Source organism: Crocodylus siamensis, chromosome 3, assembly GCF_052110815.1.
Source record: "Crocodylus siamensis isolate JL-2025a chromosome 3, ASM5211081v1, whole genome shotgun sequence".
Lineage (NCBI taxonomy): Eukaryota > Metazoa > Chordata > Crocodylia > Crocodylidae > Crocodylus > Crocodylus siamensis.
The window spans coordinates 6,901,568-6,973,656 of record NC_143397.1 but is presented as its reverse complement, the minus strand read 5'-3'; the positions used below and the strand labels follow the sequence as shown (position 1 = coordinate 6,973,656).

The 72,089-nt window shown below is 42.2% G+C and overlaps 1 long non-coding RNA gene and 1 pseudogene across 6 annotated transcripts; both read left to right on the top strand.

Annotated features, from left to right (window-relative positions):
• Positions 1–2,975, top strand: part of LOC149867952 (uncharacterized) — a 10,631-nt pseudogene extending 7,656 nt beyond the window's left edge.
• Positions 2,976–47,785: 44,810 nt separating this feature from the next.
• On the top strand, positions 47,786–71,085 carry LOC149867951 (uncharacterized). Of its 6 annotated transcripts, XR_016441156.1 has the most exons (5): positions 47,786–48,095; positions 52,315–59,490; positions 62,746–62,857; positions 62,959–63,062; positions 69,266–71,085. It is a non-coding gene; the product is annotated as an uncharacterized LOC149867951 (long non-coding RNA). The 6 variants fall into 6 exon arrangements; XR_016441153.1 differs by having other exon boundaries at positions 52,315–52,432; positions 58,548–63,062; XR_016441154.1 differs by having other exon boundaries at positions 62,746–63,062.
• Positions 71,086–72,089: the final 1,004 nt, after the last annotated feature.

Here is a 72,089-nt window from a genome sequence, read left to right as displayed (position 1 = left end):
ATTGGTTGAGTGGCAGACAATAGTTACTGGCCTCCATTGGACCAGGTAAATGAGGTCATAAGGTCTATATAAGTTAAGGACTGCCTAGGAAGAAGCAGTAGCCATGATAAAAACTTAAGAAGCTGGACTACCTGAAACTTGCTGTCTCTTGAAATTCATGTTCAATGAACTGTCTGCCTCCAGAGGGAATCTCCACCTGCCTCTGGATGATACTTTTGAGTAAGTTACCTGAGATCTAACTAGATATATAGCTTGCTGTAACGCAGATTCTTGATCAAAGGCTACCCAACCACCCTGTTTGCTCTGTGGGATTTCTTTGATATTGCTCTACCATGTACCCTATTATAGACCTACTCCTTTTAACAAATACATTTCTCCTTCATACCTACCATGGAAGTCTTATTGGGGGAGGGGCTAGATTATGGCTTGGGGTCCCCTTGGTTCAGCTGACTAAGGGAGACAATTATTTGTGCTTCAGACTAAGGGAAGCACCCCAATTTCTTTAAGTGGGTAGCCCTCAAGGGCTACTAGGCCTGTGTTTCCCAGGGGGCACAGAGCCAGGATCAGTCTAGACCCTGGATGGTGGTGGTATTACACCCAGGCTAGTGGGTGTGCTCCAGGAAGGTGGTCAAATGGAGAAGAGGTGCCCCCAGGGAAGCACTCAGAGCCTGGAAGGTGGTCAGGCACAGGGAGGTGGGTGGCTCAGTGCAGGAGCATCCCCTACTGGCCCGCCACAGCCACTACATCTATGTCCATGAAACACTCATGTCTTTTACTTGGGATTTTTCCAATCCTCATTCCTCATTAAAATATGGGAGTGGGACAGTGCTTGTGACCCCTTGACCACTATTTGTAATCCCCAGATGGATTATATATATTCTAACCCAGACCCTCCATTATTTACCAATCTCTATACCTGATATTGATTATTTTAAAAACTTCCAAATATAAATTCTCTATGTTCCTTCAGTTTTCCATTGAGTTTTCCTTGAGGTGGAGAAATTATCAGTTTGGGTGAGGATTTGACTTAGGTTTGAGAATTCAGTAAATTAGAAATTACTGAATATCTGATCATATGCACAGATTGGGGCGGGGGGAGGGGGAGGAGGGATGCAGGATGTGGGGAGTAGAATCTCTTTTCAGCTTACATCAAACACCTACCCTGGAAAAGGATAAACTTATTTCTTGCATGTAACAGAGACCTTCTTCTTTCCTGCCATTTAACTTGCTGTCTCCGTAACAGGACTGAAAACCTTGTCATCTTCTTCTTTAAAGAAAAGCAACATGATCAAACTGATAAACTGATGTATTTTATGAATAATACATTGCTCAGGGGCTTCAGTCCATGTTATAAACTACACAGCCATAATTTGTAATGTTTACTTAAACACTGGCTCTCAACAAAACACTTAAAATCATTTAACATCTTGTCCCTGAGCAGTTTGCATTAGAAATCTGGACTGCTTAATTTTATTGTGCTAAAGGCATTAGAACAAGTATTCTTGGACTGGAAAGGAGAAGGAAAAAAAAACATTCAATGTAATTGGAAAGAAGGGTTTTTTTTGGTTTTTTTGGTTTTTCTACCTGAAGCCAACAGACCACAAAGGATTATATCTTTTTTGTGATTGACCTAATGGGAAACAATAGATATATTTTTTATATACTGTACATTAAGAAAACTCCTATCTGGGACACTTCCTTTACCTTCCAGAACCCCCCTTTTTTTTTTTAGCCTGTGATACACTTTTTTGATGGCCTTACCATTTAAAATGAATTAAGTGCTACTAAACTCTACTTCTAGGCAGTTTCATCAACATGGTCTAAAGGGATATAAAGTAAAGAGCTTTTCCTTGGCTGTAATCCAGATACTAATGGTGTTCAAATGCCTCCTTATTACATTTAAGTCAGTAGTTAGGTCAAGTAGACAAACAGATTTTAGAAGATGCTTAAATAAACACTCTATTTAGAGTTTCCTTGTAACTTGCATGTTTTATGTTTTACTTGTCTAACCTCAGAATAGTGGCGAGTGTGAAGGAAGACTTGTCTTCACTGATATGACAAATATTTGTATAGATTAGACTGAGACTGAATATTTAGGCTATGTAAATTGATAACTTATGCTGATCTAATAGCTCAGTGGCTAATGTATTCCATTGCTATGTAGAACCTACATGTAGGTAGAGAAACTTAAAAAAGAAAAAGGATGATCTCAATTTTTTAACGATTGAATTTCACTTGATCCACTTGTTTCTGATGTCTCAGCTGCTAGGATAACTGATCTGCTGATCTCTCCTGCAGCTTTAGAGTCCACCCCCTTTCAGACCTCAGGCCCTGTGCCATCACTTCTCATGCGGTGGACTCACTTGGATTCTCCAACTGTATGGACAAGCTTTCAGGTACAGTCTCCCATGAGAAAATTGTGGTTATCCTAGCACTCCAACTTAGTTTCAGTAAATGCAATTCTATTTTTTCTGGGAGATATGAGTGGTGCTACCCAGGGGCCAAGCAGCCTTCTTAAATCAAAGTATTGCTTATTTATGAAGAAAGCATCTCAGGGGAAAAGATCTGAAAAACAGTTAAAAGTCTTTAGGCATATCTGTCTTTTGCTAAGTTTGCTCTTCCCTGGAAGACCGGGAAGACCCTACTTGCTTCAGACCCACCAGTAGAGACTTTTTCTGGATCTACATTAGTATACTCTGCTCATAAATGACCCTTGCATTTCCTTCAAAGATATTTTAACTATTTACTGTGTGATTTCAAGGCTCTAGACTTGTCCAAACAGCAAAGTAACTTTGTGTTGAAACCTAATGCAATCATCCTAACCGCTACCAGCCCACTGATCTCTCTCAACAGTGGATCTGATGAATCAATATTTATTGCTATTGTGTTGATTTTCTACTTGTTCTTTTCAGTATAACCTGTGTAAATCTCCTTTATTTCTGGTCAAAAACAAAGCATCTCATACACAAAACTAAGCATGAGAGATCTTCAGCCATTCAGAGGTCATTGGTACCTGCAAACACTCTTTGGATTTCACTACCTGAGCTGGGAACATGGTTGTAATAAACATGACTATCAAAAAGAAAGTACCTTCTTTCTTGACCTGATATAGGTCTCAAATGCACAAGGTGTGATTAGTGTCTGGTAACTCCAAAGACTGGCTTGAATAAGAATGCAGCTCAGAGAAAATGGCAGGAACACTTTATCTTCTTTCTAGGTGATCTCAAAAAAAAAAAAAAAAAAGCACCTAGAAACATTCATGAATCATGCAAGTTGCCTCCTACCAGGCCAGCAAAATTATCTTCTCTACACTAATCATCAATATCATTGACCTTTGTCATAAAGCTTGGGTCATTTATATCTATATCCTATTAAAAAGTATCATCCCACAATCACCTCTTCGGTTCTATTAAAGTCATGTCAAAAAGAATCATTGACTTATTGTCAAACACATCCAGCCTTCCACATTAATATACCTGCAGACACCTCACTAATCACTCAGCAAACAATGCTCAGTTCTGGGCAATGGGAAGTGAGGGACAGGGAGTCAGAGGACCTTGTCCTCCTACCTGCATGGGTTTGATGGTGACAATAGGAAATGAAACAGGATACACAATCTGCTTTCTCCACTTTGAAGCCTCACCCAGGTGCTGGGCTAGGTAGGCACAAGTGCTGATTTATTTTCTGTTCTCTTCCTTTCTCTACAAAGCTCTGAGAGGACGAAGACATTGGTTTGGCAACTGAAACAACAAGAGAGACTGTTCTGTTCATGTCTTTGGGAACGCCTCCCTCTGCGATCCATAGCTCTTGACTTGCTCATTCCCAACTCAGTCTGTCCAAAGTTGTTCCACTGGGGAAAGACATTATAATCGTTCTCATTCTTGCTCATTAAACCAAAGTCATTTGGAATTAGATGACCTGGTTTCTATTCCCAGCCCAGCCATTGACTTCTTACATAACCTTGTGCAACTAACTCTCAGACTTGGGTAACTAAATCCATATTTAAGTGCCGGGTCTAGCAGTCTGGATGGTGGAATAGGACACAGGTTGCAGGGGTTGATTTCCCCATTTAGCCACTAAGTGACGTATGGGTGGGTTTGTACAGCTTTCTGAAAGACACTGATTCTTTTGCCATTTTAGCACATAAGGTCTTCAGGACAGAGTCTATCTCTTAGTATTCGTTTCAAAAGCATCAAGAGTAATGGGGTCTCCATTCAGAATGAAGCTTCTAGGAACAATTTTGGTATATATAACGTCGAACAACAATTATATATTTCAATGCTTTCAAACTAATTAGGACCATGCATATCAATATTTTCAAACTAATTAGGACTAAAATTCATTTATAAAATTAAATGGTTTCGTTAATGAGGTACCTATTATAGGATCACACTCTAATGCAATACTCTGAAATCAGAAACTGAAAAAGAAAGATCTGTTAACAAACATGATTTAAATGTTATTCTTTATTGTTACAACACTTCTATTCCTTTCAGTCACCGCTGCTTGCTTCTACCAGGCTCCATGCAGGTTGGCAGCATATTCTGCACTCAGATAACTGAACAATTTGGAAAATGCTATTTAGATAACTGAGATTCTGCTGTATTTTGAAATAATAGAGCCATAAGAACAGGTATGCTTTAGTCTTGCAAGTGCCTATACTTAGGGGCCAGAAAGCCCTGCCTGAAAAGGATGATTCAGTGTATTAGGTTAAATACTTATGATCCCTATCCAGCCAATGAGGACAATTGGGTGTCTCCATCATGCTAGCCAATAGGAGCTAAAGATAGATGTGCACTGAAACTTCTACCTCTCTCTCTGATGCTTAGGTATCTGATGTAGGCTACACACTAAGTATACAGCTACACTGTAGTAGCAGATAAGGCCTGCCTCCCTCTGTCTCTGCATGTTAACCCCAATAATGAGGCTATGACCTTGGATCCTAGGCCTTGGTTGTGGTATCACAGCATCCTCCTCACTTTATTTCTCAGGAGCCCATGTCTCCTAACCCAGAGGAGTGACATAACCACTAGGTTACAGAAAACCCACTCCTTTATTTATGTATTTTTGTTTCTTTCTGGCCCCAGGACTTACATTTCTGGTTGCCCAGAGTAGCTCAGCTTCAACCAGAAAAGTGGAGGATATTCACCCTCAGGCCAGTTTGTAGATTAGTGGGCAAGGCCCTCTTCTAGTACATGTGTGTTTGAGTCCCCTAAGTCCAAAGTGAGATTAAAACCCAAGTCTTACTCTTGTTGGTGAGTGCGCCATTAAACTATTATGGACAAAGTGGAGATCCCCACTGGTATTTTTGAGCTGAACCTAATGCTGTTGGTATGAACCAGGAGTGTGCTGGCATTCTCAACTGACCATATGTTCTTCCTGGGTTTGATCATATCCTCCAAGAACCATTTTGGATCACGCCAAAGCCTCGGTGGGAGTCAAGTGAGTAGGTGATTCAACTGAGCTACTGCTGTGCATGCCCAAATGTAGGCAGAATGTCGCAGTCCAAAATGGAGGCACTGCCTAAGTTAAAGCACCTGCTGTGTGTTTTGGCTAGCGGAGAGGAGCCAGTCCAAATCTCTGTTTGAAAAGCAGGCACCCATGCTCCACAGAAGTCCTGTTTAGGTGTGCACATAGCAAAGGCATAGCAAGCTCATTGAGTGTCCCAGGTGGGCGGTGGTGGGGGAAGGAAGGGTATGTTGGCCACTGTAGATGGGGGAAGAGGGGTTGGGAGGAATGATTGAGGGGAAAGGAAGTCTTACCTAATTATTGATGGCATTCTGCTGCTGTAGCAACTTCAGCTGTGGTGATAGCATCCCCAAGGCTGGCTTCTCCAGCAGCTGACTCTGGCGCACCATTCGCTCCCCACTGCCAGCACTGCGTCCGTTCTGACAAAGGCTTCCCATGGAAGAGGAGCACTATTTTGTTTATCCCACTAGTTCCCTTAATGCCAGATACACTTCTTGATGCATTATTGTGCTACTTGGCCCCTTTGACCAGACAGCATCAGAGACATGGCAAACTTTCTGGGCCCTGGAGGAATTCAGATGTCTTTTCGTCATTGGTGCCGGGGGCCAATTCTCCACTTGCCTTGCTCTAGTTATGCTACGGGTACCAAAGCAAACCTAATTTTCAGCATTCACATCTTCCAAATGCTTCATCAAGAACTGGGCATCCTGAATACAACTAAAACCCAGACCTGTCAAGTCCCTAATCTTCAGGCACACAGTCTGATAATGCTGACCTTATTTTGGCTTTGCTTTAATTTCCCAGTGCACTAAATAGTATTAATAATATTTACTCATCTTAGAGAATGTTATGAAGCAAAATTTAATAATGTTTATGAAAATGCTTTAAGATCGTTGAATGAACGCAGTGCTATAAGTGGAAGTTACTCTCCTTATTGCTATATTAATTACATTGATTAGCACGTTCCAGAAAGGGAAGGGAAAGAAAGGAAAGTAAAAAAGAAAAGTAAAGTAAGGGAAAGGGATGGATAAGGAAAAAGAAAAGAAAAGAGAGGATACCAGAATTACCACAGTAAGAAGAAATAAAGTAACTGCAGCAACAATAAATAAAAGAGTTTTGCGAGGGATATAGGGACTTATGCTTCAGGCCATAATCGAGTCTCTAACCAATTGGGCTTGGAAATAAACTTTCCCTAACTTCCCCTGCAGGCAAGTTATTATATACGTAATTTGTACCAAACTTTTGTACCTTCCCCTGAAGTGTCTGCTACCGATCACTGTCAGAAGTTGGATACTGAGCTAGCTTGCCCACTGGTCGTCTCTGCTCTGGTGATGTCTATTGTGCTGCAAGTCAAAAGAAAAAACTATGTTTATCTGCAACTAATTTCAAGGTAGAGATACTGTCCATGCCAGGGATAAACAGGCAGGGTGGTACTAGCCCCCTTCCAAACACAGAGATAAGTGTAGCCTTTTTGAAGATCTGCAGGTTTAGTTTGACATTTTTGGCAGATGCCTGGTGTACTTCAAGGGCACTGGAGCTCGTGCCAAATTCTGCTCTTTGATTTCTACAGATCTGCATGCATACATCTGTCTGGAGGAGGGGTTATCGGATATGTACATCTGCCAGACAGGACTGATTTAACCCCTGCATGGGTGTTTAATTTCTATGGCTATTATAAGCTTTGCTCTGCTGGGCTAATCCAGGCAATGAGTTAAATCTAAAGACATTCATTTAAAAAACATAAAAAAGTGATGGTGGAAATCTGAGCATTGCTGTATTCCCATTGGGTTTGGAGGTGGCTGCATGCTGTTCAAAGACCGCGAACATAAACCAGCCAGAGAGCTTATACAGAAACCGAGCAATGAAAAACAAAGCATGTGACTTCAAAATGCAGCTAAGTCTATGATCATTAAAAATAGATTAGCAAGGAGGGCAATGTCTATAAAGAAGAAGGAAGGGAAAAATAAAATGTACATTTACAAGTGGAGAGTCAGAGAAGTTGGGAAAAGATGCAGGCAAATGAAATAATAATAATTGTTAGAACTGAGCCAGTAATTCTCTGTGAATAATTTACTCAGAAAATTCTGTCGTCTTTTCTACTCATGGAAAGCCCAGGAGCAGATTGTGAGTTTCTTGAATTTACCCATTAAGCCAATGCACTGAATAGTATTTTACTGAGGGGTTTTATTGTTTTGTTTTAATCTTTTTTTCTTCTCTTTGTTTTTGTTTATGTTTTTTCCCTTTTCTGGGCATCAGTGGGAAATATTTGCTACTCCAGCTTTGAAATTTGACTTGTACTGTTTGTGAGGCACGCTTCTTTCAAATGGGTTGGGTGAACATAGCTTTATAATTTATCAGTAGTCTCAGCCCCATAAGAAACACAATGGATAATCAGCAATGGATTCAGAATTCATCCCAACTGTGTTAAATATTTCCCTCCACGAAAAAATAAATAAAAAAATAAATTTTGGCAGTCAGTGCTATCGCCTTAAACTATTTACAAGTAATTACAGTTTTAGTATTACAGGATGTGATGCATGAACAAAGTCAGGATCATTGCTATTTCCTGGATGATTTTTTTTAACCATCATCCAAAGCTTCCTCGTACTGTAATCTAGAACAGCCTGCATTGATGGGAGTGAGAACAGCAAGGATTTGGAAAGAACAGGAGATGCAATGGTGCCTTTTAGGTCCAACAAATAATACAGAAGCCCTCCTTAGCAGTGAATCACGCACATCAAAATGACGTGATACCTATTTAATGCTTTGATTGGCAATAAGGAAAGGAGAGGAAGACACCAAGGGCTAAATTGACCACGAAGCTAAGAAAACAAATGAGCAACAGCAACAACAAAAACCCATTAAATGTGCTCAGAAGTGCAAACCTCACTGGTTAGAGACCTTGCCAATGTAACAGCACACACAGCCTTGAGTTAGGAGCTCAGGCTTTCTATATGGTATATAGAAAATGTGAGTGAGGGACCCAGAATAGTGGAGAGATGGACTGGAACTTGGATTCAAGGCCTTCCTCAGATCAAATATCTGAACCCAAACCTATGCCCATCTCCTTCTCCCAGGAAAGTCATAATCTCCAGTCTTTAGGACAGCTTGCGGGGAGGCAGGGAGGAGGAATTTCAGAATATTCTGATGTCATGCAATAATGCTAATAAGACGACAAAAACAAAGGGGCAAAAAAAGAAGTGAGGGTTCAAATCCGCAGCTGGTATAAACTGGTGTGTACCCAGGCCAAGTTATAATAGTTGAAGAATTATTCCTGGAGCAGTTATCTGAAATTGCATGGTTCTGAAATTTAGGTACAGTCATTTGATCATTTTGAATGACATGCCTGTTGTTTCTGGGTGAGTTAGAAACTCTGCCAAGAACTGAGTTTTCCAAGGGTCTCTGTTAGGGCATGGCTGGATTCTTGCAGTGCAAAGTCAAACACAACAAGAACAAAGGACAGCTAAAAGAAAGAAGGATGACGGGGGGGAGGGAAGGAAAAAGAAAAACATTAAATGAAATTGTGTGATACACCCAAATTTACCCCAGCTGGACCAGGTCACCTAGAGGCTTCATTTGAGCCCAGCCCTGACAGATACGTAATAACATGCCAGTAAATCTCTATGTATCTCGGTTGTCAGTACTGGTAAGGGCAGTCTTCAAGTTCTTCCAATGGGCTTAAATACATAGATAAAGAAATTATTTTTAGATTTGCATTTAATTTTATTTTATTGAAATGCACTGGCTGGTGTGGATGTGTGTCACCACTTTCTATGGTCCAAGCTCAGAAGCATCGACCTTATACCGTTAGCAGGGAACAGAGAGCTTGCCTCGGTTAGAAAGCTTACTGTGGAATAACCACACAAATTTTAAGCGGCTTGGCTTATGCTAATTGGTATAAATCCCAGATGCATAGTTAAACTGGTTTCCTTAATTCCGTAGATTACTGTAGAAAGGTAAACAGATTTAAACACATTTAAATTGTGTCTACGTTTGGGTTTTGCACGGATATCATTAAATCAGCTCCTTACGGTGCTAGAACAGTGAGTTTTTCACCTCCCATTCAAATGCTTGTGGGGTTCTCCCTCTTTAGCCATGTCATTCAGGGTAGATGTGTTGTACAAAACAAGGCTAATCTTACTGCTCATGGACTGAACTGGTTATATAATTAATTCCCTATTCTTTTCTATGCAGAAACCCACCAGATGGTGGAATAAAAAAGGGATCAACAGAAAAAGGGATAAAAAAGAATCTGAAAGGGGAAAAATGCTGACAAGGGTATGTGCAGGGGCTACAAATTCAAAGCCTAAAGTGTCCTTATATTCACTGCATTGACTTCAGGTGGGTTACACTAGGCATGTATTATACCAGTGACACAAAGTACAAACCAAAAGGTCATTAGTCACCTTATTCATCTATAAATGGTTTAGAAATAAAGGGAAAAGAAATATTTGATCTGTACTGGAAGCTAGATTTGAAAATGGTCTTTGTTTCACTAACAACCTATAATGTTTCCCCCACTAAGGACTTGACCCAAAAAGGGATGTATGTCCTTAAAACAGTAGTAAGCGCACCAAGAACTTTTGGGGTCCTTTCAACCCCCAAATCAGTGTGGATGCTACCTGCATTTTTTGTAATAGCCCTATGGTTAGCTCATGCCTAAGAGGTGAAGAATAGATATAAGTTCCTCTTTGACCATAGGGGATTCTTACATACATCCCTCACTTCTCAGCAGTGCACTAGCCATCTCGCAGTGGAGGGACTCTCTATCCTTCCTGCCCAACCTGCATGATTGTCAGACAAGCATAAAAAACCATGGGGCCAGGACTAGATAATACAGGAGTGACTCCCAACTCTATAGCCTATTGGTGAAGGGCAGTTCATGGGAGGGTCAGTCGTAGAGTCTGCTCCCAACATGATTTCTGGTTTCTGTCCAATGGCACCTGACTAGAAAATGCACAAATAATACTGGGAAGCAGAGACTAGAACCAAGTTTCTCTTTCCCAGATAAGACTGTTTAGTTGCTGGCACTACTCAAGTAGTTAAACTATCTCCTGCCTCAAGAGGAATGGAATATGCTATTGACTTTTACATGAACTGTACCATTGACTAGAGATGAAAGCAGAAATCTCAGATATAAACACAATTGCATTTTATAGAAATCCATCAAAACCCTGTAAGAGAATAATAATAAAGTACTGCTTTCCTCTTTTCCTTCATATTTTTGTTCTCCTCTCCTATTGCCTTCTCTATGGAAGGGGATATAATTTTATGTTAAATTCAATGGCCATGTTAACTAAACCTATAGAAAGCATAGCTCTCTTAAAGCCTGTGCAGTTTTTTTTTTTTTGACTATATATGTAGATAAGTGTTTGATTTTATTGTACTTTATCATCTTTTATTATATGTCAGTGTCACAGAGTACCCTCGAGGAGGGTGCTTGCTCTGGGCCCCTGTGGCCTTGTCAGTCTGGTCTCTGGGATTGCCTCTTGAAGCCAGCAAAGCTTGGCTTCTAGAGTAAGGGGAGAGCCCAAGCTCCTTCTCTTTCTGAGGCCTCAGCCTTTCAGCCCCTCACCCTCCCTGGTTCTCTGTGGCCCTGACTCCATGAGATTAGCATCCAGTTCCACTCAGACCAGGACTTCGCTTCTCCTTCTTCTTCACTTTCTCTTGAACCAGCACAACCCACAGTTCCTAGTAGCACAGCAGACATTTATTTATTTCTCTTCACTCTGCATTTCTTAGCGCAGAGGCCAGCCAGCCAGAGGTTCTCTGCTCCCTCCAAAGGCATTGAGCCGTCTTTCCATCCCATCTTGAGTGTCCAGCATCTTATCTTTGTTGATATGTCAACAAAGCATTCAAGGCACTGCCAATGCTAGAGGTCCATCTGGTTTCCTCCTGCACATAACCAGCCCTGGTGCTTAATCCTTCATTTTCTTTTCACTGGCTAAAGAAGTCAACTGAGTTGCACAATAGTAACACCAGCAATACTGTGAATGCAGACATATCACAAAAAAACGTGTACTCCATCATGGTGAAAATAGGCTAATTATACTCTTACGGATTAAACATATAAACTGTATGACTAATAGCAGAAAAAAAAGGGTCAAAGCAGGTGATGTGGTGATGTGGAGAACCCCATTTTGTCACTAAGGTGCAGATTCTGTTTTCCCCTGTGCATACCTGCCAGGAGCAAAAAGGAGGAAGCGTGTTAGCTCAGTACCTTGATAGTTAAGGTACTCACCCAAGAAGCAAAAGATGCATGGCCCTTCTCACCCAAAAGGGGCTTGAACATGTACCTTGTAGCAGTGATCAAACCACCAGGCCATCAGCTCAGCATGATAAAGACCTTTCTTCAGCCCTCTCCCTGAAGTCAATCCACTGCACCTTGGATCTGATATTAACTGGTATTCCTATTTAGGGCAGCAGCTATCACTGAGTCACAACTCCCTAGAAAGAGCAATGCGGGGTCAAAAGAAAAAGAAGACAGCAAATGATCTTTGTGTGGGTAATACCTAACGGCCTGGTGGCTAAAGCACTGGTGTTTGGGAGACAGGAGAAATGTAGGCCCAAACTCCCAGGAGATGGGATGGGCCCAGAACACAAATCCTCTACTCCCTGGGCCTCCTAGCCCTAACTACCAGGCTGCTGGGCTAGACCTCTCCTCCTTTCTTGTCTGGAAAAAAAAATGGGTGGATCCTGCTTTGCCTTTGTCTAGCATGTATTTGTGCACAGCTACAATTCTGGGACTCACCTGGCCATGCACAGGTACTGTCATAAGTGATATTACCTACCTGCCTGGCCAGAGCTTGTCCTCACTGAGCCTTTTTGGCTGCACAGTAAAAGCTGAATTGCAACCAGTGGGTAAGGCCAGAAAAAGCAGCTAACATTTAGGCTCATGAAATGAAATAGGATTCTACCTGAGGTCCTGCTCTAAGTCCTGTGAGAAGCTGAACCCCGTTGGTGTTTTCAGAATGTGTTGAAAACACACGGGTCGAATAGGAGCCTCTCACAAAATTAAGTCAGTGGAGAATCAGTTCCCAGGATTTTGCATTATAGCTTCATAGTTACAGCATTCAGCTGGGAGGAAAGCACTGGGATCTGGCTCCTGCTGCCATCACTGTGCATTTAGCATTAACCAGTCATTGCATAAGAAACAGAAATAGTCCTAGGGCCTACAACCTGAACCCCAGACTCAGTATACCTTACAACATGGATACAGAATCACTCCCCGTCTTGTGCGTTGTGTCCTCTCTGTTGCCCTCTGGCTCCGTGAATCTCTCATTTTTGGCTTCCTAATAGTCCAGTTTTGGCAGGAGTGGCCTGAGAAGTGGGTTCAAATCCTCTTTCAGTCAGAAGGGCCTAGAACTGACTCTTTCCCTGCCATGTAAGGGGATGGTCTAACCATTAAGCTATTGGGCAAATGGGGTGCTGCTACCAATTTGAAGTGTGTAGCTCTGTATGGGACATACAGGTGTCTATCTCTGATCCATCTGTATCATTTTCCTAGCCCAAGGTGTCCAGGAGGTATAAATGCCCCTAAGACCAAACAGGAATTTGGTCCCAAGTCCTTCATTGAAGTATCTATAGCCATGCCTGTGCTGCTTCCTTGCTAAGCATGGGACTGCCCACTTGCTCCTCATCTATGTGCATCCAAGCATGATGATGCATCAGTGTAGACAGATCAAAGCAGTCATAAAGGGTTTTCTGTCTCACATCTGGTAGCTATTCTCAGGCTCTCCTGACAAGGAAAAGCCGAAGAGTAGCAATGGAGCTTTCATTCAGGAATGCTTAAGCCTTCTATCTCAAAGATGTCCAACTCCTGGCCCATGGGCCAGATTTGGACCCCAGAGCCATATCACTCAACCCTTGGGGCTTGCCATGGGTCTGCAATTTTGGCAGCAGGGGAGCAGTTGCCATTCTCCTGCTGCCTGGATAGCTTGGTCCTGCACTCAAGACAGCACAGGGCCCAATACCAGCCTGTGGAGCTGGACAGAGGCTGCATGGGACACCAGAGCTTGATTCTAGCATGTGGGGACGGGCAGGGTGGTACATGCCACTGCTACATGGCCTCATCCATAGCCAGGTAGGGGTGGGATGGGGTACCAGAGACCAGTCCCGGAGCACAGCACCTGATCCCAGCACATGGAACTAGCACAGGATCCTCATCTGGGCATACAGGGGCCAGCTGAGGCCACACAAGGCCTGATCCAACCCACGGATTGGCCCCATGTCACTCATCTGGCCTGCAGGTTGAACCCCATTGTTGTGTCCTTTCACATAGCTGGGGCTGAGAGCAGGAGTGAGCGGGTGCAGCTTGTTTCCTTGGTGGCAGTCCTGGGTTTGGCAGGATAGTAAAATAGACGGGGCTTACAAAGCACTCCCAGAATAATAAATGGGGTTTCCAAATGCCTCGTCCCATCTTCAGGCCGCTGTGAGATATCTGAGAGACATGCAGAACATCCGGTGAGTGCAGGATTATTTGTTCAGATCCTGGCTGTGATGATGTTTCCACCTGCAACCTTGAGAGAGTTACTTGAGCACCATGCTTTGTTAGTTTTCTCCCTTTGTAAAACGTGAAAGCAGTGTCCTGCCTCCCAGGCTTAGATAGTTAAGATTTGTAAAATGCACCGGAGATGAAATGCACTCTGGAAGTGTTAAATAATATGATCCTGATCCTGCCCAATTGGTGTCAATAGGATCTTTGTCATGGACTTCAATGAAAGCAGGGTCAGGCCCCACTGTAATTGAGAGCAGTCGTTAATACACACCACTTACTGCCTGCCTGCAGTTCTCGTCTAGCTAATAAAGTCACTCACTGACACAACAGAATATAGAGTGCAGGAACGGGTGACATATTCCCCTGTGTGGTTATGAGCTCTTTTATAGTACACCTTTCCCTTCAGTACCCTACCAGAGGGTATATAAATATACCTCCATATGTTTTATACCAACATACCGAGTAACTTTTTCAACATACGCTATGGTAGCTCAACATAGCTCTTGCTAAGCCCAAGGACGTGTGATGTGACATCCACAGCAGATTAGCAGCTTCTGTGCACTTATGGAAATACCAAAATAGTCTAGCACCAGTAGCTGCCAATTATACTTAATTGGCGTTCAGAATACACTAATAGAGCCACTTAGATTAGTAAGAATTGATGGTTTGTTTGTTTGTTTTAAATCTTTTTCCTTTGTCATCAAAGGTTCATATTAGTGGCATTCCAAATGTATAACAATATGAGCAAAATTACACTACAATCAACATTTGAAGCCACCTGTTTAGTCATGAGGGACTGCTACTGTTAGATGAGAAAAGTAGAAGCAGCATTGTGAAGCGCTTAATCGCACACAAGAGAAAGAAAAGCCTTTATTTCTAATTATTATTTTAGTGAGGTTAGTACTCATGAAAGATGCCATATTCACTGCCCTAGAGGCTGAATAGGTACAGCGCAGCCAGTAGTAATCTCATTTGATCTCACCGATTTATGTATCAATCACCTTTTTACTGTGATAACAAAAGGTCTAGGATGGGACTTCTGAATTGCTTTCTCCTCAGATATTCATAGCTTCTGTAGAGGACAGAATAGGCTATTAGATCATCTAGTCATCCTTTAGTCTGACTTCTTGTATAAAATAGGCCACAGGATTTCATCTGTGCACTGGGCCAAATGCCTGTGTTTGACTAAAACATGTTTTTAGAAACTCACCTGTCGTGTCAGTCTTCATTTGAAAACATTATATCTGTTTGTCCCCCCCGTCCCCCCGCAGTGGTTAAACACCCACAATGTTAAGAACACATGCCTTACTCCCAATGTTGTGTTCATTTATTTCCCTTCTGGTTTTAACATCCAGGAAGATGAAAATGGACTTCAAAAAAGCAGATTTGAGCAAACTCAGGGAACTGCTGGTGGGCAGCATCCTTTAGGACACGAGAAGTCTATCCCCTGGTTTCAGCTTCTAATTCTGGTAGGACTTTTGACATATCCTGATTCCAGCATTTGTTCTTGATTCTGATTTGACTCCTGCTCTGGTTTTTGATTTTTGATCTTAGTTTAACCCTTGGTATATCCTGTCTCCATCTCTGGGCCCTGACTGTGGTTTGGCTCCTGGACTGCCTCGACTCTGCTGCTTGTTCCAATTCCAGTTCTAATGTCAAACCGCTCCACACTCCCAATCTCTTGGGAACCCAGCTTGGACAACATTCATGTGGCAGGTGAATAATCACTAAACCAGATTCCCCACATCCTAATTCTTAACAACAGGATAGGATTCATATTCAGAATGACCTTGACAAACTGGGAAAATTGTCCAAAATTAATCAGATGAAATTCAATATGGATAGGTGTGCAAAGTTCTGCATTTGGGATGGAACAATTACTTTGCACCAATAACAGGACTAAAGTTTGCGAGTCAAGGGAAGTGAATCTTCCACTCTAATTGGCACTAGTATGGCCTCCCTTGGAGAATGGCACCCAGTTCTGGGAACCACGTTTCAAGAAAGATATGAGTAAATTAGCAAGATTGCAGTGGAGAGTAATAAAATGATTAGAGGTCTGGGAAACATGACTTACAGGGAAAGTTAGAAGAACTGGAATTATTTAAACCTGGAGACGAGATGCCTAATGGAGATTTTGTAACAGTCTTCAGATGGCTGAAGGTTAGTTATAAAGAGGATGGTGATAGGCTACTTTCTATAGTCACAAGGGACAAATTGAAGAAAAGAAGGTATGAGGAAGAACTTTCTCACTACAAGGGGAGGATAAGTATTGGGATAGCTTACCTAAAGAGGTGGTAGATTCCCAGTCCATGGAAGGTTTTAAAAATGAGATGAAACAATTGACTGGAATGGTTTAAACACTAATAATTCTTCATTTTCCAAGGGATTTAACTAGTTGTCCTCTAGAGAGGTCTTCCAGCACTACTGTTCTATGATTCTCTGATGCAGCTCTTGTTTTAGAAAATTAAATCACATTCACACAATGACAAGACATAGATCCTTTCCAACGATCCAGATTTTTGTCACCTCCATCTTTTATTTGTGGTCATTTTTGAAGAGGGATCAGAAGAAAGTTTATAAACCAGGCAGCAAGTCTGTACAGGTGGAGACAAAATGGAGCACTCTAACTGGGAAAGTGGAGACTCTGAAAAGTATCAGTGGACAGGGAACTCAACATGAAATCCCAGAATGATGTTCTGGGAATAAAGGATTTGGATGTGGAGGTGAATGCAGAGATGAGTAGAGAGTGATCATACCTCTGAATGCAATGCTTAGGGGACTGATGCTAGAATAGTATGTGCAAATCTGTTGTCAGTATTTTTCAAAGGATATTGAAAGATGAGAGAAGATTTCAGAAAACAGCCACAATCATTATTTGAAACCTGGACAAAATGGTGTCCTATGAAAGATTGAAAGTCTCTTAAGTTTAAGTCTCTTAAGATTTAAGTCTTTTAATATATTGAAAGGAAGAAAAGTTACTTGAGTAAAGCACATAAATACTTTCCCAGGGAGAAAATGCTGGAATACTAGGTTCTAGAGGGCTCTTGAAGAGCAAAGAAAGACACAACAATAACCAGTATCTGAGACACTGAGTCAGACAAATTCGAATAGGAAATAAAGCATGGTTGGGGGAGGGGATTTTTTTTTGGTTTTGTTTTGTTTCTTTTATTTAAAAAGGATGGAACAAACTTCTGAGAGAAGTAGTGGATTCTCCATTTTTTGAGATTTCCAGATCAAGGCATCTTTCTGGATGGTATGCTTTCATCCAGTTTTCTTTGTACAGGAATAAATATTTAAAGTTGTTACACCTGTGCTATACAGGAGGGCAAACTAAATGATAATGGTAATCTGAGGACTCAAGCTATATGGAAATTTGAAGAACAGGTTGCCAAAAAGCAGGTCAAAGTTTTAATGAACGTATGTCCATTGAAATTCAAAAATTAAATATAAGATATTGTGACTTTTTAATTTTAATGGCTTTTTAACAGCTCTACTCAGAATCGTTAACCATTACAGAATGTAATGGATCATCTTCTAAACTGGGTGACTTACTAAAGCATCTAATACTGTAGGCCATCAGACCTAGCATCTGACTTGTGATTGAAATTCAGGATGACCTTCCCATCCATTAATGATTTTGGTCTCAGTTAGTAATGGGAGTATTTGTTTTGACTATATTCATCTATGAAACTTTACACACGTACAACCTGCAATTGAAAGGCAAAATTTGAACCAGAGCAAGAAGAAAAAATTCCTAAAATTATGGAAATGTTTTTTAAAACATTATTAACTTATATTTACTTTTAGTGAAGGTCTGACTCCATTTTTAAAGAGTTTTATTGATGGACACATCATTTTAGAGCTCACACCGTGGCTGGTTGCAGTTGTCACTTTGCATTGAATCGTAACTTGACAAGGGAGACCTAGCCAAATGCAGCACTTTAACAAGACGACACATGAGACAAGGAAACCTAAAATGACATGATTTCCTTTCTTTTCATCCCTTTTTTTCCCCCAGAGACGCATTCTTTTTTTAAGACAAAAAGAAAGACGAGCTTAGGGACCTAATATTTGAGTTATTCTTTTTCTTTTGATAAATGTTATAATCAGGCTATCCCTCAAAATGTCCCAATCTGTGATAACAAATGACGCTTTAGAGAAGGCCAGCCTGTCAAGCCATTAGCAGAAGATCCCAAATGATTCCAATTTTAGTTTTCCAATCTTTTGAGCCGACAGGACTAAAACAGACAAATTTGTGAGAGTGGAATTGGGAGCTGCATTACCTAAGCCCTTGGTGAATTGAATAGAAGTTGGTTAAATTATCAGGTTACCATATCTCTTGGTTTCCAGTTTAGCATCAAAAGTTAGGTCATGCGGTGCTGGAGGAAATGAATCAGGTAGAAGGAAGTCATTCACCCAAAGATGTTTTTTGATCCTTAAAAGTGAAGAAATGAGGTTTACGAGGAAAAATGTGTTTAGATTTGTGTTGATTTTCTTGCATCTTAAACATGTCATTTATTCCTAGCCTCAATGCCTTTAGTGCTCAGGTTCAGAAACCAGGTCTGGTAAGGTGTCCATGTGCTTTCAGACTCTCACCATTAGATGTGCCTGGACCCAAGATGTAATAATTTCCAGGATGTGAGTGAACCTGATGTTGGTGAAAGGTACCTTGGAAACTGCTAATCCCCTATTTGCTACTAAACAAGTACGGTGCAGGTGGCTGGGACCCAAATTTCTTCTTGATCCTAATGAATTGATATGACCCTTGAAGTACCTTTTTAAGCAGTGAGTTTAAAATCTAGTTTCTCTGGACAGTATGTTTTTGGCACAGGTGCTGAAACTAAAAGGCAAGTACCAAACTAGGACAATCAAGGCACGGGTGATTTTTTGGGGACCTGGAGACCTTTTTTAGAGGGAAAACACATTCTGTATAGGCTACCCAACAGCAAGACTTGTTACTGCAACAGCTACTTGTTACTGCTTTGGGGCCCTATACAACCGACTGGAGAGGTACCAACCCCTACAGTCATGCTGAGCCCCACTTTTGGGGCTCTGTAGAAGCTCAGATGTCCATGTCAGCAAATCAGATTGCAGGACCATGGCCTAAGTTTGGATTCCAGCCATTACTCCATTTTTTCTTCACTCAGACATCCAGTCTGATCCCAGGATTTATTATTTTGCATGTTTTCAAGTGTTAAGAAGTTGAGTGGAGAAAGTGGAAGATAGATGGTGAACTGAGAAGAAGCACTGTCAGAAAGCCCTAGGTAAGTTTAATGAGGAACATTTAGTTTCAAGATAAATACAAAGTTCATTTTCTGAGTGTTGACTGAATAGAAGAGTATATGTGCTTCCTGACAGGAAGTATGACTTCCAAGTTCTCTTTCTCTCGTTTGTTCTTTATCTTTTCTTTTTTTTCTCTCTGTCTCTCTTTTGCCTAGAATATTTCATTTGTGAAGCATGTTTTCCCCAGGGGGAGTACAACAAGATTCAATGCAATGTTCTTCCTCCCCCTCCCTTTTAAGTGAAATTAAATGAAACGGCCATAGAGCCCCCAAGGGAGGTGATTGTGGGGGTGCATATTTCAGATCCACAGAGGATGATGACTTATTCCGAAAGCAAGTAACTTTTGAATAAATTGGAACTGCCTATGACAAGAGGATGAGATGGTGGAATGAATTAATATGAATGTTTGATGAGCTATATTGTTACTATCGTACTCAGAAGGACTAGGACTTTCTGTGGGAGGTAGGAGAAGCTTGAACTATAGATGTGGTAACATGAAAAAATAAGTGTTTACTAAAAATGTGTATAGCTGCTTTCTATGGTATTTTCTACACTGTTTTCATTTAAACTTTTATTCATATCACTGGCAAGGTTCCCATTGTATCATTCATACATTTTATGGAATACTATCGTCTTGCTAATTAGGATTATAGTAGTGCCTACAGGCCATACCTGAAACCAAGGCCCCACTTTTCTGTGCTGTACAAACAAATCAGGGAAAACAAACTACCCCAAAGCATTTATACTCAGAGTAGACATGGCAACCCAAAGAAGCAGCAGCAAAAATCTAAACAATAAAGTGGTTTTCGAAATATAAGAAAGCAGGTTAGAAGTCGTGTAGTTAGAGCAGGAGACCTCATTTATTTCCGTAGGTTTTTCAGTGACCTACTGGGTAGATTCAAGCCACTTTGATCCAAATCCAGAAAGGGACCTTGACATTGCAACAGACAACTTTCAGGCACGCTTTCATCTAGTTAGATAGTATGGCTCCTCTAGGCAATGCAAAGGGAGAGTTGCACACCTAAGAATAGGGTTCACAGAACAAGTTGAGTGGGTAGCCACGTAAGCTAGTGAACAGGAAAAGCTAAGGAGAAGAGCAGTTCTTAAACCTGATGTCAGCAGCACAAATGTCCTGTCCATTATATAGTTAAAACTCAGTAGCTTGTGAAAAAGGAAATCCAGAACAAAATCCCTCCAACTGTGCCTCGTTAGGAACAAGGCTTTGAACTTTGGTCCCCTCTCACTCTTATGGGTGGTCTAACAAGTCAGTTATTTAGTATATCTATGATGAGTTCTCATTTATCTTAACTATGAAAACTACTCCGCTACTTAAATAGTTCCAAATATTTACTGCTTGACCTAAAATCGCACGAATGGCAATGATTAGGCTGTGTGGCAATCAGGAGTATTAGGGGTAACTAATAATGCTCCGCTGCAAGCTGGGTCCTACTCAAACATTCACCTCCATCACCTGAGCTACTGCCATCCCTTGGGTCTCAGTGTGACATCAGCTTGCCATCAAACATCAGAACTCAAAATTGTGGTTTGGAGTATTAGCAGAATTCTCAAGTATGGCCAGGTATTACCTGACAGGTCTTGTAACATGAATGATTCTGCTGGGCTAAGTAATAAAATAGTATTAGACCCTATCCTACATTGCCAACATTGATGAATTGGCATTCAGATCAACCCCTGCAGTAACACCTGTAACAGGGAAAGATCCAGCCAACCCAAAGAGCTTCAGACCTCTCTCTCTGCTATACCACACATAGGCATTGTATGAACAAATGACACTGAACTGGCTTGGCCCATATGTGGATAAATACCTAATCCCTGAACAGGGTGGCTTTCACCCTGGAAAATCAACAACAAGCCAGCTGCTTAATCTAACTCAATGTAAGGATGGAGGTTTTGAAAGAGACCAAATTACTGAAGCTTTGTTCATCAATCTAAGAGCCACCTATGATACAGTTAAGCACTGACGACTCTTCCACAAGACCCTGGCAATGACAGAAGATCTACATCTTATAGGGCTGATATGAACCCTGCTTGAAAACCGACATTTTTTATCCAACTGGATGGGAAGCAAAGCAGACGGAGGTGACAGATGAATGGCCTCCCCCAAGGAAGCATGCTTGCACCACTGTTGCATAACATCTACACAAATGACTAACCAATTGATTTGGAAACAAACATGTTCAAGCACCTACACTGAACACCTTCAACAGAAAATTGGATGCTTATCTTGCTGGGATCCTATGACCCCAGCTGACTTCCTGCCCTTCAGGCGGGGGAGCTGGACTCGATGATCTCCCGAGGTCCCTTCCAGGCCTAATGTCTATGAAACCTATGACATCTATTTCATCTATGCAGGTGACCTGTGCATAACAGCTCAAAACACTTTCTTTGACCATGTTGAACAGTTCCTAAGCAAGGCACAAATTGGTCTAACCTCAATTCACCCTCTCTGTGAGTGGGGCGGGTGGGGACAGGGGAGGTTGCCTTGTCTGCCCCGATGCACTAGATATCCAGCCCAACAGAGAAGTCTCAATTAATCGAGTCTGCGAAGCATGCGAGCTGCCACGCCTGGCACTGTATTATAAGGATTTGTATACATGGTGAAATGCACATCGGCGCACAGAAAACGGTGGCGGTGCACTTTGGAACTGAAACAACTTCGATGGATTTTAGTTCAAAAGCACGCCGCCTTCGTTTTCTCAGCCGTTTTAAAAACACCCAGAACTGCAGTGCATGCATGTGTACAAATGCCTTCATGTTTTAAGTGTCCTTAGTAGGCTCTAAATATAACGTGTAACTTCATCCTTAAATTTCAAGTTCTGGATTTTCACACTTACAGCAGCACGTGCCGACATGTCCCCCCCATCCACACACACACTGCCATCTCCTCTCACCAAAACCCGGGGGATGGGAGTGTTTGAAAAAAGCGGTAGAATAATGGACCCTTCTGTCCAGACGTCTCTGCTCTTTTACCACATGGCCAGCTTGTCCTGATTGCTAAATCCCAGTGTGGGAATTGGAGATGGGAGGCACACCACTTGGCTTCTGTATTTATGCATCCTGAAGATGCCGTGCAGGCAGCTGTAGAAGGCTGCTTTAACTTGTAAAGTGCACAGTCAATCACAGGAACAGTGAAAGCTGGATGATAACCCTGTAGTCCAGCAAGGGGCAGTGCAAAGCTATGTTATCCAAGGCCTGGAACCCAGAGTCCGACTGCAGCTTTCAGGGCAAAGATAACATTTTTTCCCCTTTTAGTAAAGGACCAACATCAATATGGAAATAACTGAAAACAGACCCACAGTGCAGAAAGCGCTGAAAACCAACCAACAGTGCTCTCTCAAAATTAACAAAATAAAAGATTTCAGCTTTTTTTTTTTCTTTTGGGAATGTTAAATCTGCTCAAAGGGAAAGATTGTCATGCTTTTGAAAATCAGGCAGGTGCCCAGATATCTGTGTTTAAGGGCTTCCATTTAGGCTCTGATAATGACCCTGGAATTAGAGTAGTGCAGGTTGATCCCTGAGCTCATGAGGTCTCTTAATGAAGGCAAACAGTCATACAAAAGCATCAAAGTCCATGATATTCCACCAAGGCACAGAGAGAGGGCTGCTTTTTGGGATCCGGTTGTCTGGAAGGTTTCTCAGATATCGCAAGGAAAGTTTATACGAGAACATAAAACCCCTGCAAATTTTATGCTATAAAATGATGCACTGAATAAAATTATTTTTTCTGGATATATTAAAAAATACATATATTTTAGCTCCTAGCTAAACAATAGATATGATAAAATGCAAAGATATATGGATCCTGTTTTCCAGAAACATGTGATTAACACAGAAAGAATCTACGTGTGATGTATTGGTGAGAACATTAAGCCAATTTAAACAAATCTTATGAATATATGGATCATATATTCTCTTCCATAAATGCTTTTTAGATAATAATATCATTCAGCAATGACAAAATGATTGCAACTGATCTACAGTATATTTTCCTTTATGCGCCTGATATCCATAAAACAATAAAAAACTTTAAATCTGAAAAAGCCAAAAAAAAATGACTATGCAGCACCATAGAAACAAAACAGGTTGTTTTAATCAAAATTCAGTTTAATTCTGAAACTATTCTAGGTTTCCATAAGCATAGGAATTGCTATACTGTACCTATCATGCATGTATAGTCCAGTGCTTTGTCTCTAAGAGTGGCCAGTATCAATATTTTAGAGGAAGACAAGAAGAAAGAAAAAGAAAGCCACAGCAGGCAGATGTGGGACAAGCTGTTCACCAACAGCTGTGAAGAATATATTTGTGAGATCTCCTGAGAAATAAGCTAAATTTTTATCCCTTAATGTGACTTCTAGGAGCTTGTAGCGGAGGTTAATCTGGCCCATACAGTGTACGCATCTCTGCGTTTGCCATGTCTTTTGCTACCACGCAGCTGTCACATAGAGGTGGCTTTCTTGCTCACTATTTCTATTGCAACCATAGTGCTAACACACTTCAATGTGCTGACTTCCCATGAATATGCTTCACCTCTTGACAGTATATTTCTGTTTGTAGTTTGGCCAATGCCAGGAGACTCCATGGTAATTGTTCAGCCCCATATAGGTATGGTCCATCAAACAAAAGAAAGTCTCAGTCAGTAGTGTTTGGTTTTTCTTCTCCCCTCTTAAAAGACTAACCAGAAATAAAAATGAAATATTAGGAGTCAGATCTTATTCCACCTATTAGGATCATACTTTAGTGCCCTGAGAATGGGGCCATTTGTCCTCAGTGACATTCTCTCTGTATAGCCTTGACACAGAATGAATGGGAAGAGACTTGGGCACCTACTTTTCCACCATCACAACTACTTACGTCATTGTTGAGATGTAACAAGGCCCCATCAGATCGACCGGTTAGTTCTGGCATTTAACTTTTGGCATGGGACAGCACCTGTGGACCCCTGGGTTGAAACAAAACCCAAAGTGCCACCCGTTTGAATGCAGACCGGAATCGAGCGGGGGCAGAGGAAGGAGAGAGAAGCGCAGTGCTCTCCATAGGATGCCATGTGCCTCACTACCCTTCCCCCCCTGCGTATAGCCACTCTGGGGCAGCCCCAGTCTAGCCCTCGCTCTTTGAAAAGCACTTTGAAGATGAAGCGCACTTTGTAAGTGCTAAGCATTATTATTAAAATTAATTGATAGGGTGACTGTTCGGTGCAGCTGCCTGCTAGCTCCGATTGAGTTATACTGCAGGATATTGTTTGTGTTGTACTGAAGAGTGCTGGAGTAATATTGTATGACTGCCTCTCCCCTGGGAACTCTCCCGAAAGCGAGATGTGCATCTGATGAGAGTATCCCAGTGAGTAAAGATTTAAATACATAAATAACATGAATAAGAATGAGGAACATGTGTGGGAAGTAATTTGAGGGCTTTATAAACACCGATCTCTCGATTGGGATAGAAACTGACTCTGGGCTCTATTCTGCTGTCACGGATTTAACAGCTTGCTCACCGTTGGTTTCAATGGCAGCAAGGGCGAGCACTCGCTAAAGTTTACCTTCATATTTTACTGAGATCGGTTTCAGGCTAGGATAATCCTCATCGGCAAAAGTGGAAGCACTCTGCGTTTACCCTGGTCTGAGTGAGGTCTGAGGTAAAAATTACCCCCCAACCTCTTGATGCACACCTCCTACCAAAGAAGTGCCTCGCACAAGTACAAAAGCAAGGTCCCACTAGATGTTTGACTCAAGGGGCCCAACTATAATGAATATCCCCCCTCTGCTCAGTCACTTTTTTTCTTCTTTTTACTTGGGTGTCCTCTGATGCCCTGATCTGAGCTCCATGCTTCCTAGACCTAATGCTCCTATTATTCCCTCTCCATAGTCCAGTGCAGTCACATTGAAACAGCAGGTGTTACCCATGGTGCTTGGGCTTTTACAATGCAGCTTTGCGTAGCAAACCCAAAACACATGTCTCATCAATCCATGTTATGCTAACTTATCATTGAAACGTTCAGGCCTGAACTCGTGGAATTTTCCATCTGCTTTTCATCTGCTGAGCTGGTGCTAGAAGGGCACTGCTGTGAGAAGCCCTGCAGGGCAGGCTTTACCAGTGGGTGTAATTGAGTATCAGCAGCTAACACTGATATCCAGGGTAAGGGGATAGTTAATAAAAGAAAATATAGGTCAGAAAGATATAAATGCACATCACAGCAGGATCCAAATCAGGTTGCTTTTTCTTTATTCTTTTTTGTGTGTGTGCGCGTGTATATTTTCAAGACTGTATTTGATGCAGACTTTTTTCTTTGTGGAAGCCAAGTAGCCTGCCAAGGATGGAAAACCAAAGGTGTTTGCACAAAGAAGAGAGTCTAACCTGGTGTTCATCTCCCTGCTAAGTTTGTCACAAAGTTTTTGGACAATGCTTGCTAAGAGCTGGGGGGGTATAAATAAAACCTCTTAAAGTTAGTTCCTAGTCAAGAGCTGATTAAAGGAGCCAGATATTCAGAAGATGTGTGCTTGCATTTTCATCTGTAAAATTTTCAAATCTCCCTCTCATTATGAGAGCTGACAAATCTGTCTCACCTGCCCTCTGCCCCTAGGTGGATCGACAAATGTCATAGGCGTTAGGCCTGCAAGGAGGGAACACAGAAGATCATCGAGTCCAGCCCCCCAGGGCCAGGAAGTCAGCTGGGGTCAAAGGATCCCAGCAAGATAAACATCCAAATGTCTCATAAAGGAATCCAGAGTAGGTGCTTGCACCACCTCCGGCATCAGTCTATTCCAGACCTTGGGGGCTCGAACAATAAAGTTTTCCTTATGCCCAGCCTGAAACAGTCTTGAAAGAGTTTGTGACCATTTGAACTCGTCATCCCTTGGGGCACTCTGGTGAACAGATGTTCCCCCAGGTCCCAATGCACACCCCTTACGTACTTATAGGCAGCCAACAGGTCCCCCCCCCCACACACACACATACTTTGTCTGTGCTTTTCCAGGATGAAGAGTCCAGTAGCTCTCAGCCTTTCATCATAAGACCTATTCTCCTGCCCTCTGATCATGCACATGACTCTCCTCTGGACTCTTTCAAGCTTCTCCAAATCCTTTTGAAATTCTGGAGCCCAGAATTGGATGCAGTACTCCAGCTGTGGCCTCACCAAGGCCGAGTACAGTGGAAGGATGATGTCCTGGGATTTGCTCGAGAATCATCTACGGTTCACATCTTCAAAAAGGGGAGGAAGGAGGACCCGGGAAACTATAGGCCAGTTAGTCTTACCTCAACCCTGGGCAAGCTTTTTGAAAGAATTATTCTGGTGCATGTCCATGAGGGGCCAGCAGGGGAGATTATGTTTAGGGACAACCAACACGAGTTCATTAGCAGCAGGTCCTGTCAGACCAACCTGGTGGCCTCCTATGACCAGGTCACCGAATCCTTAGATGTAGGGGTAGCAGTGCACATAGTCTTCCTGGACTTTCGGAAGGCTTTTGACGCTGTCTCTCACCTTGTTCTCATTAAGCAACTGGAGGACTGTGGTGTCGACACCTACACAGTCAAATGAGTCACCAACTGGCCGGAGGGCCGCACCCAGAGAGTGGTGGTGGACGGGTCATTTTCGACCTGAAGGATGTGGGCAGTGGGGTCCCCCAGGGCTCGGTCCTCGGGCCCGCACTGTTCAACATCTTCATCAGTGACTTGGATGAGGGGATAAATAGCACCTTGTTCAAATTTTCTGATGACACTGGGATGTGGGGGGATGTGGGCATATTAGAAGGGAGGAGTAGGCTTCAGTCGGACCTAGACAGGTTACAGGGGTGGGTGGATGAGAACAGGATAGGATTCAACAGTGACAAGTGCAAGGTGCTGCACCTGAGGAGGAAGAACGAGCACCATACCTACAGGCTGGGGGACTCCCTTCTTGTCAGGGCAAAGGCAGAAAAGGATCTGGGGGTCATCATTGAGTCCAAGATGAACATGGGCCGGCAGTGTGGGGACGCGGTCAGGAAGGCCAACCGCACCTTGTCATGCATCCACAGATGCGTATCGAGCAGGTCCAAGGAGGTGATCCTCCCCCTCTATGAGGCACTGGTCAGGCCGCAGCTGGAGGACTGCGTCCAGTTCTGGGCGCCGCACTTCAGGAGGGATGTGGACAGCATGAAGAGGGTCCAAAGGAGGCCAGTCACATGATTAGGGGGCAGCAGGGCAGGCCCTACGAGGAGAGGCTACGGGACCTGAACCTGTTCATCCTCCACAAGAGAAGGCTGAGGGGGATCTAGTGGCCTGTTACAAACTAGTCAGGGAGAACCAGCAGGCACTGGGGGAGTCACTGTTCCCCCCAAGCACCACCAGGAGTGACCAGGAATAATGGTCACAAGCTGGCAGAGGGTAGATTTAGGCTAGGTATCAGGAGGCACTACTTCACGGTCAGGGCAGCTAGGATCTGGAACCAACTTCCAAGAGAAGTGGTGCTCGCTCCTGCCCAGGGGGTCTTTAAGAGGAGGCTAGATGTACACCTTTCTGGGGTTATTTGACCCCAGTACGCTTTCCTGCCATGGCAGGGGGTTGGACTCCATGATCTGCTCAGGTCCCTTCCGACCCTACAAACTATGAAACTACTTTCCTCCCTTTCTTGAAGACAGGCACCACAGTGGCCTTCTTCCAGTCTTCAGACACTTCACCAGAGCACCACGAGTTCTCACAGATCCTTGCCAGGGGCTGAGCTCTGATGCCTGTCAGCTCCTTAAGTTCCCGTGGGGGGTAAACTGTCTGGGCCAGCTGACTTGAAGGCTTCTAGCCTCTCAAGGTGTGCCTTCACATGGTCTACATTGATGAAGGGTAACAATTCTCCTTCAGCCTGTCCAAACTGGCACAAAATACCCATTAAGCAAGTTGGCTTTTTCTTGGGTATCAGTTGTCCCATTTGGTTTAGGAAGGATCCAATGTTACTCTTGCTTTTCTTCTGGCTCCCCTTCATATCTAAAAAAGGACTCTTTATTGTCTTTGATACATGTAGCCAGTTGGAGTTCAGTCACAGCCTTGGCTTTTCTGGTTCACTCCCTCCAGGTCCGGACCAGTGCAGAGTATTCCTCCTTTGGGGTGGATCCAGTCTTCCATCCTTCACAGGTCTTTCTTTTTAGATGCAGGAAGTCCACTAGTTCCCTGCAAAGCCTAGAAGGCTGCTGTGCCCTTTTGCTGCCTTTCCTACAAGATGGGATAGACGTTGCTTGTGCAGTCAGAATCGCTCCCTTGAGGAGCAACCACTCATCCTGAACCTCCCTCCCCTTTGGGTCATGGTCCCTTAGGGCCTTGCCAATAAGCCCCCTGCACTTGTCAAGGTCAGCTTTCCTGAAGTCAATAGATAGATAGATATAGAGGGGAGGGGGACAACCAGGGCAAAATCTCTATTTGAGATGGAAGATTTAATAGATATATATCTATAGATATATCACAACTACTTACATCACTGATCTATCTATATATAGGTATTTATAAATATATCTATATAGCTGTATATATATGTATGTATGTGAATGTATATGTATGCGTGTGTTTGTGTGTGTGTACACACACATCCACACACTTATCTTGTGATTATTTCTTGTCAACATCAAGAAGGGAATGCGATTTTAGGAGGAATGTGAATTATAAAATAAATGTTGGCTTGATGAATTAGATGGGAGGGGATGGAATTTCGTGTTGAAGCCACCATAGAAAATGGCATAGAGATGAGAGCAGCAGATAATGTTTCATTAGTCTGGAAACCAAAGAAGTCCCTTTACTGTTATGTGAGTGACAAAGTGCAAGCACCACTCTTCTGCACCGTGTTTATTCGTGGTAACTTCTTTCCCCCCCCATCCCATTCCCCAACTCTGTTTGTATTTCTGTCCATGTCTTGCATCCTGTGTGCTGTAAAGATTATAAACTCTGGAGTTGTGTCACTTTCTTTGTCCCTTGTCTGTACAGTTCTTGGAATAACAGAGCCCATATCCTACATTGAGATCCTTAGCACCCAGGATAATAAGTGTGAATGCATAGTAGTGCAATTGCAGGGAATAGCTTATGGATATTTGTACTAATACATATACATGTAAGGTGATTCCTGCAAATGAATGAGCAACTTTAAACCTGATTATATCAGTAGCATGCAAGATTGAAGCAATAGATGGTAACAGAAAGAGATATGTTTATCTATAGGTACCTGAGGGAATCCTTAGATGACAGCTTTATCCTGGGATGTACACAGAGGACACCCAGAGGCAGAAGGGTAGGGAGGCACATGGCATCATATGGAAAATGGTCAAAGCACAAGTGGCAACAGCTTGAGCTAATGCTTGCTAGATGGTACTGTCCCTCCACACATCCTCCGTGGACTGGGCAGAGAAAGGGCTCTGCATCGTACCCCTATGCTTGGGCTACAATGCTTTGTGAAGAATGAATAAAGCAACCAAAATGTGACTGAAATAACTCTTACCTTCCCCTTACTTTTTTGTGGGGGGAAGGGAATGGGGGGGGATTAAAAAAACCCAGAAACCAAATAAATGCACACACAGAGGAATCATTATACAAAATGTCCAAGGCAAATCAAGGAAAATAATTATTGCAGCTGATGGAGCAGAAACCCCATTACGGCTAGATGCTAGTTCACAATGTACAGTCCTGGAGGTTCAGAGCTAAATGCATTTTTCAGCATGTTTAGCACAATTTATTAAATTAAGATTTAAAATGAATCTCATTTTCTTCTCCCTTCTCTTCTCCTCCTTGTTCAGAGGCTTTTTCTTGCCTGAATTGTATCTTGCTTGAATTTTCCCATCATTGTTTATGACTCTCCTGGTTTTGGACTGCAAGTTCTCACTTGCTAACCTACCATTAGACAATATGTTTGGAGCTGGAGAGAGAGTTTTAGGTCAATTGGTCTTTGGGAATTTAGGATGAGGTAAGAGTCCTAAGGGTTTCCTCTGGAGTGAAACAAGGTATGCCAATTCTTTTCTCCTGGAAGATGGAATAAAAGCAGACTATCACCCCAAGTATACAGAAATAGGGGAAATTATGAGTTGTCACTTGTGCAGAACAGATATGTGTGTAGTCAGCTAGGCAGGCACATATCCATTTTACAAAACAACGTACAGCAGCTGGAACAGAACAGGCTGTTGTGACGGGGGAGCGGTGACGGCGGTTTGCACTGTCATCCACTGCATGGGCTATTCACCCACAAGAGCAGAGCCTTGGGTTAGCCCCCAAAATGAGCTCCTTGCAAACCTGAGTTGAAACTAAAAGGGGAAGTTGAAATTCTCTCCCTATTTGGCTCTTTGGGTGGTGAATCTGTCCATAAATCACAGTGGATGACACGGCTGCAATCCACCTCGAAGTCTGCACGTCCCTGTTAATCGGATCCCTTTATTTTCCTCCCGTTTTCTTCTGCTGGCTTGTATGTGTTCAAAACAGACTGAGCATGCACTGAATTATGTGAGATGTGGGAGTCGAGGCAGCAGCAAGACTCTTCTTTCCACTGCCTGATTTTGAGTGGCTTAATTGCCAACATTAAACTGTACAGAAATGGTGGAAACGAGCCCTATACTATCCCTATTCAAACATGTGTGAGAGATGACAGAATCACAGCCTACTTTTTGAAGTGGATAAGCATGAAAGGATGGCCGGGGGAGGGGGGGGAAATGAGGACCATAACTCAAGTGACCTACCAGAAGTGATGGGATGAGTCAGCTGCAGATTGAAAAATGGGACAGAAGACTTATGACACCAAACCCTTTGGTGTAGCCACCGAGGAAGTTATAATGCCAATTCCAAGCTTCAAAAAAGGTATCAAAAAGTTTAAAAAAATAAACAAGAAAAATCTATGGAGGAAAATGTAGAAATGTCACTCCCCTTTTACAGCTCTCTTATTGGGGAGGATCAATACTGCACGTAAAATTGCCCATTTTACTCCAGCATTTATGGTCATATGCAAACTATCATAGATCCAGTTGTAGTGTGGTTGAAGTGTGATTTAATTATTAATCCTCAGACTATGGGCCTTTTTTAGTTATATCAGGGCCCTTTGCACCACTCTAGTGGCATAAAAAGGCATCAATGTGGATATAAATTACATTTATATAAGGCACTGCAAGCAGTGTGAAAAAAGCCTTTACGCAAATATATATATATGGTCATTTTTGTTATAGATGTACAAAGAACATATTTTTAAAGATCTTTATTTCTGCTTTTTTTTTTTTTTAATAAAAAGGAGCGTGGCAATATTATCTTCTACAGTTATTAGTAGAGATCTATTTATACAGATGCCTTTCTAAATTATGAATTCAGTCATCATCCCACAGATAAATGTTGAGTCATAAAGGCACATGTTGATTTAATATCTGAGAATGAGACTTTTGAGTCAAAGGACTGAATCACATTAGAAGTGCTGGGTTAGAAATGGTTAGGCTTTGAAATTTAATACTACAGCAAATAAATCTGACAATACGTTTTAAAATTGAGAAGGGGGGGTGGAAAAAAAGATAAATGGCAGCCATGAAAGTATCATCAGAGTATTTTCAACCAAACTGCTGCATATTTCAAAGGCGCATTATCAAGGCAGTTTTCCGTTTGAGGGCCAGATGAATAACTTGTTCATCAGTGTAATAAAGCATGTTGGGCTCCATGTAAACATATATGATTTAGACCGAAATCAACAAGCAGTATCGCCAACTTGGTTAGCGATGAGGTTTGTCCAGGAAGAATCAGAGGTATAAATTACAGGGTGAAATTCAGGGAAGGTAAATGTAGGCAGTACTTTTCCAAAGTGAAATCTGTCAAATTGCCCAAGGGATGTAGTGGAAATTTCATCTACTTTGTACATTTCAGGCCAAATTTGATAAGAGGCCAACAAATTTATGCTTGCAGTGGTCTGCACACAAGCCCCTTGCATTTGGATGCATGAGAGACAACAGCACTGTACATGTGTAATCATCACTCCACCATCCAACGGCCCATGCAGATAACCTTTGCAGGAACATATGGACATTTCCGTGAACAGAAAATAGAGCCTGTGCCTTATGAAGCTAACTTCTGGAGCTTGCTAAGACTGTTTCAGTACCTCAGTAGATATGGGCCAGGCTAAATTATGGGTTTCCTTATGTCTTTTGAAAAAAGAAGAGGCCCCACTCTAAAGCATGTGCATCTGACTTCTGAATTTTATTACTTTCTGGTGTCATAATACAGTTGGTGAAAACAATTCAGAGAACAAAACCAAATTGGCATAAACCTTAAACAAGCCTAAGCACTGAAATGATGATCATGATAATATCAATAGTCCAAACAGCTCAGTGTCTTCTCCCTGAAATGAGGTTTCAGAGGAAGCTTCCAGGCCTAGAGTAGAAGCATATATATTGAATAATTTTCCTGGATCCTTACTATCTGAGGTAAACTTCAGCTTCTTCAGTTCCTTATCTCTGCTTCAGTGCTGAGGGAATTAAAAATAGTTGTCTCCTGTAGAGTCTCCTGTAGAGTGATTCAGAAACATGGTCAGGTGTATCCATAAGCTCCCTATACCTTCAGTGGGGACAGTTAGGGTCCCTGAAAGGTTAGCTAGAGGACCCTGGACAATAAGCATGGACTTGCCTACTTCGAGGTAATAGGAAACACTAAGAATAGGAGTGTTTCAGACTCTGGGAGTATAGGTTTGTGGCTCACAGGTTCACATTAGACACCTCTGTCCACCCAAAATCCAGAGCATTTCACTGTTTTCTGAGGGTTTTGTATTTTTGGTCCTTGGTTGCTCTTTTTTGTGTGTTTTCCTTTTAAACAGTCATTGGGTCAAACACAGAAAAAAACAGGGGGTCAGAACTAAAACCAGAACTCTCCCATCCCAGATGAGTGCCCGAGCTAGATATAAAGCCATGGTCCCTGTTGCTGCATTGTCTCTTGTCCCTATTGACTTGCAAATGCTTCTGCCCAGGGCTCTAGCTATCACAGCAAGGGGTAAAAGGGACCGCCTTTCAGTCCCAGTCCGTAGGAAAGACACTCTCTTCGGTGCTGAGAGATGTGGGTTTGAATCTCCTCAAGTCGAAGAGACTCTAGCATTAAAGCCTCCCACTTCCTTGGTGAATGATGTCACCTTACCACCCCTTGTACTTAAATAACAGCAATTGTAGGCATCTGACCAGGAAAGTCATTTTAAGTGCCTAGGGATATTTCTGCACCAAAATGTAGGCACTTACAAGGGTTTTATAACTGCTAGACCAGAGCTGGCCAGGATAAATTTATCCAACTTAGGCTTTTAAATTTCCCCAAGTCCCATTTAGGGGCCTAATTTACCAATTTAGATCTCACCCTGACTAGAAAGTAGATGACATTTCCACTGAATCAGTAGGCAAATCTGATACGTTTCACTTTAGCAAAATATTTTCTGCATTAACCTTCTCCAAATTTCATCCCATGTTTCTCTCTCTGCTACTCGCTGGGCAAACCTTGGAGCTAACCAAGCAGATGGTGGGATTAATTTTTGTCTGCATAATATAGACAGTCATATTTGCTATGCATTTTTACCCAACCGATGTGAATACCAGTAAAGCATGGTCATAATCAATAATGTCCGATTTTTTTTTTCTTGAATGATACTAAAGTCTTGATTCCAGTTACAGCTTGTTGCACAGATTTCCCTCATTTCCCTCAGGTAATCATGCACAGTGGTTGTGCCTATATGCACATTAATGTGCTTTAGCTAATGCGTATTAAATCTAGAACCTCCATTGTGACATAGTAGGAAGATGCACATTAACTAAAGAGCACGGGGCATTTATAGATGTGCTGGACTTCAGAAAAGCAGACTTAGACTCACTCAGGGAACTCTGACAATACGTTTTAAGAAGTCAAATTGAGGGATAGAGAGTCCAGGACAGCTGGTTGTACTTAAAAGAAACCTGACTGAGAGTGCTGGAACAAGCCATCCCAATGTACAGAAAGACTAGCAGGTACAGCAGAAGACCAGTTTGGCTTAGCAGGGAGCTCTTCAATAAACTAAATCACAAAAAGGAAGCTTGTTAGAAGTGGAAATTTGGGCAAATAACTAGGGAAGATTATAAGAGCATTGTTCGGGCATGCAGAGATGAAGTCAAGAAGACCAAAGCACAACTGGAGTTCCAGCTAGTAAGAGAGGTAAAAAGTAGCAAGAAGGGTTTGTACAAATAGGTCAGTAGCAAGAGAGGGATCAGGGAACATGTGGGTCACTTACTGAATGGGGGAAGCAGCCTTGTGACAGACAATACAGAAAAGGTTGAAGTGCTCATGACTTTTTCGCCTCTGTCTTCACAGGCAAAGTCAGCTCCCAAACTACTGCACCTGACAGCATATTTTGGGGAGGAGATGAACAGCAAACAGTAGTGAAAGAACAGGTGAGGGACTATTTAGAAAAGCTGGACATATACAAGTCCAGGGGGTTGGATGGGATACACCCGAGGGTCCTGAGGGAGTTGGCTGATGAGATTGCAGAGCCTTGGCCATCATCTTTGAAAACTCATGGCACTCAGGAAAGGTCCTGGATGATTGGAAAAGGGCAAACATATTGCCCATATTTAAGAAAGGGAAAAAGGAGGATCCAGAGAACTACAGACCAGTAAGCATCACTTTAGTCCCTGGAAAAATCACAGAGCAGATCCTCAAGGAATCCCATTTTTAAGCACTTGGAGAAGAGGGGAATTAGGAGCAGTCAGCATGGATTCCCCCAGGGTAAGTCCTGCCTGACCAACCTGATTGCCTTCTATGATGAGATGACAGGCTCTGTGGATGTGGGGAAACCAGTGGAGGTGGTGTACCTTGATTTTAGCATAGGCTTTTGATATGGTCTCCCACAACATTCTCACAGGCAAGCTAAGGAAGCACGTGCTGGATGAATGGACTGTAAAGTGGATAGAAAACTAGCTGGAACATCAGGCTTAGACAGTAGTAATCCATGGTTCAGTGCCTAGTTGGCAGCCAGTATCAAGTGAAGTGCCCAGGGTTGGTCCTAGTTTTGTTTAATGTCTTCATCAACCACCTGGAAAATGGGTTGGCGTGCACTCTCAGCAAGTCTGCAGATGACACCAATCTAGGGGGAGTAGTAGATATGCTGGAGGGTAGGGCTAGGATTCAGAGTGACCTAGGCAAATTAGAGGATTGTGTCAAAAGAAATCTCACAAAGTTCAACAAGGGCATGTGCAAAGTCCTGCACTTCAGACGGAGCAATCCCATGCACCAGTACAGGCTGGGGACTGACTGGCTGGGCAGCAGCTCTGCAGAAAAGGACTGGGGGTGACAGTGGACCATAAGCTGAATATGAGCCAGCAGTGTGCCCTTGCTGCCAAGAAGGCTAATGGCACCCTGGGCTACATTGCTAGGTGTGCTGCCAAGTAAAACACTGGAACAGGTTACCGAGAGAGGTAGTGGACTCTCCATCCTTGGAAGTTTTCAAGACCCAGATGGACAAAGCTTTGGCTGGGATGATGTAGCTGGGGCTGGTCCTGCTTTGAGCGGCGAGTTGGATTACATGGGACCTCCTGAGGCCCCTTCCTATCCTCATTTTCTATGATTCTGTGATTCGATGCTTTGTGAGATGAGGGTGGGGGATCCTTTAATTAGCTCAGCTCTCAGAGCCATGCTAATTAAAAGCGTCCAGAACATTGCATGTATCAGCATCCCTTCACTAAAAAAATGGCATCAGGGTGCTTTGAACTAAAACTCATCAAACCAGCTTTAATTTAAAGTGCCCAGCTGGCATTTTTCGCCATGGGGACACTGATACACATGTCACTGGAGTCTGCTGGAGCACAGTATTTACCACACTCCTGCAGACTCAATTAACTGAGTCTGCTCTGAAACACTGTAATTACATCAGAGCAGCTCCCCTGCATGGGTATTGGAGGCCATTGTTTTTAAGTGATGCTTAATGCACATTAGCCTATTTTAATGTGCATTAGCTAAATAGTGTTTTTTTAATGATGTTTAATGCACATTAAAATAGGATAATTTACATTAAAGTGCATGTGTAGATACAGCCTGAGGTACTAGGAAATTTGTATTATCCTGTCATTAACTGAAGAGCACCATTTTTTTAGTGATGCTTAATGCGCATTAGCCTATTTTAATGCACATTAGCTAAATAGCGTGGGCATTTTTTTTTGCATTCTCCCAATGCAGCGCAAGCTGCTTTTAATTAGCAAGCTGTGCTAATTAAAAGTGCCTATGTGTCATGTGTATCAGCAGTGCAGTGTGTCCCCACATGAGAAAATTGTGGCAGGGAACTTTGAACTAAAGCACATTAATTATGTTTTATTTCAAAGCACACCGCCACCGTTTTCTCAGCCCGGAGATGCGCTGTGCCACTGGTACATGCAAAGCTGCCAGAGTACCTCAATTTATGTGCTCCAGCAGACTCGATTAATCGAATCTGCTCTGACTTGCTGGATTTCTAACTCATCTCAGCAGGCTCCCCGCAAGTGGTCCATGTTTTTAGGGCTCCTATACACGAGCAGGGAGGCCGCTCCAATGCACTGCAATTACAGAGCATTGGAGCAGCCTTGATTAATGAAGTCTGCTGAAGTGTGATAACTACCGTGCTCCAGCAGACTTCAGTGTCACATGCATCAGTGTCCCTGCATTGAAAAATGGCAGCAGGGCACTTTAAAGCGCATTTAATGAGCTTTAGTTCAAAGTGCCCCACTGCCATTTTTCAGTGTGGAGACACTGATACATGTGACACTCCAGGCACTTTAATTAGCATGGCTCTCAGAGCTGCACTAATTAAAGCATCCCCTCTGGCTCCCAGAGCACATTATAAATACCCTTAGTGATGTTTTAATGCACATTAAAGTAGGTTAATGTGCATTAAAGCACACATGTAAATGTCCCATTGTTTTAAAAAGAAATCTTGAAGTGGTTTTACTCCTATTGCTGTTTCATTTGACCTTTATTGTCATCTTTCACATTACTTTTTGGGGCCAGATAGGGTGAGAAGTAGAAACAATGGTTTACTGCAGAAAAAAAGTTGTTTGAACAGTGTTGGGTTCAGTCCTATTCTCTGTTCCCCTGTGCAAATGGGCTGGAAAATACTCAGAGGTGTAACCAGCCAAATATGACTTCTCTTAGTCATCTGCATGGCATCAAAGATAAGACCAGACACTCATGGGGCCATTACTGGCTACACGATGCCTTGTACACATCTCCGCATTGAGAGGATCTCAGGGCAAGGAAGTCTAGATCACAGTTGCCGGAAGGTCTGGAAATCACCCGAGAGAGCCAAGTCATCCAAAATGTTGCAGAAAGCTTGAGTGACACACAATCCAAGGTCCAGGTAATAAAACCACCAAGAGGAATTAGGTCCCTCTGTTATCACCCTCACAACACACTGGCACTATTCCCACACATTTCCACCCCAGGCAGTCCCATTTCCAGTACGATCTAGTGCATCTATTTTCCTTTTCCTTTCAGAGTTTTGAATCTCCTCCTAACAATGAAGGGCAGTGACCTTTCCTTCCTTCATAAAAGCAAACGAGCATAATTTAAAGAGGAAGCTGGGGCAGCAAGGAAGGAAAGGAGGAGGGACATTTGATCCTAAATAAATGTGCTCATTTGGAAGTCCCTTGCCTGCCAAATGTGGAGAGAGCTCCTGTCGTCTCGGGTTTAGTTGGAGCTTTGGATTATCTCTGTTCAGGGTAATAAGTAAAAACCATGCAGTTGCTTTTCAAGGAACATTAGAAATTGTTCTAGAAAGGCCTTATTAGTTCTGCTTTTCCAGTTCTCAACAGTGTGACATTATGAACAATGATAGGTTTTACAGACTTAGTAAAATGTGTTATTGTCCTTGCTGACAAGCCCTGGCAAGATGCTGTGTATGTTTTCACAGAGCACAATGTCAAAACTTTCTCATACAAAGCTTGAGGACCTGCACAGAATAAGCTACAGCAGGCAGAGATTAGCAAATTCCCACTCTAGCTGTTCACAGATTTGCAACTTGTATATTCACTCGCAGGGGCGTCACGGTTATATATTGAGCATTCATAAATCACAAAGCTCCCTGGCCTTGTTATGGAAATATGACAATTCTGCTCAGCACCTGCTCCACCCTCTATTTCTGTCGCTTGTGAGAGTGACAGTGGGCTATAAATGTCTCCCCATGCTGGGGCCTTAGCGCCGATTCTGATGAAATGGAATGACCTTGGCCGAGATGATGTTTTTGATGTCGAGAGCTGGTCCCATTCTTCATGCAACACCAGCAGAGCTCTCAACCTGACTGACAGAAGTCAAATCTTTTTGTGGGAAACACAAAAGGGAAAGAAAAGAACGTTGTCTTTATTTTAATATTTCTTTTCCCAACCACAGAAGTTTTCCCGGGTAATTGCACGGCACAAATATTTATGAATGTCAGGCGGAGGAATTCTATAGCATTTGCTCAGAGAATACATCGCTTAATGAATTCTGCTGTGCACATGGGACTCGGGGCTTTAATGAATAGGTCACTGTGATTTCTAGAGATGGCTGTCACTTTGAGATATGAGAATCGTTTCTCTTTAGTGAAGAGGAGCTTGGATATGTGCATATTTAGGGGCTCGATTTCCCACAACTTTAGATCTTGCGAGAATGCTGCAGAGACAGGGCTAAAAGTTAGGCGATTTCCGGCGTCCTGTTAGTGAGAGTCTCAAAGAGCAGGACAGTACAAACAAACACACCAAAAAGGGAAGGGAAAAAAAAAAAAGGAAGAAAACATTTCCTCCTTCATATTTGTTACCTCTCCATTTCTGCTAGAGTATGGTAGGACTACAAATAACACAGTCAATATTTCTAATCCGTTCAGCTTCGTTGGTTCACTGAATGCATTTTCTTTTTCCTGATTTCATCCTGAGTCAAGGATTCAAGGATGCTTTTTAAAAGAATCCACAGCCTTTCACCTCTAGGTGACTATTTACATCTTTATTCCCATGACAGAAGCTGAGCAATCACTACTACCTGAAAACAACTGTGTCAAAGAACTTCATGGCAACTTTCAATTAACAATTGACAGAGGTGCACAATTTTATAATGAATTCATTAAAAATGACCATTAACATGGTATTGGAAAACAACTTTCACCATGCTGGCTGCTATGACCCGAATGGAGGGTGGAGTAACTGCAGTTCCTTTAAGTTACTGTTCAGATGTTTTGATAGGATAATATGTTTTGTCTCCTGCTACTACTCATACTAGTCCATTTTTGGGTGGGGGAGGGAGGGGGACTAGGACCTTCAGTCTTTACAGCTGCCAAAATAATACCTTATGCAAGCACAAAATGCATTTAAAAAGGCAAAATGAAGAAAAAGTGTTAGAGTTTTAGCTATCTTGGAACTCGCGAGGTGGTGCTCTTAGAGGTAGTCATTACAAATTTTCTTTGGCTGGCTTTCCAGGTAGCTGGGAACTGTTTGCTCTTAAACCAGGTGCAGGTGCTTTTAAAAAGAGCCAGAGTCTCAGTATTGATAAGAACTCCTTCAAACTGAAACTTAGTTTCAAATTTGAACTTCTGGTACCTGCTGAGTGCAAGACAGGATCCTACAGGAAGCATCTACACATGCATTAATGAACTTTTGTTAATGCATATTAAATCTAGTACCTCTGCACATTTATACACATAAATTTGTCTGCTCTGATGCACTGGCCATCCAGTGCATTGGAGCATGCTCAATTCATTGAGTATGCAGCGCGCGTGAGCTGATGTACCCAGCGCTGCATCACGTGCATTTGTATAAATGGCGAAATGCACATCAGGGCTAAGACAATGGCAGCAGTGCACTTTGAAACTAAAACAACTTCAACGTGTTTTAGTTCAAAAGCGCACTGCCACCATTTTCTCAGCACTGATGCGCATTTTGCCAGTTATACAAATGCACGTGATGCAACGCGGGGTGCTTTTAAAAGTGTTTGGCGCTGCATTGCATGCATGTGTGCATACACCCTCCACTGTGAGGTAAGAGGGAAATGCTCATTAGCCTGTCTTCATTTACTAAAAAAATTAATATCGGTCTTTATTATTGAAATGATTCACTACTCGTGGGTAGTTTTTGTGTTGCTTTACGAGACCAAATGTAAAGCACACACAATTGACTCAGGTCAGATATATTTTTAATAGTGTATTCCCCCCTATAAAATCACTTTTCTTCAAATTTGGAAATATCTTTTAAATTTAAGATTAAAAAAAAAAATCAAACCCACCATTTACTGAGTTTGATAGGATGATCTCATCATCTTTGTAAGTATGGGAGACTATAGATAATAGCTTCTAAGTGCTCACTGCACATAGCACAACCTAAAAAATAAAGGCAACATTTTTCAGCCAAGAAGCAGCAACAGATTTATTAAACCTTAAATTCAGTCAAGATCACTCCTAAAGGCAGTGTCTAGCCAGCAGTTAAAGGAACAATACTTACCCCAAGAAATGAGTAGTTTTCCATTCTTTTGTTTTTCAAGACCGTGTCAGGGCTGTACAAATAACGGATGTTTAAATATTTGTACCCAACAAACCAACCAAAAAAAATAATATTGGCGTCAACTATTTTTTTTTTCTTTCTATGCAACTTGAAAATGTTTTCTTAAACTTTCAAGCCATTTAACTTTTTTTTTACTTTTAAAGGAAAAAGAAGTTAATTTCAGAAAAGCAATATTATTCAGAAACACAAAATCGAATCATTTACTTTTCCTAGTATTTTCAGCCAAAAATATTCATTAAATTTGATTTAGATTTGAAGATAATGTTGTTCTTACTACATGCACCTGCCCTGCATTTTTCATGAATTCACTGTTTGCCAAATGCGCATGGTCCTTCTCAGGTCCAGAGCATGCTGACATATCTTGGGCCCAATTAATTACTATCTAGGCTTTCTGAGTCTACATTACCCCAAGACCTGTCCAGGTTTTCCAGTCAATCCCAGGTGTAATCAAAAGTATAATATCATAGACTCATAGAAATTAAGGGCTGAAAGGGATCTCAAGAGATCATTGAGTCCAACCACCCTGCTCTGGGCAGGAATCCAGATGAGATCAAATGATCCCGGCAAGGTGTCTCTCTTCTTGAGGATTTCCAAGGTTGGGCACTGCACCACCTCCTTGGGAAGTCTAGTCCAGATTCTGGTGACCCTGACCATGAAGAAGTTCTTCCTTACATCCAACCTGAACCATCCTCTAACAGTTTATAGCCATATGTCCTCCCCTTGGGCTCCCTAGAGAACAGTTTTTCTCCTAACTCTTGATATTCACCCCTTACATACTTATAGATAGCCACCAAGTCCCCCCTCAGTCTTCTCTTCCCCAGGCTGAACAGTCCCAGATCCCTTAGTCTTGAGATATCAGCTTTGTCCTCCAGGCCCTTAATCATTCGTGTGGCCCTTCTCTGGACCCTTTTGGGAGTCTCCATATCTTTTTTGAAGTGTGGCACCCAGAACTGGACACTGTACTGCAGTTGGGGTCTCACCAGTGCTGAGTAGAGTGAAAGTAGCACTTCCTTAGCCCTGCTCAGGACACATCAGCTAATACATCCCAGTATGCTATTAGCTTTGTTGACTACAGGGCTGCACTGGCGGCTCACGTTCATCCTACAATCAGCCCTAACCCTGAGGTCCCTTTCAGCCATCATGCTGGCCAGCACATTTCCTTCTGATATATGCATGTTGCTGGTTACCTCTCTCCAGATGAAGCACTCTGCATTTATCCTTATTGAACTGCATCAGGTTCTGCTCCACCCACCTTTCCAGCTTGGATCCACATCCTATCCCCTAGTGTGACCACTGTTCCCCATAACTTAGTATCATCTGCAAACTTGGCCAGCATGCTTTCCACATCCTCTTCTAAATCATTGATAAAGATATTAAACAGCATGAGGCCAAGAGCCAAACTTTGCAGGACACCACTGGGCACTTCCTGCCAAGATAATACAGAACCATCCACTAACACTCTCTGGGTTCGAACCCTTACCCAGTTACCAGCCCACTTGACTGTGGACTCTGGGTTTTTTTGTTTTTATTGTTTTGTTTCTTTGTTTTTGACTGTTTGGTTTTTTATGAGAGGGTTATGGGAGACCATATTGAAGGTCTTTTAAAAATCCAAGTATATGACATTGACTGCATTTCCTACATCTAAGCAGTTCATTACTTGATCATAGAAGGAGACAAGGTCAGTTGGACACAACCTGCCCACAGCAAAACCACGTTGGCTTTCCTTCATCATCATGTCTTCTGCCAGTCTCTCACAAATTAACTTCTTGGTGATTTTTTCCAAAATGTTAGCCGGTATAGAGGTCAAGCTAACTGGCTTATAGTTTTCTGGGCACCACATTGGCCACTTTCCAGTCTTCCAGGACCTCTCCTGAGCACCATGAGTCTTCAAATACTTTCAACAGCATTCCTGCAATGACTCCAACCAACTCCCTCAGCACTCTCAGGTTTAGTCCACCTGATCCTGCTGACATGAAGGCCTTCAGGCACTCCCTCACCAGTTTGACACTGACCACTGGTTGGCAGTTGCTCCCCCCCTGCCTCCCCTGCCCACATCACCCATCCAGATGTCCTGTCCCATTCTGCAAGGGCCCCACATTTCTGTTAGTCTTCCTCCTGGTCCTTAAAGAGGGACTTCCTACTGTCCTTGATTTTGGTCACCAACCTGATTTTGGTTGCTGCCCCTGCCTTCCTTACCCTCTTCCTACAAATGTGGGCTATACTTGTGTATTCCTCCTTGGTAACTATCCCTTGTATCATGCAGTATGATGCAGACTATTTTATGAAAGAGCTACTAGCTCTCCTATGAGAGAGATCTCACTACTGATGGTGAGAAGATACTTAGATCACAGGAAAGGATAGGACTACTGAAACCATCACCTGTCTAATTCAATCTTCCATGGGTTCTCATCCTTTTCTCAAGACCTGACATCCAGTGAAAATCCATGTAATAAATAAATCCAGAAACTATTAAACCTTATACCAATAGATGGTGATGTCTTTGCAAAGGTTTGTATAGCATGGGTTCATCTGGATGTTGACACAATTGTTTAAGTTCTTTGTTGCACAGACAAAGCCTGAATATATCCCTGAGGTCTGATTGTCATCATCCCAATGTCCTTCCCTCACACAGCACATAACACACACAGTTGTTCAGAAAGAATAATAGGAAATTGTTATCTTATCCAACCAACAGCCAAAATAAAATGTGGGGGGGAAGCATGGGATATTGCAGAATTGGAGCAGGAACCGGCCAGCTTCCACCTTTTTTTATGAGCAGTCACAGCCCTTGTTACGTGTTCTGGGACTGAAAATGGGAGCTCTCCTAACAAGGAAGAGCATCCATTTATGCCTGGGATCAGTGACTTTTGCCAGGATTGTGACCTGTTCTCTTGACCATTACCCTATAATTTAGACCTCTTTGGGGTGGACCAATATTGTTTTGCTTGTGTGCAGAAATGTAGGTGAAGTTTCCTAGGCTCAGCTGATAACTCGAACACATCCTCTTCAGCTTTTCCCACAGAGAATATTGCTTGGCTTCTGTCAGGTCCCAGAAAGCAGCTCACATTTTAAAGAAGAGCTTTTTTATTCAAATAAACACCAAACAATAACTGGCTTTCCAAAAGGGATGCTCCTTTAAAGTGACAGTGACATCCCATGCTTTAATCCACTCCCTTGACTCTTACAATAAAGTGACAAATGAAATCAGTGACTGTTGAGAAATAACTACTGCTCAGTTCAGTTGGATACGCACACGTGCATGTTTCTCTTGAGTAGGTTTATTCTTTAAGCAGGCATTCCTCAAAGTAACAGTGTCATATTGCAAATGTTATGAAAACAAGCCCTAATAAAATCAGAGAAAACCATATAGTCCATAAAATCGTAGAAAATGGTTTCTCAAAAATGATGGGAAATTCATCCAGGTCTTCTGCTGGTGTCATCTGGCTTAAGTCCATAGATGTCAGCTGAAGATCTAGTCTGAGAGCGTTAGATAGTGTTTTCATAGAGATACACTGCATTATTTTACAGTAATGGCTCTAAATTCAGATGCAAAAGACAGTGTTATCATTCTTGCAGTATGGAGCACCATAATATTATTTTCACTTTTATATTTCTTCCTGGTGTGCACAAAGTAAAGAATAATTAGTTTACTGACTAAGATTGAGTCTCAGCACAACATGATCTTCACAGGTCTCTCTGCAATCTGACTTATTAATGATGGACCTCATTCAGAAACATACGTCTGGAAGAAACTTAATGAATCATCAGGCCCTATCCTTGCTATTTCAGGCACCATGTCATGTCATTCCTTTCGTTACCTACTGAGCTCCATGTTAAAACCAGTTAGGATATTGGCCCTCATTACTCTCTTTAGAAGGTTGTTCTAGATCCTCATTGCTCAAATCGCTTCTAGTTTCCAGCCTAAATTTACACCTAGCCAACGCGTTCCCACTTATTTTTGTGTTAACACTGTTCATTAAATAAATCAATTTAGTTTTATATTACTGATCAGATGCTTCCTTCCCCTTGTCATTCTAGCAGGCCTTTTTCTCACCCATTCCAGTTTCAATGAGTCTTTTTCTGAGCAAGTGTGACTGGAATTGCACTCTGCATTTCAGAAGAATCAGCCTCATCAACGGCACTAACACTTTCCTAGCTCTACTCAAAATACTTCTCCTGGTCCATGCTAGGATAGCATTTGCCTTTTTTTCATGGCTACCTTGCACTGGTGGCACAAAGTCATCCTGGAATCAGCTAATGCACCACGGAGCTTCTCCTGCTCTGCCTGAATATAATTTCCAACAAAATTTGGAGAACGCAAAGGGCAGGTGTGGAAGTAAGAAATACAACCTATATTAGTGCTAATATAGAAAAGCTCCTTGGTGTTTCTCTTCCCCAGCAGCAGTGGGTGATCATTAATCTTTCGGGGATGTTATACAGCAGGTTTGCATAGCTATGGTATAAGAAGTGACTTAAAGTTACTACAATATGTGAATGTGACAAACTGCAAGCAAGTGACTGATCAATATATCCCTTTCCTGGAGGACTAACAGAGATGCATATAGCATCTCCTCCAGCTTGTGACTGGTTATCAAACTCAATCATAGACCGTAATTGTGCTAGTCTCTGTATGAGGGGAAGAGAGGGAGAAAGAACATCTTCGGCCAAAGATGATGCATCCAAGGAGGGTTGAACTGGCTGAGTTCAGTGGAGCTATGTAGACTTACACCACCTGAGAATCTGTCCTTTTATTTCTGAACAAACCCTCTAATTAGCTGAGGGCATGACACGACATGTAGCAGCTTCTGAAAACAGTCTTTCTCCAAATAAGTCATTCCTGCCGGGTTTTGCCACAGTCCTGCCATACGAGGTAAGTTGAAGAGGCATCTTTCATACAAACAAAGAAATGTGAATCTTTGCCTGAAAAACACTAAAATGACAGGAATTTTTATGCCTCTGACATGCTACATTTTGAGGAGGTTGAATAATACATTAAACTAGATTGGGAATGTTTGGGGGAATAGCACTGAAGATTTGCTATTATTTGAAAGGTTGTATTAATCGTGGTCCAAGAGGACTGAGTTGGCTATTAGACATTTTTTTTCTTTTTTTCCAAGCAAAGGGCTTCAAACATTTTCTTTTATACCAGCATACAGCAGGAATGAGTCCAGTGAAGTCCACAGGGTCACACTGCTGTAGAAGTAGACTAAGGGCTTGTCTATACAGGAAAGTTTTTAACTAAGTCATAGATTTACAAATGCACTAGCTACTCTGCATTTAGTCCATGTGTAGATATTTCATAGATTTTCAGGGTCAGAAGGGATCTCAGCAGATCGAGTCCAACCCTCTGCCCTCATAGGAAAGAGTGCTGAGGTCAGATGGCTCCAGCCAGATGCATACCCAGGCTCCTCTTAAAGACCCGATCTTGTGGCTGTCTCCAAACTAATTGGGGGCGGGGGGGAGTAGGGGTCAGCAGGGAATAGGGGATACTTCGTTTACCAGTGTGCCCCTCAGGGTTACTAGAAACAATGGCCATAAGCTGAAGGAGAGTAGCTTTAGACTGGACATCAGGAAGAAATTCTTTACAGTGAGGGTTGCCAAGCTGATTTCCTGCCCTGCGGGTGGGGGGCTGGACTCAATGATCTTTGAGACCCCTTCCAGCCCTAATGTCTATGAAATCTATGAAATCTATGAAAGTATGGAAGGGGCTTCCAAGGGAGGTGGTGCTTCCCCCTACCTTGAAGGTGTTCAAAAGGAGATTAGACAAGCACCTGGCTGGGGTTACTTGATCCCAGCGCTCCTTCCTGCCCAGGGCAGGGGGTCAGACTCAACGATCTGATCTAATGGGTCCCTTTCGGCCCTAGAAATCTATGACATCTGAGCTGTGAGTGAATAAGGATCAAGAAGGCAAGTTATATGCATGATGGCACTAATGAGTATCCATCCAAAGATGTATACTAGAAAGTGTATCATTTACTATTTTCATTATTTTGAATGTTTCTTCCATTCACTGAAGTGGGGAACAGAAATAATAACATGCAACTAGGATGATCCGACCCACACGAAAAATAACGAATGCCGAAAAGACAAAGGGAACGGTTGACGTATGCACTATAGATCAGGATTTGTCCATGGAAGCTGTTTGAGGAATACTTAAAAATAATGAGTATGCTCATCAAAATGAGGATTAGTTTATGAGGGGTTCGCAGGTAGCATACAACTCTCCGACAACAGATAGAATACTCCCAGATAGCATGCTGCTCTCTGGAGAGATAGGAAAAAGCTAAATAAATGGCAAATATTGCTGGCCACTAGTAATTCAACTAGCTTTAGCTGTGACCCATTGCCACTGTCCAAGTCTTTCTTCTATAGAAGTCTGTTCATTTATTTCATCCTCTGAGACTGACAAAGATGATAAAGCTCTTTGCAGATTCTTCAAGATAACAATGTGCTAAGCATGCCTGAGAAGAAATTGCAATGGCCCTGAAAGATGTAGTTTCTGTTTATTTGTTTAAAATGCCTGACAGTCTGGTCTTAGTCACATCTTACAGAGTGAAAGCAATTAAACCTTCATTGTCCAAGCTTTCAAGGCAGTAGTTTTACTAAACCTCAGTATGGCAGCATTATGCCTGTCATGCATCCATGTCTTCTGGGAATAGGCTAATTCTCAGTCACACAGTTAAACAGATAAGTGCAGCTTCTTAGGTTAATCTTATTTTATTATTGAGTGACATTAAGATATTTGCATTAGTTCAGAGCATCAGCCTCTTCCTTATTTATACATCTTTTATGTTACAAAAACAGCCATGATTTGCGAAAGAGAAACACTGTAAAAACTGTAAAAAAATTAAATTAAATTAAAAAAAAAACCCATACGGACACCTAATTTGTCATGCTATTCCAAGGAGTTAAATCAGGGTCTACAGAAGGCTGTTTAATTTTTACTTGGTGACATTTGGTATAGTAACGCATCTGATATTTGAGAGACCTTGACAAATTGGAGGATTGGACTAAGAAAAATCTCATGAGGTTCAATAAGGACAAGTGCAAAGTCCTGCACTTAGGACAGAGCAATCCCATGCACCGGGACAGGCTGGGGGCTGACTGGGTGGGCAATAGCTCTGCAGAAAAGGACCGGGGGTGACAGTGAACAATAAGCTTTATATGAGCCAACTGTGTGCCCTTGTTGCCAAGAAGGCTAACGGCATCCTGGGCTGCATTGGAAGGAGTATTGCCAGGAGGTCAAGGATGTGATTATTCCCCACTGTTCAGCACTGGGGAGACCACATCTGGAGTCCTGTGTTCAGTTTTGGGACCCCCACTACAGAAACGATGTGGACAAATTGGAGAGAGTCCAGCGGAGGGCAACAGAAAAGGTGAGAGAGCTGGGGGATGTGACTTGTGAGATGAGACTGAGGGAACTGGGTTGATTTAATCTGCAAACGAGAAAACTGTGCGGGGATTAAATAGCAGCCTTCACCTCCCTGCGGGGGGGCTGCAAAGAGGATGGAGCTGGGCTGTTCTCAGTGGGACAGATGACAGGACAAGGAGCAATGGGCTCAAGTTGTAGGAAAGGAGTTTTAGGTTAGATATTAGGAAAAAAACTCTCTCACCAGGAGGGTAGGAAAACACTGGAACAGGTTACCCAGAGAGGTGGTGCAGTCTCCATCCTTGGAGGTTTTTAATACCCACTTAGAGAAAGCCTTGGCTGGGATGATCTAGTTGGGGATGGTGCTGCTTTGAGCAGGGAGTTGGACTGGATGTGACCTTCCAACCCTCATTTTCTATGATTCTATGATTTTCTATGATTCTATCATATGCAAACCTCAGTCTTCCACTATTTTTGCAATGTTGAGACATGGAAGTTTTGTGATAAGGTCTTTCTTTCTTTCTTCAGAGAGCAGATAAATAAAGCATAGGTTCATTCCACTTTATACCACTGGTGAAATTCAGTGGGAGTTGGATCTGTTCCTGTTTGGGCACCACAGTCTATTTATTAGATACATAGTGAATACATCTTTAGTCAGGGTGCATTGAGAAACCCATCTTCATAGCAAATATTTCTCTGCCTCTAGACTACATAAACTGATCATTCATTCTTATTTCATATTAAATGCTGACAATATCCTTAGCACAGGGTTGACCTGATTTTCACCATAATTCAATCCTTTGTGTCCAATGACGACTGAAACTTGTCTTAAAAAACCAGTTCGCTGGTCTATAGTAGAATGGACTGTGAGTATAATATGATCTACGCAACCAGCTATTGGACTGGTCCAGGAAATGCTTTAAGATTGTCAGCATTGGAAGGGGGCAATACTGATAAATGCTGTGCCATTTTTTTACGCCAGTGGAATAGCTGGTGGATAGCTTATGGCCAGTACAAATAAGACCTGTCTTCAGACTGCTGTAAGTTGTGCCAGTGGGCAAGTCATCTTCTGACTGATCCCAGAACTGGAGAGTAGAGCATGGCAATTAATCTCTGATCCGAAGGCTTAGATGTCTTAGATGACTATCCCAAACTGCACTGCAAGATGAACAACATGACTATAATTGAGAAAAATTTAATAAGACAATGCATGTCTGTTGGGCATCCCCTGGTTCAGTGACAGTGCTCTCCAGGATGAGGGCAGTAGTGATCTTTGCAGAGGAAGTGAGTTACAAGAAGGCAACTCATCCAGATGTAGTTTGTAAGGATTCCTTATGATGGGTACATGCTCTTCATGCAATAAAGGTTGCCTCATCTCCTCTTATATGTACCTCACCTGTCCCACAGAAACACTAGTGAGGAGAAAATCTTCTTGTACCCATTTTACAGGTGGTTAACTGAGTCACAGGCAGTTTAGTCATAGCAAAGATCCTAAGTCACAGCGTTTGCATACAGAGGCATCCCTGCTTCAGTCTCAAAGATCTTGTCTTCTGCTACAGCCTCCTCTTCAGTGAATACACATGCCTAAGATCACAGGAAATTAGCAGTTTAGTGAAATATGGAATTGAGGTGGGGGAGGGAGGTTGTTTCCACTGATATCAGTGTGGCTGAGATTTCACCCTACCAGTCCTAATTTGCCCTGTCGACAAAGGAGTGGAAGAGAAAATGTTAGCAAGCTGGCAGCACGTGTGCCATAGTAAAATAAGCAGAGAAATCTTCCCTCACCCTGATCAGTATTCACCTCTTTTAGGTAGAGCTGCCCTGTAGGAACCCTGGCAAAGTGTTCCCAAAATGTGTATCTGACCAACAACAGCTACTGCTTCAGCAGTTACTGCCAATATGGCTCATGAGAGATAACAGACATCCTCTGTGCTTTTTATTTTTTTTTTTTACAAATTCAAGGGGAAACTACTTTGAAGAGCAGCAACTCCCGTCTGGCCCTCTGAAATCTAAATTAACATGGCAAATGGCCATGATTTTCACTATTGATTTGCAATTGGGTCCCAGTTCATAGACCTGCAGTGGCAACTTCTGCTGTCACGTTGTATGTGTGTAGTCAAGAAATAGTGTTTTAAGTCATAAAACAATAATAAAGCAAGTGGGAATGTTAGAAACCGTCAGTGTATTGAACTGCACATCAGTTTTTAACAGGTTGCTGTTGTGCATTTTCTGCATAATTCCACAATATAGTCAAGCAGAAATGTATGGGGAGGTGGGGAGGGGAAGAGGGGGGATCCACTAGAGGCAAGCTTTTTTCGGGGGGGGGAGAGGGGATGTTAACAAATAAATGGCACTTATACACATGCCAGATGTCTGCTTCAACACGTGTTGATTAGCACACATTGGAGCAGACTCGATTAATACACTCCAGCAGACTCGATTAATGGAGTCTGCTGGAGTGTACTAATTAGCATGCTCTAGCAGCCTCTGCATCACATGTATTCAGCATCCTCATGCTTCAAAATGGTGGCAGGGGAATCGTAACTAAATTTAAAGTGCCCCAACCAGGATGCTGAATACACATGACACTGCCAATGCTTTATTTAGAGTGGCTCTTGGAGGCGCTCTAATTAAAGTGCCTCCCAGCTCCACCTCAGAGCACGTGTAAAGATGCCCAGAAAGCCAGGTCCAAGAACTCTGAAGACCAAGGGAGTGATCTCATTTATGTCATTGATCTCTGAATCAAGTCCCTAGCGAAAAGATGATGGTTTTAGGGGTAACTGTGAAGGGAAAAGCGAGCTGAGGGCTTGATTCTATTTTGTCTGTGCCTTGTAGAGACATCTTTACCTGTGCAAGAGGAAAAGATGTCTCTGCAAGGCACAGACAAAATAGAATGTGCAAAATAGAAACTCCTCTGTGCGAGAGGAGTTTAAAATGTTATTGTGATAAACCAGACATATCACATAGTCTCCTTGTATGATGTAAAATGGGCTGGGAGTATTTATCAGCCGCATGCTCTCAGCCATGCTATTGATTCACTCCTGTTTACATAGCATTGAGCATGTCTACACAAGCCACGTAATGCCCATTGGACTAATTCTACTACACATTAGCAAGGCTGGCAAAAACTGAGCTAATGCACAGTAGATTAGTCCCATGAGCATTAAAGTGTCACAAAAAAGTGTGTGTTTGCCCTAATGCACAGTAGCACTGATTATGGTGCATTAATTATTACAGATACTAAACTTGATAAGCTGTAATCCCAGCACATTCATGAATATGTAGATGCACCCACTGACATGTCTCCACACTGCCTGGAGAGAAGAACATAAGAATTGCCATTTACTGGGTCCAACCATAGGTCCATCTTGCCCAATATCCTGTTTCACACAGCGACAAAAAATGGATGCTGAAAGGGAAGGTGAACATAGTGTGCCCAGGGTTTTTCCCTTGTTTCTCTCCCACTGGTTTAGTCAGGGATGGTCCTGCCTTGAGCAGGGGGCTGGACCAGATGACTGTGAGGTGCAGCCCTACTCTCCTGCAAACCTATGATACTATGTTTTGGAAGTCAGGAAGTAGAAGGATAAAGCGAGAATGGCTAATCTTCAACCTGAATAAGACTTTGAAAAGGATCTTTAAACAAATAGCAACAACAACAACAAAATCAGCTATGGAAATAGGGTGAGAACAAGGAAAGAAGTGGGGCTGCTCTGCAGTGAGGATGGGGTGGAAATTCAGGATAGTTTATGGATGACCTAGCAACTAAATTTTATAATAAGGGTAATGATATTACAGTGCCTGTGAAAAAACAATGGGAACAAGGGTGTGGAAATAAAAAGTGCAGCAATCAAATGGAAGCAAAAATCAAGTAGAGAAGCCTGGATAGTACCCCAGAACTATGAAATACCAGATGTGGACAACTGAGGGCCAGTAATAAATACTAGTAACAAATCTCTCACTTCAGGAATGGTTCCATGTGATTTAAGAATAGAAAACGTAGTATTTGTATTTAAGAAATAGGGGAAAGGAAAGTTACCCAGCCAAATGTCAGCCTGTAAATCTGACTTCAGTAGTATGTGAGTCTTCATAATGGATTGTGATAGAAAGGATAATTAAAAGCACAGAGGCAACGGGAAAATGGAATAAAATGCAATGCAGGTTTAGCAAAGATAGATCATGCCACACTCGCTTGATACCTGTCTTTGATAAGATAACCCATTTTCTAGACAAAGGCAACGCAGGAGATCTGTCCTATTTGGACTTCAATAAAGCATTTGAAGTGGTGCCACATAGGAGATTGCTAATGAAACTGGAGAAGACAGCAATAAGTAGGGGGATTGTGAGGTGAGTAAAAGTGCATGGGGAGGTGACAATGGGTAGTACTGAAAGGAGAAGAATCAGGCTGGAGGGAGGTTATTAGTAGAGTTAGCCAGGGCTTGCCTTAATACCAATCCTGGATTTTTGTTTTATTAATGAACTTGAACAAATATTAGGAGTGCACTGATGAAATTTGCTGGTGACATAAAGTTGGGAAGCACCATCATTAAAGGGGATCAAAAGACCACAGATGAAGAAGTAGATTACATTGAGGAGCACGGTTGCACAAATGGGTTTACACTCAACAGTGCAAATGCAGAGTAACGTACTTGAGGCTAGCAATACGGAAACTCAACAGCACCGGGCACTCCAGTTAAGTTAGTTTTGTTACATGTTTATTCACTCTTCTGTGATGTGAGACAGACCCAGGCTGGGGGTGAACTGGAGTTTGAGAGCAGCTGGCTTATACCAACGTTTAATTTTACACCAGACAACCAGGAGCAGCTGTCAGGGGAGGCTTGGAGGCCTCTGTGAGTGTCTGGAGTGGCTCTGCCACTGTTTGTAGAAGTCAAGACTGTAAACTAAGCATCAGAGCCTACGACTAAAAAAGACTGAGCAAGCAGGCCTGGGGCTCAAGAGGTAACCAGAGAGATGGTGCAGTGGGGTCAGGACTCTGAATTGAGCAGGCCAAGTCAAGCCTAAGGAGTAGCAGGGTAGGATGAGCACCATTGGCTTCTGATGGCAACCCCACCACTTTGCTTTTAACATCAAGGCATGACAGGCAAGACAGAAGGGTGGGACCCTGGGACGTCAGAGTGGGTGAGTAGGACAGGGTCAAGGCGGCCACTATGGGGTGACAGCTGCTCCCAGGGCCTGTCCTGCTACGCTCAGATGCTCAAACTCTATTATGACCACTAAAGGGTATCTTTTAATAGCAGAGCAAGGACTTTGCTTCGAATGCAAATGCTAATCCTGTGTATGTCCATGAAGAACTTGGTTGCCACATATTCATTTGAAATAATGTCAGGAAGTTGAATTTAGACGCTTTTAAATCCATGGAAGCATGGGAAGTAGCATTCCTGTGTACCTGCACACAATCAGATCCTGGGTGGACATAATCCCCTGCCACTTCTAATGAATTCAGAGTTTGAGCTGGGACTCAGTGGGTGTGTCTACACATTCATTAATGCACTTTAAGTAATGCACATTGAATCTAGTACCTTCATTGTGAGGGCACTTTTAAATGTGCTCTGCAGATGGGGTGCATGGTGCTTTAATTAGAGAGGCTGTGTTGCAGCATCTCATGTATCAGCATCCTTACGCTTCAATATGGTGGCAGAGGCACTTGGACTAAAGCTTGAAGAACTTTAGATAAAATAGCCCACCACCATTTTGAAGTGTGGGGGCAATGATTCATGAGACATAGGAGGCTGCTGGAGCGTGGTAACTGCAACACTCCAGAGTACACTCAATTAATTGAGTCTGCTCTGATGTGCTACAATCACAGCACATCAGAGCGGGCTCTGTGCTGATGTATAGGCACCGTGAGGTACTAGAAAAATACACATGAGATTATTTTAATGTGCATTACTTAGAGAGGATGGACATTTATACACATGGATTTTCATGCTCTGACGCACCTGAGATCCAGCATGTCAGAGCAGATTCAATTAATTGAGTCTGCTCCGCACGTGAGCTGACATGCACTGTGCTGCATTGCATGCAGTTGTATAAGTGACAAAATGCACATCAGTGCACAGAAAATGGTGGTGGCACACTTTTAAGTTTAAAACACCTTTGATGTGTTTTGGTTCAAAAGCGTGCCACCACCATTTTCTCAGTACCGACATGCATTTCGCCGCTTTTACGACTGCATGTGATGCAGTGCCATGCACAAGCATGCACACAAAAGTTTTTCTTGCTCGGGTCTTTGATCTCAGCTGACTTCCTGCCTATGGCGGGTGGGGGGCTGGACCCAATGATCTCATGAGGTTCCTTCCAGGCCCCAATGCCTATGAAATCTATGAAATGCCGCATGTTTTTTTTTTGGGGGGGGGGGGTTTGTGATGCTTTAATGGGCATTAATATAGGCTAACGCACATCAAGTACGTGTGTAGATGTGCCCAGTATCTCTTAGAATTAGGATTTCACATGTGTATATATCCTCATAAAACTCTGCCAGGTGGCACATCAGACTACCCTGGATATCACATGATACCACGTTACAGTTAAAATCCCCACTTCTTTTTGCTTAAAGAGTTTGAACTAAAGCTTACTGAAGCCAATGGGAAGACTCCCTTTGAGTTCAGGGATCTTCAGATCAGGTGGAAGAACTTTAGATCTGTTGCCTATGAAACCCTGTGCATTTCTCGATGAGGTAGCCTATATGATGCCACCCCGCCCTGCCTTCTGCCTGGAAAAACCTGTGCGCCGATGGTGCAGTGGTAACTGTGAAACTATGTGTGGTCACAGAATTATCACAACATGCAGTTAACTGGAGCCATTAATAAATTCAGTTGATTGCCCCCCTCCCTACTCCTCACCCCCTTCATCCCCCACAACGTGTCAGGACTTTTAATTGCTATTTCTGCAAACAAAAGCACACCATAATTTGACATTTTCTGAAGCGTGCACACCCAGAGGATGCCTAGACTGTACTCTGCTTTTAAAGCATTGTTCATCCAACTCACTTTGAACTTTAAAGCTTTTTACTGAGATAACAGGATCTACAGTGTGAGATCAAGCTTAGAAATCACAGCTTGAAATGCCCATCCAGGGGAAGTCATGCAGAAAATGAAACATATCTGGCAGAACAAGACTGTGGTCAGAGTGACAAGGCAAAGTCAAGGAAAAGGGCAACGGAGGAAACACCAGACAAGGAAAGGCTCCCTGGTGTGACTGGGAGGGGAAAAAGAGGAGTGCAGGGGGAATGAAGAGTTAATATTCACCTAGCAAGGCAGAGAAGGAAGGGCATGGGCATTCCCTCCTCCTCATGTGTATATGCATATGTGCATGCATACACATGCACTTGCACATCCACACGCACTCACACACAAGACCTTGGTCCCTTTGAGAAAACATTCCCCTGCTTCTGTCCCTCTGCTTTTCTTTCTATGTCTTCTCTTTTCTTTATCAGGAGGAATAAAGAAATTTCCTGGGTGCAATTGTCTCTTTTCCTTTTTCTCTCTTTAGGAAAGAAAAAAAGGGAAAAACAAAGAAACAAAAAAAAGAAGCAGGTTTAGTGCAGTGAATAGTCCCAGACTGACAGCTGCATAGCCACTGAACAATTATAACCTGGATAGCACAAGTAGAGGCCCCCTGGATCTCTTCACCCTCCATCTCACATCATCCCAGTGCAGCCCCCAAAGGATACCTTTTCCCCCTGTCTCCATGTCCATTCAGCTGGCGATCCCTCTTCCTGACAGCCAGTGGGTGTGCCTAGCAGTTACTGTTATCTCCGATTGTGGATTTGGTGATGTCCATTAGGAATTCATCTCAGAACAACAACTCATTTCACAGCCTTTGCTAAACAACGGTCACATTGCAACTTGCAGTCAATAGCAGCTTATGGGCCCAAAATGCTGATGCAGGCATGAATGACTGTCTATCCCATTACTACTCACTAGATTCAACCCATTCCCAGTACGCTTCTATTATTGGCAACTTGACCTCATGTTTTTCCCCATAAAAAACAGCACAAAATAGGTGTGAGATTTGTTTCCCTACTCCAGTGGGTATATACTTCAACTCTGCTCTGGGCATTGAAGAAAATACTCAAAACATCCTGGGTATTAGTACAGATAAAATAGAAGATGCAGTCCCTGTAGTGAAAAACCCAACACTAAGACATTCTTCATGATGAAGAGGGAGGAAATGTCTTTTATTCCTGAGATATAAAAACATAACACTTTCCTGACGCTTGAAGAGCAAATATTTTGAGAATAAGGAGATACTGCATAGAATTGGTAAGTTGAATCTGCCCATAACGTGCACGCCTACCAGCTGACAACATAGTGCCATTGCTTTTGTATTAAATAGCAATCACTCTGAAAGGATGTTATATTAACATTTTGACTCACCTGAGCAATCCTACTAGAAACATGCATGTGAAAGGACTATTCAGAACAAAACAGATCAGGCTATATATCAGGTTTTGACTGGAGTTGCACAGATTTTAACATGCAGCATGAAATTAACCCTGCACACCAAACCCTGTCTTAGTAAAAGTTTCGTAAAGGTTGCAACTTTTGGGAAACTGACTTAACTTTCAATCAGGTCTCAACTGATAGAACATTTTTTTTCCTATCAAATAAGCAATGTCGGTAACATTTTAATAATGTATTAAAATTCATTGAAAATATGAACAAATACTGGATTAAAAAAAATAGTTTTCTTCAATGGCGCTTCTTTTTCTTTTTTTTCTTTTTTTTCTGGCACCCCCCCCATCCCCCCCGGTTAAAAGATCTAATCCAAAGTAATGTGAAATGACACTTTCTTATGCCTGTTTTTCACTCTTTATGATACCTTACAGGGATTCAGTAGTAAGTAGAATTGGTTAGGAAAAAAGGGCTTTTTTTCATGGGCAATGTTGATGAACACAATAGTAATAAAAATCATTGAAGAATAAAAACCCTGAAAACCAATACCTTATTCATTTTTAAGATAAGTAAATAATGTTCCCAGAAAAGCAGATCTTTAAGCACAGCTAAAGAATGACTTTGTTGATGAAAAAACAGTTTTCAAAGAAAACTTTGTTACCATATCAATTCAGCTATCTCATGGTATTGTAGAAGTAACCCAAATCCAAACATGGTTCTTTTTCATTTACTAAAAAGAGAATTATATTGTGACTTCTTAAAAACTGGCCAGTTTTCCTTCTTAAATAAGCTTCCTTCAATATTTGCAGACATGTAACCCTTTGTTATATTTATGTTGAGGAACAGCACAATGCTAGAAACACTACTGCTCTCAGTCAGCGTATTGGCTCTGATTCAGCTAAAAATCACATCAGATGAGACTCTGGCCTGAAGATTATCAAACTGCATACCGTTATCTGGGCCCCAACCTTGCAGTTAGATAAACATGTTATGTATCACTGGACATGTGCAGAGCTGACCCTATTGACATGGGGGTTGGGATATTTGTTATCCAAGGAACCGGTGATTTTTTTTTTTTTTTTTTATACAGCCACTACTGTAGACAAACCATCGCACCCAAGCAAAATCCTGCAAAATCCCCTGAATTCCCATCAGAAGGACCCTCTCTGAGGTTCATCAGGACTAATGGACTTTTATAGCTCTGCAGAATTTTTTAACCAATTAATTGACATACACAAAAGACAGAGTGTTTGAAAATTCATCTGCAAGACTATCTTACCATATGAATGTGGTGTATGTAAGGTGTATATGTGATTATATGGATGTATATATATGTGTGTGAGTAAGTGCTTATATATGGGTGGATGTGCATGTACATTCAGGATTTGTTATCTACCTTTGCATTGTTTTATCAAACTTCAATTTTCTTTCTATTATTGCTTTATCTAATTTCAGCCTCTTCCCGACATATGTTCCTGTCTTCTGCCTGCATCACCACTTATAAATAATAAGACAGAGAGACAGATTCTTAACAAAAAAAAAAGAAGGAAAGAAAGAAAAAGAAGAATCTAGGACATCTCGTTTATTTTGGTTTAATTTTTCATTTTAAAAAAATCATTAAAAATGACATTACCCTCTAATTTTTCCTCTCTGCAGCAGCTGCCATTGGCAAGCTGTTGTCTTTGTTACAGCATTTTGTGTGTGCGCGAGAGAGACTGTGAACCAGTGTTTTTAGAAAAATATGACAGCTTGGTCTTATACTGAGAGAGATTTTAATGAAAACAAACCCTCTTTTTAACCCTCATTTCTCTTTTGAACTATTCCTAGGGAGCTACTGGGCTCAATGCTCAGTTGGGGAAATGAGTATAACTGATTTACACCAATTGAAAACCTTGTCCAGGATGTAAAAAATATGAGGGTAACTGTCACAATGTGATATATCTTGAATGCCACTGTTAACTAGACGACTGTAGGAAGGCTGTTCAGCACACAAATAATTGAAAACTGATCTATTCCTTCTGTTCTGGCTCCCAATATCATTATAGCAAACTCCACTGTGTTTTGCAAACTGAAGGTGGACATGATGCATTTTCAGCCCTGAATACTTTTCTTTGAGATTAAGGAAAACAGTAAGACAGAAAGAAAGGAGAAAAAAAAAAAAAACTCATCAGATAAGTACCATCTTGTCTCTTCTATTTCATGTTTTTGGGGCCCAGATTTTTCAGAAATTACTAGTGATTTCTAGTGTGTATTGTAATAATTTTTGGTACCTAGCATGAAGCACTTTAACAAGATTCAATTTTCAATGAGTGGATGCTCAGCACTTCTGAAGTTCAGGTACGGTAAGGTATCAAATCACTAATCACTTTCACCTGCTCAATAAAGCCCTTGGCTACAAAACAGATTCAGAGCCTCTCATGTTGTCTTCCTCACTTGCAAGACTAAAGCATGTGTTAGAAGATGATCAAGTGATTAGGGCCAACAGTATCCATAGGTTAGAGGAAGAAATGGCTTCACTGTTCGGGTACACTGGGCCATTTCTGGAGTCCTGAGAGGGACTTGTCCAATCAAACAGGTGCTGATTCCTACTGAAGTTGAGTGCTGTTGACTCAAGTCAAGCATGTTTTGAATAGCTTTAAACTGTGCAAAAGTTTAGTGCCCACAATGTGGGGCCCTTATTAGGTCTCTTTTGATCTGTGAAGACGGGTTTCCCTGTTTTCTTGATCGTAAGTTTCTTATGAATTCTCTGCATATTACCGCCGTGGTTTCCTCTTCTTCACCCTAACCAGATTTTCCTTCCTTCCTATGGAAAGTGAGAATCAGTTTTCTGAGCAGACAGAACCTAACCCAAAGTAACTGAACATTTCTCTCTTTTAAGTAGGCCTTTATCATATAACCCTACCGGGTGAGGTGTGGTCTTAGACATACCTCAGTGGCTGTGGTTCAGTTTCAAGAATTTCCTTGCATCAGATCCTTAAAGACAAAACTGTAAGTAAACTTTAGTCCTGGCCATTGTAGATGATACCACCTTTTAGCTGATTTATGCAACCTATTTATTGCCTCTCTGCAGAGGGGTAAATTTATCTAAGGCAGATATGGCAAGGATTAAAATCTATACATAATCTTAGCAGGAACCACTGGAAGCTAGAAAAACAATTACATACTGAGTATATTTATATATGTGTGTGGCAGGGCACTTGACGTGCCTGCCATATTAAGTGCTCGGGCAGCCTCGTGAGCCACTGGCAGGGGAAGATCATGGCTAATAGAAGAATCAGATCACCCAGGGGGCTGGTAAGTAAGGCTAAGCCTGAGCAAGGGAGTCACGTGGTTGTAGACATGGAATAAGCCCAGACTCTGAGAGCAGAGCGGGCAGTTACATCTTGGGAGTTAGTGTAGGAACATCACTGAGCAGGAAGGCTGCAGGTCCTGAATGCTAGCAAGGAAAATGACATCCAGAGGTTTGAGTAGGAACTAAGGGGATGAAGTAGGTTCCTGGGGACCAGTGTGGGGTCCAGGGCCCTGGAAGAGGAGCTGAAAGTCTGTGGGCCTGTTGAGGGGCCTGTTGAGCCCTGAGAGAAGTGATGAGTGCCTGGTACCTGCTGAGAGGCCAGATGAGCCTGAGGAGAGAGGGCCCGGGTGCACAGGCATCTAGTAAAAGATCAGGCGAGCCCAGGGAGAGGGACTAAGAGTTGGTGGGCTGATTGAGGGGTACAGATGTGCCCAGAGAAGAACGGGGCAGTGTAGGAAGACCTATGGAGGGCTCCAAGCCTCCAGGGAGAGAGAGTGACCTATGGAGGGGCCCAAGAGGGTGGACCCACAGAGGTGAGGGGGCTGACTGCCAGAGGACTGACCCTGGGAATCTCAACTGGCCTGTGATGAAGCCAGGGCCCAGGAGAGGCTGAAGGGTGAAATAGAGCACAGTGGAGATTGCTAGTGTGATGGGGCATTAGGGGGAAATACTGCTCTGAGCCACCTGCCTTACTGTGCCTGACCAAAACCACACTTTGGGTATCTTCCCTGGGGAACCTACATCTGGCCAACCATCTGCTGCCTTCCTGGAGCACAGCCAAAAGCCTAACGTAATTGCTGCCACCACCCAGACCCTGGTCTTTGTTAAGGCTGTGTGCAGCCTTGAGGTACACAGACTCTGCAGACCTTGGGGGTGCTTAGCTCACCACAGTATTTTGGGGTGCTTCTTTTAGGCTGAAACATTCACAGATAAACTTCTGTACCAGAGGAAAGTAAAAAGCCATGCCTACCTTAGCTAGCTAAGCAAAGGGAGCTATAAAGGCTAGTCTTACCCTCTTAAGCATTTACCACGAGGAGTGCTGTAACACATAGCTTTATTGATTAAAGAGGGAAAGGTTGAGAATGGGGTACAAGACAAAGGAATATTGAAAGAAAAACAACTTGAGCAAAACAGAATGGGCTTCATGGCACTTTTGATACACATCTAGATAACTTAATTCTAAATTACGGTAAACTACTCACAAGTTCATCCAAAGACTGAGAGGGAGAACTCCAGAGGCACGTGGTTTTGTGTGTATCTATGTTCTCAAAATGACTGCCCTGCCTCTCTCCTTGCAAGATGGTGTGACCCCTTTTTTAACTTTTCTGATGCCATCACTTAGCTCCAACCAGAACCAGGCATTATTGAATGCAGACCAATCCTTTTAAAAGTCGTCAGTATCCCAGGTGGAGAGACCAGGGTCACACAGCTGGTCACACAGGTTGTTTGGTGGAAAACTCAAGACAAAGGGATTTATACAGCCCAGTCCACTAGGTGACCAAGCTTGGTTGCCTAAGCAACCAGGCAGTGTGAAGAGAAAAGAGAGGATGTCGGGGTGTCCCCTTACAGAACTGAGATAGAGTGGGTCTCTCAACTGGCCTGAGGTGGGACCAGGGCCTAGGAGAAGACAAAGGCCATGGGGTCCCATAGCTGAAAGAGGAAGGGGTCAAGGAGCATGCAGCCTAGGATGATGATGGCCGATGAGTCAAAGAGTGAGCTGAGGCCAAAGATGGAGGACTTAAGTTAGGAGATGGAGCCAGAGCCAGGGTGTCCAGTGGTTAGCAACACAGGAAGGGCAAAGGACATGTAAGATCAGGAAGGTCTGAAAAGTGGTTCTGAGTAAGACCTAAAACTGGAGCTGTTTAGCACGATGGAGCTACTTGTGGTGGGGCAGCCTTCACGAAGTGCCATGCATGGGCCACTCTGGGGAAAAGCAAGACAGGAGGGCATCTTAGGGGTGAAGTGGGCATGGTTGCAAAGCTACCAGTGGGCATCAGGGCCACTTGGGACCCTGACCTTGTGACAATGTGCATCACACATGTAGATAGACACACCATCATTTGTATGTAGTGAGTTTGCTGAATAAATTGGAGTATCACTTTATCTTTTATCTGTTTCAATACAAAAGCTAATCTTATACATATATAAATAACATATCAAGTCATATTTGCAAGCAGATTATATATATAGATATAGATAGATAGATATACATATATATAGATCTATGTAGATCTATTTAGATCTCTCTCTATATATATACAATATATACACACACATATATACACATATACATATGAATCCTGTTGCATGATAGAATGATTTACAAGAATATCATGCTTTTCAGATATATAATCTGTAATGTGTAGTAGCTCAGTTTACATCTGATGTTTAATTAGTAGCTTCCAGTTGCAATAAACTTTTTTTTAACTGCACTTAGGCAAGGTACAGTATAATGAAATGTAAGTGACCCAAACTAAATGGAAGCACTGAAGTAGATAATGTGGCAGTATATCAAGTAAAATACACTGATTCTGTAGTCAGTGCATGCCCTAATGGCAGAAAAAGGGTTTGAAAGCCAGTTTAACCATAAGTAGTGTGTTTATGTATTATTTGCAGTATTAAATAATTGCAAAATGTCAACATTTCATTTTCCTCTTATGGATTTCTTTTGATTAGTGACCTAATTAACCATTAAGAAAGGGGGGGGGAAGTCCTTTTTTTTAAAAGTGTAAATATGAAAAGCAGGAGTGTTTCCTAGTGGTAAGTTATTTATGATCTCAGAATGTCGCAGTCAACATCACTAGTCTGCTACTGATCAGCACTAAAATAAATAAAGAAATAAAATCTTCACCCAGCAGTGCAGAGTTTTGGGGGGTTTTATTACCATGAAGTAAGCAATGTAAATATTTCAACAGTTGCCTCCGGGATTTTTTTTTTTTCTTTTTTCACAGAAATCCTGCAACATACCTTGCATACATAATAGAAGGAAGTAAGTACAATCTGCATAGACCCACATTGCACTGTGCCCAGTTACTTGGTGTCTCTTATTCAGTTGATTGTTCGGTAAATATGCTGGTATTATAGCAGTATCTTCAAGGCACTGTTTAAATTTAGGACTGGATTTTGCCACTTCTTTTGGTCATACGCAGCATTGTGCTTCACAGATAACTGATGGTGGGTGACATGAGGAGCCAAGTCAACAGGGGAACTTGAAAAGCAATTTTACTCAATGGAATCTCTTGGGAGACGTGGATTTAATCTTCTCAAGGTAAAAAAAACAACAAAAAACAGGTCTTCTAGCTCTTGGGTAAATACTGTGACTACTAGGCTATTATATAAAGAGTATGTGCCACTTCCTACAGATACAGAAAACAGCTATGGTTACTGAGTTTTGTGCTGGATTCAATAGGGTGGTGTCTGTTAGGTGTGTTCAGGGCATGCCTGGAGAGTGAAGCCCCTCCAGGGAACCAGAGGGAGTTGAGGCATGAGTCTGCCTCATGTCAGGATCAGAACAAAGTGTGGTCAGTCACTAGGGCCCAAATCCTGTTCCACCTATGAGACTTTTGCCCAACTGGCACAAAAAGCATATATGTCACTTCAGGAGCACAGTCCTAATTCACCCAGGGAGATGCATAGCTCTTCCATGCTGACCTTCAAGAGCAGTCTTTATGCATCCAAATCTGGCCAACCTCATGAAAAGAAAATAATCAGTAAGAGCTGAGGGCCTCAATCTGATTGGCCAATCCAAATACTCTACTTCTATTCCAGTCCATCTCTAGTAGGCAAGAAATACAGGTTAGCAGCATCTACTCAAGCAGAGGACTGTTCAGGTGTTACAGCGCAGTCGTTTAGTACTTGCCTATGCAAGTACTGCAACAGTATTGTGCAGTAGTAATGAACTACTAGTACTAGGTACTAAAATGAGCTATGCAAGTACATTGCCACGTTTTTTTTTCAGATGCTACTGCATAATAGCAATGAACTACTATGCAGTAGCTCGTTACTACTGCGCAGTACCATCACCGCAGAGCGCCCGCCAATGCAGTACTATCTCGTGTAGACATGCCCATTAAAACTAAACCTGTCTACCACTAAGATGATTTAAGATACAATGGGAAGTTAATGTTCCTAGTCACCCTCTGGAAAATAAATCATTTTTCAATGTGGAATTTAATATCATCCCACTGATTTACCCAGTGAAGCCTCTCTGAGAGTATAATTATCTTAGCCTTTGGAAAAGTTAACCTATCAGCTTTGCCCAAGCCAATATTTCTGTAGTAATCCTTCCTCTTCAAGCTCTGATAGCTTAATCTAAGGAAAGAAATTCCAGAACAAGGTATCCAAGTCATCAAAGCAAATAGTTTATTCAGGCTGGTCCTGAAACTTCATATATCAAGCATGCTCCACTCTCTGCATGACCTGGATCCCCACTTTAATATTTATATCCATTCAGTGCTGAAAGGTTGGGGGGGAATCCATCTAGAAACTTTCTAAGAAAATATGCAGCAACTGAGCTCTGGATACAAAATCCAGGTAGGTCTCACTCCATCAAGGAGGAGGTTAGATATGGACTAGCTGCCCTTTGCTCCTTGCTCAGCCAAGTCAGAGAAGGGGGCAGTCTAGCCCTTAATCTTTTGTAATGTAATTTGCCCATGGTTAAAATTAAATATTAAATGTGTTTCAATAAGGCCATTGCTCTGACCTTATAAATAGGCAATTTGCTAGGCTGAGCAGTTGTTTTTCCTGTATTTGCTAATGCATCTTTTATTTCATTAGCATTTTACTAATACCTTGCACATCTTTATGTAGATAAACTTGCATACATGCACACCCTCATAAATGTAATTGCTAACTATGAAATATACATGCCTGGAAGTGCCACCCTGTTGGTATTGCTATTTCTGGACTAAATTAGGAGCCCTGTGCTTTCCCTTGCTATAGAAGAGGAGTAGATAAGGTCCCAAGAATGAAAGAGTGGGATGGTTAGTGACAGCTCTACCATAAGTGCCTAACTTTCCTAGCAGCAGACTAAGTCCTCCACTGACAATCTTACATGGATTCTGCATCCTGAGGGTTGGATTGGATCAGTCTATCAATGATTGAGACCAGCAGCCTCCCATGGTACCTCTGCTGGGACTAAAGTGCTGCTGGATCTTGCGGAGCATCCAGAGGAGTATAGTATATGGGCATGGCCAAGAAAGCAAATGGGAAAGAAGGGAGCCATGGCTAACTGGCTGATATGGCAGTAAAGAATAGTGAAGAGTGAGGGATATCCTGTATCTTTAGGAGCTGGAGTTTCTTTTCCTTTGGAGAAGAGAAGAGCCATTTTTCATCACCAATGCATTTTTATTATATAGCCATGGATGGTAAGAGCAGAAGGAAATGTTGTGATAATCTGGTCTGACCTACATAATACAGACCATACAGCATTGCTGAATAAAATCCTGTAAAACGTGAACACCCCACCCCTCCCTATCTGAGATCACAGGGAGCAGCAGAAACCCAGAAGCCTTCATACCCCCCTGTGCAACCATTACTGTTTCCCTCTGCTTCAGTTCTGGCATAGAAATAAGCTTCCCCACTAAAGACATGCACCCCAGTTCTGACCCCCTCCCTGGATTGTGGGTCACGATTTGTGACACCATGTCTCAGTCCCTTCCAGACCTTGATTTCTGGATCTCCTTTCTGAACTCTTGACAGCAGTCTGGACCTTCTCTGTTCCTAGCTTGGTCTGGTCCTGTTCCCCTTGGCTGTGACCCTCTGGGGTCAAGTTCATGTCCTGGTCATCTCTTGACAGAAGGTATTACAGTAAACCTGGTGAAACTCAGAGGGCTTGACTGAATTTCCTATTGGGGATTTTATTCTTAGATGCCAAGACTTCCTGTAGACATAGGAATATAAGCCTACTACAAACCTAAATCAAAGAACTGTTCCAAGGAAGCCCTGGACTTCATGCAGTTATGCTTCGGACAAGCGTCTTATCCTAAAATGCCTTCTATGGATTTCAACAGCAGCTCTAAGCATCTGTGTTGACGCCTTAATATATTGCAGTCTGTAGCTGCATTGTGTAAAGTAGACATGAATTATGGGTGCTTCAGTTTTGAGTGCTTAGCTGGTGGCACCTAAGAATTTGGGGTTTTTTCCCCAGCTGATGAATATATGCAAATACCTCCCGTGGATTTGAGATGAGGTAGTGGATGCCAAGCGTCTCAGAAAACCAATCCCTAGCTGGCACAAAGAACCTGAAGCATTTGTAACAATGGATGCTGGGCTAACCTGAATGATCACTGATCCATACAATAGGGTAGGAGCAGGGTGGCACCTTAGACATTAACTGGTTCGGGGGGATAATAAAATCCACCTGTTTGAAAGGTGCTATAAAGCCTTATACAGAGTGACATCCACCTCAAAATATGACCAGATGTAAGAGCATTTTAGTGTGACAACCAGAAGGGTAACTGCTGTGTGCAGAGAAAATTGGTCTAATTAAAAAGTTTAACCATGTCTCCCTGTTCATTTTTACAGGGTTCCTAAATATGAAAATTTAATAAGCCAGATAAATTCCTGTTTGCCAAGCACTGTTGCTCAGTATTTTTTAGTGCCAAAGCAGTTGAAAAGCTTATGTGCCACTACAAGAAGGGGAACATGGCTGTATCTGAAGCAATAAAAGCTCATTTTAGTCCATGCTCTCTTTTACACAGGTTGCTATTACTTTGAAAAGCTCCTGGCATTTTGCAGACAATAAGATGGTCATAAAAACTTTTTTCCCCCCTTCCTGAAAAGCATCCAGTTCAAAACTTTCCATCTTTAAGGATGCAGAAATCTTCACAGGGCCCCTCTCCTTCCCCTCTTTCCATTCCCTGACACCTCCCTGACATCCCCCACAACAGGGAAACATGAAGGCATATCAGCATGAACATCTCAGTCAGGAATGGATATGTCCAGGGAATATTCTGAGTATCCACACCGGCCTTTTCTAATGCATTTCATATGAAGGACTGCACAAGAGTCAGAACAACCTTTTCCCATCAGAAACTCTTAGGCAGGACCCGGGGCAACATGGACATCTTATCTCTGTAGCTGCATGGCCCTTAAAAGGCCACTATAGATTTGTAACCTGGAAACCCCAACACTGTTACAGTAAAGGCTCTAAAAGGCTGCAATGCCAGCTGTGCTGATGGAATTGCATTAAATACTGAGTGGGCATGTCTACACGTGCATTTACTGCTCAGTAACTTTCTGCGGAGTAAGTGGTTTTTATGCTGGCATCTACACGTGCAGGCATTACAGCGCAGTAATGCTGCGTGTGCACTGACTTGGGACTAAGGTTAGTCCCAACTCAGTCCACACGCACAGGGTTACTGTGCAGTGACGTGTCTATATGTGCCTTACTGTGGAGTAACTACTCGGGCATAAATTTGTTACCTGCATCATGTAGGTACCAAATTTATGTCCAAGTCAGCATAAGTTGCCATCGTTACTACATAGTACAGGTGTGAACATGTAGATGCATGCCCGTACTATGCGATAATTTTCGGTTACTGTGCAATGACCTAAATTACTGCTCAGTAAATATTCATGTGTAGATGCACCCACAGTGGTGTACCTGGATTTACCCTCTGCTAGGAAGTCATATAATTTCTCATGGGATAAGTCTGCCATTTGTGGCATAGGAAGATTAGCGAGTGTAGGATGAAGCAGTAAATATCTACCTCTCTCTTACAGAAAAGCATATATTTACTCTGCTTAGCTGATGACTAGGCAGATGTGGCCTCAAACCTGAGATGCTTGTCCCGATATCCAACTATCAGCCTACAGCTCTCACAGTAACAGGCCTTCTCCATTTGGAAACTTCCTGGCTCCTGATCCCTCAGTGGAGCATGCAGACATAATCCCACTGACCTCAGTGCAGTTGGGTTCTTTTACACGATTAGTGAATTTGGTCCACTGGCTGTGATAATAGCTGTAATGCAAAGGGCTCTTAAATCTTCCAATGGCTGGAAGATGCGTATTTTTAACACTGTGTGTGATTAACTTCTAGATGAGTTTACCAAAGGGTTTGGTACCCTCTCAATTGCACAGTCTTTAAATCAAGACTGGATGTCTGCTTTAAGGAGGTAGTTTAGCTCTATTGCAAGTGGTTGGGCATGAGGCATGGAATATTGGGTGAAAACTCTATGGCCTGTTTTATGCAGGAATTCAGAGTGGATGAACATAATGGTCCTTTCTGGTCTTAAAATCTGTGAATCTAGGGAAACATAAAGTTATTTTAAATCAGCACATATACAATTTTACTAACTTGTTATTTTTCTCATGAGTCATATGATAGTTGGTGTTTTTCTGGAAGCCTCTGCTGGTGAAAACATAAGTTTGCATGAGAATCTCAGGTTTATTTAGAAAAAAAGGAAGTTTTTGGAACCAATGGCAGCAGAGAAAATAACAAAAAACCAAAAAACCTTGGAAACATGAAGCAAGCACAATCCAAAGGCTCAGAAATTAGAAGAGGAGAAAAAAGAGCCAAAAGTTATTTAAAAAAAAAAAACCCTTCTTTTATTTTAAGCTGATCTTATATGGGTAAAGAATGGGTTTCATTCAGGTTCCAATCTTGAAATTTGACAATACCGCATGTTTTATGACATGCATAGTTGGTTGCTCACCATTTCATTGACTAGGATTCTGTATATGTTGCTGTCTTGCTTGTATTAGACATTGCTTTCTGGGAAAAGCCATGTAATAGAGCATGCTAAAGTTGCTACAGGATCTGGAAACCAATCTTTAGACTTCTATTACAAGGAGACAATTTCCTATAGAATTCCACATAATGATGTAAAAACCCCATAGAGTTCTATAGAATCCTAGAATTATTTCTGTAGAACTCTATTGTTGTCCTCTCTCTCTTTTGATTTTGTTGTGTCAGAACAAAATAATAAGATTACATTTATATGACATCTTTCATCTAAGTGAAATGAAAATTATGCTGGGAGCAACATACAGTATAATCTCTTCAAGCGCCGTGGAATGTAACCACATGTGAAGTGAAGCATTCCAAGTTTAACGGTGCCCAGCAATACTTCACAATGCTGCAAGAGATAAAATGAAGACAGAGACCGTGTTCAGCTGAATTTATGGGGGGGGGGGGTTTCGGCAAGAAAATTGGAATTTGGCCCAAGATACCAGAGCTTTTAACAACTCTATTATTACAAAAAAGTTTATGAGGGTCATAATGTGATTAGAGTTCATTTTTATGTCTTACCTAACTATGAACATATCAGTGGCCCATTTCCCACGATCCTTTTGGCAGCAGATTGATGCAGAAGGGAAAGTTGAGGCTTTATCTTCTGTATCACCACAACTACTATTATAATTCAAGTATTAGGCAGGCCTAATCCAGTCACATATTTAAGTTCCAAGAAATCCATGAGTTGATAGGGCTACACAATTGCCCACGATCACATCTTGTGCTCTGTATAGGTGAAATGCCGTGCGACCTGGAAGACTTTGGATGCCAAACGGATGCAGCGCAGGTGCAACGTGCCGTCCAGATGAACTGCCGCACAGGGTTGGGCCTTACTCCTCCGCCTTGCAAGTGAATGCTATTCCAAGTACAAGAGCATCAGAGCAGACAGAACGTGGCTTTATAAATTCCACTTTTTTTTCCCCTTGGCAAGAGCTGATCTGCAAGATGCTTATATTTCATCCTCTTAAAAAGAGTTCCAGAAAATGTGTCTCGTTACTAATTATGTAGTCTAGGATTCAGAGCTGTAATGAGTTGTACCCCTTTTAGAATAAGCATATTTTAATTACAGAAATTTGGAATTAATGCAATATATTTTTGCAAAGCATTTTTATGAGGCCTGCCACATGGTGTTAAAAACAGCACAACCAAACCTTGCTTTGCTTCAATATTGCCTTTAAACATGCAGAGTCATAGCAAATCGCTAGATGGTGTGATAACTGATTTCAAGGGTAAATGGCCTTTTTCTTTTCTTTTTCTATTATTATTATTTTTGGCTAGTATGTTTCTTGATAAAACCGTGATGACCTACTGGCCACTGGCTTTGAACAAATGGTAGATATAACCCATTTTGTGTCAATATATTATCAGTGGTTATCTGTGGTTATATCGTGGTCACACATTATTAAATCATGGTAAATCGTTGCCTGCTGTGAATGTGAAGTCTTATGCTCATTCATCTCTTTGCTTCAGGGGCTGAACCCCTGAAGCCTGAACTACTGCTGGGGCATCGTAGATCTATTATAAAAATATAGTGGTTCTAATTTTTCTTCTTCTCCTTGATTTTAGCACAGGTGAGGGAGGAGAGCATCACAGGGCCAGTTACGGCTTCTTGGTTCTCTGACCTGCACAGCTCAAACCCTGCATAAATTGAAGTTTGCCACTCATTTCCTATTTGTATTATCCTAACAGCAAGGACCAAGACCTTATAGATGTGTGAAACTAGGAATGACCCCAAAGGATGATGGTTCAGGTACTGACTCAGATGTGTATTGAAGAGTTGCTCCTAACTTCTTGGGTCTACAAAACAGGGCCTGAACCCCACGAAGTCCTCACAGAGCTCCAGGTCCCACCTGGATCCTCTCCTCCAGCTTGGGCTTTTGTTTCCACTCCTTGCAAAGAGCATGACTTTCTGAATGCAGTTTGAAACACCTCTCAACTTTTCATTTGTCCTCTGAGTTTTTATTTTCCCATCCTCCCTTTGTGAAATCAGCATCAGAGACACATAGTACTGGTGCCTGACCCAATCATCTCCATGATCTTCCATGGAAGGTGATTTGATTTCTCATCTGCTGTGATTTCTCTCTCATTCAGGGTCAAACTCCTAGACACCTGGCCTCATTTAGCATGATTTCTAATGCCATCCAACATAGTGGCTGCAGCAGACATGCAGACATCATAGTTGTGATTCTCAAAATAGTCACGTGCATTCAACATGGTCTTTGCAAAATCAGACAGATATAACCCCAAATGACTGCACTGCCCATACCTAGCCTATTCCAATCATAGCACTGGTAAGGAATTCTTCAACAAAGAAATCCTGCCAGGGAGACTGCATTTTCTCCCAAATCTGTACATTTATTTTTCAGTTAGCGGCAAGTTTTTTAAGGACTTCTTCCCTCCTCTAAGTGGTGGAATGGCAGCTTAGTCATGCCCAGTCAGACAGCTGAGATTTCTATAGATAGGCTTCCTTCTGAAACACAGCAGATGCTCAAACATACATTTGTTAACTTACAAACCTAAAAGAAAAAAAAATCTATTTTAAACTGAACTTTGAAATTGGAGCGGGATGGGAGGGAGGGGTTGGAAACAATCAGATGAAAGAAGTGCAATATAATGATATGAAGCACAAGACATTTTCCATACTCTCCAGGCTCTCTTGTGCAGAATTAGTACCACAAGGCACCAAAAAGGCAAACGATGAATAAAAAGTCCTATTTCTGCCACATTAGCATCCATATTTGGAATCAAGATTTCCAATTTCCTTATCTAAAGTTACCCACTTGCATTGCAGGTTTCAGTACTTAGTTGTCCACAAACACAGCAGTGTCTAAGTGTCACTTGAAAGCCTATCAAAGGTGCTACATTGTCAAAATATAAATTCAAAATATGAATTCATGTACACAAATGTAGACCCCCCCAAAGCTGACAGAGAGTTGTTGGATATTAGCAGTATCTGAATAACAAACACCCCTGCCAGTTCATAACCTATGGTCTTCATACTGTGGAAGGCATAGCATAAGGAAATGAGCATCGCAGCCAGTAGGACTTGACAAATGAAGTCTTTGTCCCCTGAGGCAAAGACTACTAGTAATAGCATTATGGCTATTGCAGTACTGCCAGAGGCTCCAATCAGGAGTCAGGGCCTCATTGTGTTCGGTGCTGTACGCACACATAATGAACTGCCCCAAAGAACTTACAGACTGTCATCAAACATCTCCCTAGGCATTCATCAGAAACACAAAGATGGTAGTGATTGGTACTAGGGAAACAGGTTGTATACGTGATAGACAGACAGAGCTCCTAAGAGTATCCTAGTAGACAGATAGACAACTACTTGCAGTAGAAAGATAGGCAGTTGGATATAGCTGTTATGAAGGGCCAAGATATATAGATAGACAACTAATTAAAGCAGTTGGACAGCTAGGTAGCTAGCACTGGGATAAGAATATGACAGACAGACAGGTAGCTAGGAGGGACTTGAAGATAACATTTCACATTAGCCATTCCTCGTGTAGCAGAATACTAGGGCCCCTTCTGTGAGTGCAAGACAGCTCCCCC